This window comes from Durio zibethinus, chromosome 15 (assembly GCF_047325235.1).
Source record: "Durio zibethinus cultivar Kanyao isolate XHJ-2024 chromosome 15, ASM4732523v1, whole genome shotgun sequence".
In the NCBI taxonomy this organism is placed as follows: Eukaryota; Viridiplantae; Streptophyta; class Magnoliopsida; order Malvales; family Malvaceae; genus Durio; species Durio zibethinus.
In genome coordinates, this window is record NC_143176.1 from 6,801,419 (window position 1) to 6,873,507 (window position 72,089).

A 72,089-nucleotide genomic window follows, 5' to 3' on the forward strand; every position below is an offset into this window, starting at 1 on the left:
TGTTTAGAGGAGCAATTTATTTTTCAAAGTTGTTGAGCCTCTGCTTAGAGGAGCTTTGGTAAAAAATAAAAAATAAAATAAAAAACAAAAAAAACAAAAAAAAACAAAAAGTAAAAATGGTCGAGTTGAGATTTGATTGGGTGTCTACGTCTTTCCGTAATTTTTGTTTCACAAAAAATGTGCAAAGAAGGGCAACTGTAGACACCCAATTTGGTCTAGGCCCGGATCAATTGGGCCTGGCCCAAATGGGTAAGGCCCAATTCAATTTTTATCCTGTATTATTTTTTTTTTGTTTTATATTTTATGTACTTTATTATTTTTTATTATTATGTATTAATATATGTATATCTTTATTTATTTATTTATTTATTTATTTTTGTTATAGATATATTTATTATTATATTATTATTTTTTTGTAATATATTTTTGGGTTTATCTTATTTTATTTTTTATTATTATTATTTTTTTAAAATTATCTGTTAATTTTATCTGATTTTTTCCCGATTATCTGATTAATATTATTTTTTTTTCTTTTTTGATAGCTGTGATTGAAAGTTGAAGAATCCCATTGTGAATGGGAATTCAATCAGAAGAGTCCAGATTGGATTCAAAGATTGAATTCCCGTCCAAGGAGGAATTGGGATTGATCAGAAACTCTTGATCAATCCCTATAAAAGGGACCCTCTGGGAACAGATGCAACACAAAAAAAACAGTGAGCAAAGCTACTGATTTGAGAGAAAAAGAGGCATATAGGAAGCTAAGAAAAGGTTTAGGAGTGTTCTGGGAGCTAGAAAAAAAATTTTACAGATTTTTGGCGATTTTTTTTCTGGCAATTTTTGGAAAATTCCAGATTCCGGTGAATTTTCCGACGAAGTTTGAATTTTTCGACGAAAATTTCGACCAACCTTGAAGTTTTCGACGACTTGCCCAGTTTCCGACGAATAATCCCAGAAACCGACGAACTTCCGGCAAAAAAACCCAGATTCCGACGATAAAACCCAGAATCCGATGAATCTTCAACCGGAGTTCTTCGGCCTTTTAGAGAGAAGGGAGAGGAAAAAGGAAGAAGAGAGAGAGAGAGAGGAGAGGAGCATTCTGCCGAAAAATAGAGGGAAGTGCCTTTTATACCCTCTCAAAACGACGTCGTTTTGGCCTTAAGTGACCCAAAGGATCCGCACGTTTTGCCGTGACCCGACCCGACCTGAGTGTCGACCCGCTTCCTGACCCGCGCGTGCCTGCCCCCCTCCAAGCTGAGCCGAGCTGATAGCCGAGCCGCTCCAGGTTTTTTTTTTTTTGAATTTTTTTATTTGTTTTATTTATTTATTTATTTATTTTATTAGATTAGATTTATTTAATTTTTTTATCTTTATCTTATTTTATTTTTGTTTTACTTTTCTTTATTTATTTTTATTTATTTTCACTTTTATTTTGTTCTATTTTCTTTAAATAAAAATCAAAAAATACTTTTGGGGAAAAGTTGAAAGTATCAATTTTCCTTAAAAATAAATTTTCAAAAAAATGTTTTTGGGGAAAAGTTGAAAGTATCAATTTTCCTTAAAAATAAAATTTCAAAAAAAAAAGTTTTTTGAGGAAAAGTTGAAAGTATCAATTTTCCTTGAAAATAAAAGTTTCAAAAAATATTTTTGGGGAAAAGTTGAAAGTATCAATTTTCCTTAAAAATAAATTTTCAAAAAATATTTTTGGGGAAAAGTTGAAAGTATCAATTTTCCTTGAAAATCAAAATTTCCGAAAAATAAATTTTCAAAAAAAGGATTTTTGGAGAAAAGTTGAAAGTATCAATTTTCCTTTAAAATCAAAATTTCCAAAAAAAATATTTTTGGGGAAAAGTTGAAAGTATCAATTTCCCTTAAAAATAAATTTCTAAAAAATATTTTTGGAAAAAAGTTGAAAGTATCAATTTTCCCTGTATAAGAACAATCATCCTTTCCTCCTTTTTTATTTTGATTTTGATTTTTCTTTAAATAATCCGACGACAGAGCCTCTGCAAGTGAAACAGCAATTTTTCTTGCATACTCTTGAGGTGAGGGAATTTTCTCAATTTTCTACTAAAAGTATTAGAGTCAATTGAGAATAATTTTCAATAATTAATTACTTGGTAAAATCTTAAGGCTATTTGGATAACACAAAGTTATGCTGGTACCATCTTTTGATGGACGTTGTGAGGGTGCTATAACCTTCCTAACACGTAGCTGAACTTCCGAACCTTGTTATGGTTAGTAGACCTGAACCTATTCTTTTAGGGACCCTTAAACTTAGGTGTTCTCTGAAAGGATAGATTCCTTAGGTGGCCAATCGCACCTAGATAAAAAAGATTGGTGGTGACTCCCTAAAGTCAATATCTAACGATAGATCCCCTGATCTAGACGTTATGACATGTATAATGAAAAAAGCATGAAAATGGAGTAATCAATTTTAAAGCTGACTATTAGAATCGGATTATTCGATGACCTTTTGATTACTCTTAATCCAAAGGTCATCGCCTCACTATAAATCTACTAGGTTTAGGAAATCTATAACTTGTCAATGGTTTATTCTAAAGTAATTAAGTAAAGCGGTTTACTCCTATAGCTCCTTGTAAGAATTGAATACTTGTTAAATTCATTACTTACCTTTTATTATTTGCTTTTTTTTTTTTTCCTTTTGCAATGATGGATATTAATAATAAAAAACACATAGTATATTAAAAGAAAATAATTATAAGATTAATAATACATAAATGTTTACAATGAAATTTTAATTCAAATACTATAATTAATTATAAATATTTGATTTTCATAAGTAACTACATTACCATGATATAGTCAATTGCAACAAGTAAACCTGTAATTAATGTAAAAAATAATTAACAGATTAGAAATCTGTCATGGATATTTTTAGGTTAGTATTGTTTCAAGTAATTTGTTGACCATTAGATACGGAAGCTCCATCTTTAATTATTGTTTGTCATGACTGTTGTTAGATATCATACTTTATTTCTTTTTTAACAATTTATTATTAAAGTTAATTGAGGCAAAGATGATGGATAAAGTATAGTTTTTACACATAAAAACATTAATTAAGTATCACGAAATGTAATCATACAATGATAACCATCGTGGACAAAGTATTGAAATTTTCCCACATAGCCTTCATAAAAAGGCCTAATGAATAGCCAAGCTCGCCTTAGATTAAAGCTTCCCTAATTTATTGGTATTATTATTGTGTGCTTGTTTCATAATGGCTTAATTATAAAATTTTCAAGTCTATGAAAATTATGATTATGCCTTCATTATATTTTTGGGCTGTTTGTAACTTATGTCTTTTTAATATGTCTCAATTATATGCCTGAAGTGTATTAATAATTTAATTTTCTTTTTTGATATTAATTTAATTTTTTTTATATGATGAATCATGATAATTAATCTAATTACTAATTAGTGTACACGGGCAGAAGCAATGAAAAATTCCTTTGGATTGGTTATGAATTCTATTAATCGGAAATAAAGAAGATAAAGCAATAACTTCATAAACAGGGAGGAACTATAAATCATGTTTTAATAAAAAAATTATTATTTGATATTATAATAAAAATAAATAATTGGAAAGAAACATTTATATTTAAATTAATAAAAATTTAAATTTATTTTTATAATTTTAATATAAAAAATGCACTTATTTTATTTTTTAGATGTACATGTTTTAGAAAATAATTATACAGATATATTAACTAAATGTTCATATAGTATAGTTTTGAATTAAGATCATTACGATTATAAAAATAAAATTGGGCAGGCTTTCATCCATTACTTAGATAAAAGAAGAAGAATAAAAATAGAAGACCCCGAGAAGAAAAGAAGTCATGGGTCATGGCTTTTGCTGGCCACTATGGAATTTAATAAGGAAACAACAATATTAAAAGAAAAAGGAAGAAGACTTGCATAAAAATAAGTCTTCCTTCTCTACATTTTACGTACTAATCTGGAAACAAATCCTTTGCCCATAAAACCTCCAAAAAAAAAAAGAAAGAAAGGCAGAAACCCATTTCTGCTATCCGAAGCTGAGTGTTCTGTTAATCTCTTGTATTAGAATTTTGCAGGCAGATAAGTGAACGTTCTCTTTTCAATTCCCACGCTTTTGGATCATTTCAATGCGAGCTTGATTTCTTTTTTCTTTTGGCCAAGAGTTCTAAGGTTGATTTCTGCTCTGTTGGCTTTTCCTTCAACTCAAAAAGAGAAAAAAAAAGAAAAAACTTCAGTTGAATTTTCTTTGATTCTACATTTCTTTCCTTGTAACTTAAAAAAAAAAAAAAGAGCTACTCTTCAATATCTTCTTTCTCTTTAATTTCTAATTTGTTTGTCATTTTCATCTCAAAAATACAAAAAAAAAAAAAAAGGAGAGAAAAAAATCCAATCTTCAAATTTGTTTTCTTTATTTTCAATGATCCGTCATGAATGAATCCTCGCAGATTTAGAAGGCACCAAGTGAGTTAAATGCAACAACTTCTCCATTGCTTTCTCTTTGTACTAATAAAGTTTGTTTCTTACATATTTTTTTTATCTACTTTGCAATTTTTCCAGTGAAGCAGATCAGATCTGAAAAAGATTGGATTTATTTTTCAAGCAAATTTTCTCTTGAAAGCTTCGGATCTATTACTTCTGTCTGGAAGCGGTAAGGTTGGAAATTCATTTAACTTTTTTTTTCAATATTAAAAAAACAAAAAACAAATTGGTTGTAGTGGAGTAGAAAGGCGGATGCAGGTAGCCGTTTTGGGTTCTAGGGTCTTTTGATCTTGGGTTATTGGAGCTTCTCTAGCTGTGAAGGGGTAGAGCCAGAGGAGAGGAGAGAAGAGAGGAAACGATTCCACTGGTGGTGATAAGTGGTTGAGGGTGGCGTATCTAGTTTTAAGGTCTTGGGTTTGGTTTTAAATTTAGGACTTTTTAGGAAAATTTGATCTGATATAAGGAAAGGGAGGATCAAGGAGAAGACTTGGGTGAGTTTGAGGAACAAAAACGGTGCCGGCGAGAGGCATACGGTGGCAGAGGATGGTCCGACTTCGGAGTTTGAAAAACGATGGCGGTGCTATTAAATGAGGTAGGGTAGTCTAGAGAAGTTGGAAAATGAAACAAATTGATTTTTTTGGAAAAGGACCTTTTTTTTAAAAAATAATTTCATGTAGGAATAACCATGTGGCAATTGATCTTAAGCCCTGTGGGAATCTCAGTCTAATCGTGACAGTGACCCTATTATTCTTTTTACTTTAATGTTATAATTATTCAATCGCAATAAAAAAGAATCATATCATCTAAAATTTCTTTTATTACAATTTTACATTTAGCCAATTACAAAAAAAAATTATATAAAGTTTCATCGTAAGTGTGGGTTTTACATATCTTTTGTGAATCTTACAAAAATATTGAATTTTAATTGATTAATTATTTTATAATAATTGTAATTGATATGCTCTCAATAAAAAAATTATATAGGTAAAGTTCACCAATTATGTAAGTGCTTAATTTATATAAAATTTTGATGTGCCTCACACAATATAAAATTATGTATTGTGATAATTGTATATTACAATTATTGTAGGTAATATAATTGTAGATGATATATTCTTGCAATAGCGGCATCCAACATTAAACCCTAAATGGTTGGATGATCAAAGAAACAAATATTTGTATTGTTGGTGACTAAATCATTATTTTTCATAGTTCAGTGTCCAAAATAAAAAATCAAGTAAAATTGGTTGACCAAACCTGTAATTAATCATTTTTAAAATTGTCGCTTAATTTGTTGTAATATGATCTATTTTTTGGGTTTTTTATCATATCAACACTAATTTTTTTTATTTCATATTTCTCAGTAATATTTTCTTATAAATTATTAAAAATATTGTTTTTTATCTCATTTTTTCAGCTTAGTGGAGTGCTGAAGAAAGGCATTTGGTTCTCATACTTTGAATTGTCTTCACCTTACCTTGTTACGCACTTAAAAAGTGTTACTTGGTGGAAAAGTGAAGAAAAAGTAGTTGGTTGTTGCACTTTGGACTATCTTCACCTTGCTTGGTATGTTTAGAGAGTTTGCCTTCGTTGTCCTTTAATTTTCTTTATAGTATCATCACCATGATTTATCTCATAGGCAATATTTTTATCCTTTGCAGAAGTTTCTTCAAGTTGAGCTTGTCAAGAATGGCTTGTGGGTTTTGTGAGTCTGCTCTTTCTAACTGCATGGGAACATTGCTCGTGGATTGGGTGGCGAAGCCAGTAGGAGATCAACTTAATTACACTCGCCGTTTTCATGACAATGTTGAAAAGCTCAAAGAAAGAAAAGAAGAACTAATAACGGCACGGGGTCGGCTGCAACATGAGATTGAGGATGCTGAAAGGCGACTTCAAGGAATTGAAGATGATGTCAAAGACTCGCTATCAAAGGCGGACAAAATCCTATCAGATATGGAAACTCTAGAAAATGAATTGCAGCAAAACAAGAGATGTTTCAATTGGTGTCCTAATTGGAGTTGGCGGTATAGATTAAGCAAGAAAGCAACAAAGAACACTCTTGTTATTTGTGAGCTTCTAGAGAAGATAACCAAATTTGGTCAACCTGAACGGGTGGGCTACTGTTCTCCTAGAACAATTCCAACCATAGAATTCCTTTCATCTAAGGGTTTTATGGTTTCTAAATCTTCAAATATTGCTTTCAATCAGATCATTGAGGCCCTACAGGATGACAATGTTAGCATGATTGGATTGTGGGGGATGGGAGGGGTGGGCAAGACAACCCTAGTGCGTGAAGTTGGAACTCATGCCCAAAAACTAAATCTGTTTGACAAAGTTGTGATTACTACTGTATCTCAAAAGCCAAACTTTGAAACAATTCAAGATGAAATTGCAAAATACTTAGATTTCGATATGAAGAATGAACGAGGAAGAAGATCAGTACAAGAATTATGGTTGAAACTGCAGAAGGAGAAAAAGATTCTAATAATCCTTGATGATGTTTGGGCAGAAATTGACTTAAAGGAGGTGGTGGGAATTCCAATTGGTGAGGATCACAAAGGCTGCAAAATTCTTTTAACAACACGCCGCCTACAAGTATGTGTTGCCATGCAATGTCAAAGGAGAATACAACTAGGTTTTTTAGATGATCATGAAGCTGGGATTTTATTTGCCACCAAAGCAGGTCTAAACGACTCTTCTGATGATGCTATTAAAAACGTGGCAACTAAAATTATCAAAAAATGTAAAGGTTTGCCCATAGCTATAGTTACATTGGCAAGTGCTCTGAAAGAAAAAAATCATCATAGGTGGAAAGCAGCATATCGGAGACTCAAAAACCGTAGATTGGGTGACATCGAAGACATTTATCAACAAAATGCTTACCTTTGTCTTGAGGTAAGTTTTGATTATCTGAAGGATACGGAGACCAAGATGTGTTTCTTGTTGTGTTCCTTATTTCCTGAAGATTATGAGATTCATGTAGAAGACTTGGTGAGATATGCATGGGGACTAGAGTTGTATAAAGGTGTGGAACCAATTGAAGAAGTGAGGAGCGAAGTGCTTGCAGCGATTGACATCCTTAAGGAATCTTGTTTGTTGTTAAATTGTGGAGAACGGCATGTTAAAATGCATGACCTGGTTCGTGATGTTGCTTTGTGGATAGCATCATACAGAAAGGAGATTTCTTTTGTGATAAAATCTGAGGTTGTTGAAATGAGGCCAGAGGAAGAAAGTTTTGAGCCTTATGTAGCAATCTCCATTAGCACTAGTCGGATGGTTGAACTTCCTAAAGGATTGGTATGCCCAAATCTCCAATTTCTTTTACTTGGTGGAAGGGGTAGTATGATAACTTCAAGTGAATTCTTTGAAGGAATGAAAGCAATGAAAGTTTGCGTTTTGCAATATTGTAGTTTAGTATCTCCAGATGCATTTCAGTTTCAACCGAACCTTCGAACTCTACATTTGGAAGGTTGCAAACTTTTGGACATCTTAGTTCTAGGGAAGTTGAAAAAACTTGAGGTTCTTTCATTTAGTTGCTCTAATATCAAAGAATTGCCAGAGGAAATAGGTGATTTGGATAATCTTAAATTGTTGGATTTAGCATATTGTGTAAAACTACAGAGAATCCCTTCTCGGTTAATACGGAGATTGTCCAAATTAGAAGAACTCTACTTGCATGGTTGTCAATTATTAAAATGGGCCACTGAGAACACAGTCAAAGAAGAAAGCTTTGCCAGTCTATCAGAGTTGAATTCCTTGTCAAACTTGATCATATTATCTTTAGAGGTTTGCTCTGAACATGTGCCAAGAGACTTTGTGTTCTATAAATTACAAAGGTTTTATGTACGTGTTTGGCTTTGGCTTTTCTAATTTTTATGGAAGGAAGATGGACTTCGAGATCAGCCCATTGTCGAGCTCCTTACAAATTGAGGGGTCTGTAATAGAGGCATGCAAGCAGTTATTTGGGGATACAGAATCTCTTAATCTGAAAAATGTGGTGGGCTGCCAAAATATCGTTCCAAGCTTGGAGTCGGGCCAAGTGGTATTCAGTAAGCTGACTTCTCTGAGTCTTGAGAGTTGCGAGCATATGAAATGTCTCATTGATACCACAAAGCAGCAGGTGCTAACCAATGCATTCTCTAATTTGTTAGAATTATCTTTAACAAAGATGCGTGGTTTGGAAGAGCTGTGCAGTGGTCATCAACGGCAAGGGTTTTTGCTAAAATTAAAAACTTTGATGATAGATAAATGCAGGGACATGACATGTGCAATTCCAATTCTACAAAGTCTTGAAAGGTTGGAAGTTAAATCTTGTGATGAGATGCAAGTGCTATTTCAGATTGCTGAATTGAGGAGCATACAACAAGGAACCAGTCATCATGTAAGCTTACAAAGTTTGAAGGTTGTAACAATAGTCAACTGCAATAAATTGAGATATCTCTTCCCAACGTCTGTTGCTAAAAGTCTTGGACAACTGGAAACACTAAACATAACCGACTGCTTGGAATTGGAAGAAATAATTCCCAAAACGGAAGTGTCAAACATCAATCTCCAAAGTCTATGGGCAGTATTTGTAAGTGGCTGCAGTAACTTGACATCTCTTTCCTCATTGTCGCATGGTCAAAGTTTGGAGAATTTGACAATACTTACTATTCGGGATTGCTCTCGATTGGAATATACTTTTGCAATCTCAATGGCTGAAGGTCTTCCGCAGCTGAATGAGGTTACATTGGAAAGATTGCCTGAATTGAAAGGAAGGGATGGAAATGACATTGTACTCACGCTGCCATCTTTACAAGAGTTGTGTATGGAAGATTGTCCACAATTGACTCCTTGTATCACTTCGGCTAAAATACAGGTAAGCCTATTTATTTGTATTTTTTTCTTTTACTTTTGCAACTATGCTTGGTTGGACGGAGTGGAAAAGAGTGGAAGAATAAAGAGTGGAAAGAAAAAAAAAATCGATCAAAATTTAATCCTTTTAAATTGAGAGAAAACCATTCTTCTATGCTTAATAAAATCATTTTTTTAATAATTTTTCTTCTAATCCTTTTTTTTTCTTTTTTTTTTGTTTATCTTTGGTACCAAACAATAAAAAAGAAAATTAATTTTCTTTTCTATCATTTATTTTTGCTTTCCTCACCCTTTTTCCCTCCCTTTATTTTTCTTCTAAACATTAAACATATTGTTAATGTTGTTGACAGAATTTTTTTTTCTTGATAAATTGGTGTTCGAAAGGTTCAAGTTTAAGAACTACAGTATTTAAAAGATAGACTTTGTATTGCTTTGACCTACTTCTTCATTACTTAAACAGTGATTATTTAAAGATTAGTTGTGGAATTTTAAGATAGCTTTTTTTATTTTACTTTGCCCTATAAGCTTTGTGCAATATTATTTTATTTTCATCTACAATACTATAAAAGTCAATTTTTTTGTGAACGACTTTTTAAAATGTTTTAAGTTCATCTATTATTTCAATCATTGTTAAAAATTTAATAGAACACAACCTTTTAAAATATTTTAAATTCATCTATTATTCTAATCATTGTTAAAAATTTAATGGATGTGCATATAACATGAATTTTAACCTAAAAAGTCAAAGAACACCTTCTTATCACATGAACGTTCACATGGACATACATACACATGATTAGGAGATGATATACTTTGTCAAATTTTAATAACTGTTTATGGAATTTATGATGAGATGCAAGTGCTATTTCAGATTGCTGAATTGAGGAGCATACAACAAGGACCCCGTCATCATGTAAGCTTACAAAGTTTGAAGGTTGTAACAATACAGAACTGCAATAAATTGAGATATCTCTTCCCAACGTCTGTTGCTGAAAGTCTTGGACAACTGGAAACACTGAACATATACGACTGCTCGGAGTTGGAAGAAATAATTCCCAAAACAGAAGTGTCAAACATCAATCTCCAAAGTCTAAGGGAAGTATTTGTAAGTGGCTGCAATAACTTGACATCTCTTTCCTCATTGTCGCATGGTCAAAGTTTGGAGAGTTTGACTACACTTGAGATTAGGGATTGCTCTCGATTGGAATATACTTTTCCAATCTCAATGGCTGAAGGTCTTCCGCAGCTTAATAAGGTTACATTGAAAAGATTGCCTGAATTTAAAGGAAGGGATGGAAATGATATTGTACTGACGCTGCCATCTTTACAAGAGTTGAAAATGAAAGAGTGTCCACAATTTATCATTTCGGCTAAAATACAGGTAACCCTATCTATTTGTGGTTTTACTCTTTAAACTATGTTGGTAGGAGGAATAGAAAGAGTGGAAGAACAGAAAGAGAGCGAAAAAAAAAAAGAAGGAAACTTAATCCATTTGAATTGAGAGAAAAAAATTCTTTTTTTTCTTAGATAAAACTTTTTTATAAATTTTCTTCTAATCATTTTTTTCTATAATTTATCTTTGGAAACAAACACTAAGCAAGTAAAATAATTTAACTACATAGTGTTAAGGTCGTTGACTGAATATTTTTTCTTAATAAATTGGTGACTGAAAAGTTTCCAAGTGCTACAATATTTAAAAGATAGATTTTGTGTCACTTTGCATAAAACTAATGTGAATCTACTTCTCCTTACTTAAGTAATAATCATTAAAATATCAACTATGGACTTTTATGATAGCTGTTACTATTAAAATACATCCGGCATCCAAAAACTTTGTTTAATATTATTTTACTTTCATCCATGATCTTATAAAACCCAATTTTTTGATTTAAAACTTCTCAAAATCTTTTAAATTCATCTATTACACCAATCATGGTTAAAAAAATTAATAGAATATATCATTTTCAATGTCACATGGATGTGTATATGACATGAATTTCAAATTTAAAAGTTTAAAAAACTCCCACCTTTTTATCACTGGCAAGTTCACATAGTTATACACACACACACAAAAAATATTTTGAGATGATAAATTTAGTCAAAATTTAATGATTGATTGTTCAAATTGATGAATTTGAATTTAAAAACTCGTGAATGAAAATTATGAATTTTAATTAAAACCATGAATGAAATGAAATATTGTACAAAAATCATAAATGCATGATGTAATTTACTCTAATTTCCATCTACATTTTCTTTGCTAGTTGTCTTTTTCTTTATATTTGAAGTAGTTATTGTCCATTCTAAATATGTTATTACTATTTGTTTTCAATTTTTAGGAGATTACTATAATTAGTTTCTTGAGTTGTCTAAATTGATCTCATTTAGTTATTTTAATGTTATAGGAGATTGAGTTTTTAGGAAATATCTAGGAGATTTCATTTAAGTTCAATTAATTATTACATACAATGCTAAATAGTCATTTCTTCTCATAAAAAAAGCCTTAAATAATTAATACCAAGAACTAAAAAACCCTTAATATCACCATTTAGCACTATTGAATTTATGATGAGATGCAAGTGCTATTTCAGATTGCTGAATTGAGGAGCATACAACTAGGACCTAGTCGTCATGTAAGCTTACAAAGTTTGAAGGTTGTAACAATACACGACTGCAATAAATTGAGATATCTCTTCCCAACATCTGTTGCTAAAAGTCTTGGGCAACTGGAAAAGTTGATCATATCTGACTGCTTGGAATTGGAAGAAATAATTCCCAAAACGGAAGTGGCAAACATCCATCTCCAAAGTCTAAGGGAAGTATATGTACGTGGCTGCAATAACTTGACATCTCTTTCCTCATTGTCGCATGGTCAAATTTTGGAGAAATTGACAACACTTAAGGTTCGGGATTGCTCTCGATTGGAATATACTTTTCCAATCTCAATGGCTGAAGGTCTTCCACAGCTGCATAAGGTTACATTGCGTGGTTTGCCTGAATTAAAAGGAAGGGATGGAAATGACATTGTACTCACGCTACCATCTTTACAAGAGTTGAAAATGAGAGACTGTCCACGATTGACTCCTTTTATCATTTCGGCTAAAATACAGGTAAGCCTATTTATTTGTGTTTACTCTTTCAACTATACTTTGTAGGAGGAATATAAAAAATGGAAGAATAGAGAAAGAGCGGAAAGAAAAAAAATGGAAACTTAATCCATTTAAATTGGGAGAGAGAATTCTTTTTTTCTTAAAAAAAAACCTTTTTTATAATTCTTTTATCTTTGGAAACAAACACTAAGTAAAATAATTTGACTATATAGTATTGATGTCGTTGACTAAATTTTTTTTCTTGATAAATTGCTGACCAAAAAGTTTTCAAGTGCTATAATATTTAAAAGATAGATTTTGTATCACTTTGGGTAAAACAAACGTGAATGTAATCTTTAAAGTCCTGATCATTAAAATTTCAATTGTGGACTTTTAAAATAGCTGTCACTATTAAAATGCATAAGGCATCCATAAGCTTTGTGTAATATTATTTTACTTTCATCCACGATCTTATGAAACTCAATTTTTTTATTTACACCTTTTAAAATATTTTAAATTTATCTATTACACCAATCATTATTAAAAAAATTAACAGAATAAATCCATTTTAATGTCACATAAATGGGCATATGACAAGAATTTCAATTTAAAAAGTTAGAAAAACTCCCACCTCTTTATCACATGCATGTTTACATGGTTATACACACACACGAACAATATTTTGAGATGACAAATTTAGTTAAATTTTAACTGTTGATTGTTGAAATTGATGAATTTGAAATATTTTAAAAACTTCGTGAATGAAAATTTTGAGTTTTAATTAAATCATGAATGAAAATGAAATATTGCATAAAAATCATGGATGTATGGCGTAATTTGCTTTAATTTTCTTTGACATTTTCTTTTCTAGTTGTTTTTTTCTTTATATTTGAAGTAGGAATTGTCCATTCTAAAAATGTTATTACGTTTTGTTTTCAATTTTTAGGAATTTACTATAATTAGTTTCTTGAGTTGTTTATATCGATCTCATTTAGTTATTTTAATGTTTTAGAAGACTGAGTTTTTAGGAAATATGTAGCTAGGAGATATCATTTTAAGTTCAATTAGTTATTGCATAAAATGCTAAATAGTCATTTCATTTCATACAAAAAGGCCTTAAATAATTAATATCATAAATTTGTTATTTCTTCTCATAAAAACATATTGTTAATACTTTTTAGCATTATTTATCAACTATTTTTTAATATTAAAATTAGTTTTGATTTTACTAATTACGATTGCAAGTATATAATTTTTTATGAAAATATTAATAAAAAAGAAATTATAATTATATTTAAAATTTCACTTAAAAAATCAATAAATTATATATAAGATAAATTTAACATAAAATTAAACCAAATTCATAAATAATAAGATTTAAATTTAAAACATCAAATTTCTGAAATTTTTTTTACCAATAAATCAATGTTTTATTATTTAAATCAATAAAAAATAATTTAATAAATAATTATTTAATTACGTTCGTATTGATGAAATGCATTGAAAAAATGCGTTTCATATCTTAATGATGAGTTTCTGTTTGATTAACCCACTTATCTCAATGCATTATTTTTCAAGTCACTCAAATGAAATATCCAAAAAGATCTAAGGGATTTCTAAGTATTCCCTATTGGATTCCGGTTTTCTAAGGATTCCCTATTGCTGGCATAACAGAGGCTACAGAACAATATTATTTCGGTTTTCTAAAGATTCCCTATCCCTGACATGCATATCAGGGAGTCCAGTAATAATAGCATGGTAGCATAGAAATTTGTTATTTCTTCTCATAAAAACATAAATAATTAACACCATCAACTTAAAAACCATTAATATCACCATTTAGCACTATTGAGAGTAGAGTGAGCTTTAATTGGTCAAAACAGAAAAACCAAGCTGAACTAGGTAATTTGGCTTAGTTTAGTTTAACGCCAAAAACTTTTCAAACCAAACTGAATTAATAATTTAGTTTTGAGTTGAAAATTAAACCAAATAAAAAAATTAATTAAAAGTAGTAATATTTTTGTAAATATTTAACGCATATATAAGAAAATATATTTCTTTAACCATAATTCTTAGAACAATCTTTATTTCTTAGATATATTGAAAAGCCCTATGTAGTATGTACTAGTACTTTGTGTTTTTACACATGTCATATGGATTCATTTTTGTTCATGATATAGTACTACTCCTTTCAAACTGTTGTTTTATATTTTAATTAAATTATTTGTCTTTGACTTAAATTAATGAATTGAGTGTATTTCATTTACAGTTCTTTTTGTTACAATATTATAGTTAGTCAATCGCAATTAAGAATTATGTAGCCACCACTTATAAGTGTGGCTTCTAAATAATTTTGTGATGGGCCCTGCACAATACTAAATTATAATTAGTTAATTGTACTACAATAATTATAAGAGATATGGTCCTAAATTAAGGATTTTTCTAAATTTTAATTGATTAGAATAAAAAATTTAAGAAATTTAAAATTTAAACTTAATTCACATTAGATTTACTTGTATTGATCGTTTCATTTAATCATGGTTTAAATGGACCTTTTAAAGCAATATGTTTAATTTAATGATAAGATTGTTAAAATCAAAATTTTATATAAAATTTAAAAATAAAGAATAAATAAGTTTTTAGTTATTTTTTATATTTTTTGAATTAATAATTAAATGATATGATTACAGGTGCTACAATTTAAGGATATGAGAGAAAGGAAGCAATCATGCAATATAATAGTTCCTAAATTGGGACAGAAATTACCAAACATGGAATATTTGACCATCATTAATTTTGAAGAGTTATTTGATAGTGGATATAATCTTTCAAGTTTGAAGGAACTAATATTGGATGATCTACATGAATTGCGGGTGGCATGGAAAGATCCCATCCAAGTTGTCAACTTTCAAAACCTCACTAAATTGCATGTCTTTGGATGCGGAAGGTTAAGATATATCTTATCACCTACCATCGCTCAGAATTTGCCACAATTGAGCTCTTTATGGATAAGTGAGTGTGAGGCATTGGAGCAAATTATTGAAAAGGATGATCAAACTTCATCACAATGTCATCATCTCCAACCTATACGCTTCCCTAATCTGACTCAAATACACATTTATTCGTGTGAAAACTTGAAATGTCTCTTTCCGGTGAGTGTTGCTCATGGCCTTCCAAAACTACAAATTCTAGTTGTTGACAAAGTCTCCAAATTAGAACAAGTATTTGAAGAATCACGAGATGAGGCAATTAGTAGCGAGGAAAAAGAGAAAGTGATACAGCTACCTCAATTGGGCTCCTTAAATCTTGAAAGGCTACCGAACCTTGTGAGCTTCAGCCCTGTGGGTTATCATTTCGTATTCCCATCTTTGCAATTTTTATATGTAAGAGGTTGTCCCAATATAACCACAAGCTTTAGTGTTGATTCAGAGCAATCTGGGCATGCCAAAACAGAGGTACACTACGCTCCCTAACTCTCAATATAAAAGTATCAAAAGCTGCCCTGCCTTTTTGTATAGCTAAACTTGGATTAAGCTTATGAACAGAGAGGTTCATCTGTTGTATACTTTTCATGCTTTTATTTCGTCTTTTAGCTTTACCGATGATGCAATATTAATCTCGTCTGTTCAAGGGAACTTGTTATGGATTTCAATAGAAATATGTCATCCGTGTGTTTGTTTTAATTCCGAATGAAATTGAAAATGTAATTGGCTGGTAATATTAATTCCCAGTTCTATTGGTTTCCTTCAATGGTCCTTGTTGCGTTATTATTTCAATTTACTGAATTATACATGCTTCTTGGTCTTCACATGCCATGCTTTAATTTGTTTTGCAGGCAATCCGATCAATTGATGAATATATAGTGGAAGAGTCTACTAGAGCTCAACAAACAACATGGCCAATTGGTAGTGATATAGAGTGGAGGTCTTGGCAAGGAAGTTGAAAACACACCTTTTTAGAGGAGGGAGATGAAGAAATGAATTTGACTTTCAGAAGATGCCAGTGAATGAATCAGTTGCTAATTTGCTGCAGCATTTCACAAACCTTTGTCCCAACTTCATAGACTTGCAGCCAAATATTGCGATCATATTAGAATGCAAATTTCTATGAGGGTACATAAGACTGCATTCCTGTTTATTTATGTCTTTTTTTTATCAGCTAAAAGTATATAGTTTGTTGTCCTTTCCACTAGCAGACTTGAAAACAAGGATCTTTTAAAACGTCAATGCGCACATTTTAATTATCTTTGCGTTTCTGTAAGAAGTGACTTGAAAATTCATCAATTCTGAATATCAGTTGAATAGCATTTCTTCCTCCCTCTAGACATTTAGACAAATCACATATTATTTTGTGGTATAAGAATTGCCATAAGAATTCCATGCATCTTAATTTCATTCAATTATATTGATTTTTTTTTTTCAAAACAGCTGGTCAAAACTAAGTTGCTTTATTTAAAGATGACGGATCTTACTAAGTTAAATACTTACTGGAATACCAACAAATAAAAACAACTAGGTTGATGGAAAATGTTGGACTGAAATGGTATGTGTATTTATGTTAAGCTTATAAGCAGTCTAAGTAATAATTAATCTTGATATTAGAAGTCAAAACTTAGAATCCCATATATATGTTTTACTTTTTTTGGTGTAATTTTATCACTTTATTATATTTTTATGTAATTTAATCATCTATGCATTAAAATAGAGTATTTCATCCAAATTTTTTTTGTTCTATGTTGTTGATATGGAAAATATTTAAATTTTATTGTAAAAAAATTCCACATAGGATAATAAAAATCTTCAAAAAAGATAAATAGGACAATTTGATTTTTTTTGTTAAAAAAATTGAATTTATAAAAACTTGGCAAAATTTTAAATTTAGAAAACCAAAGTATATTTTTTGAATTTTTTTTTATTTTAAAAGAGAATAGAACTTGAAATTTTTGTATGAATTTTTTTTCTTGACTATCAGCCTAAGCTAATCTCTCATGTCACCTTCTTCTGCTTAATTAATTTTATTGAAGATAATTTTTAGTGTTGTATGCTTAGTGGTGTTGTTAGAATCAGAATTTGCTCTCTTTTAATTTGTTTGAGAAACTGGGGAGGAATGCAAGCAATTGGAAAACTAATTAGATGAAAAGATCAGAATAAGATGGCTAATAAAGATCCATTTCTTGATATGATCAAGTATATGTAGTCTTATATTTTCATTCATTATTGATATTTTAATTTTTAAATCAAATTTGATTTTTTAAATTTGATTTATCGAACTTTGAGTTTACCTTCTACAGCATATATATATTTGAACAATCATATTTTTAAATTTATAAAAATTTAAATATAAGTTTAAATCTTTTTTTCATTTTAGGTTTCATTTGTTTCGCAAAAAATAACTTTTGAAAAATAATTTTTGCACTTTCAGGTGTTTGTTTTGGCAAAAAACTGGCTAATCAACGGAAAATGACTTCTTCATTAATGGAAAATAAGGTTATTTTTCTGAAAATTATTTTATGGATTTGAAAGGGAAGACATTTTCAAAAAAAAAAAATTATTTATGAGTAGAACTATTTATCAATACTTTTGAACATAATTTTACTTATAAATAATATTATATTAATAAATAATATTATATAAATTTATGATATACTATTAATATAATATTATAATAAATATGATTAATTTAATTAAGAAATATTATAATAATATATTAATAAATAATATATTAATATATTAATAAATAATATAAAGAATAGTAAATAGTTTTATGTTACTTATTTTTATATTAACATAATATTTTAATATTAAATATTAATATTAAAATATAATTATTTTTTAATATTAATAATTTTAATAATAAATAATTTCAATATATTTTAATAATAAATAATTTTTAATATTTCAATAGTTATATTAATATTATTTATAAAAAGAAACATATTTTTTAGAATACAATCAAACAACGAAAAATATTTTTCATTAACTAATCCAAACAATAAAAAATCTCTTTCAATTCAGAAAATGCAGACATTTTCAAAAAATTATTTTTTGGAAGTCATTTTCTGCAAAACAAATAGAGCATTGATTTGATTGATCAATCTTTAGTTTTCTAAATAAGTTTAAACATTTTTCAAAATTTCTATGAGTTTAAAATTTTTTTAACTAAAAACTAAATTACCCTATTCTTTTGGATTCATATTATTGTACATGAAATTTTTTAAAGAATAAAAATATAAATATATTAATGTCAACATCACATAGAAGAAAAAAAATTGGATAAAATATTCTATTTCCATTCATAAGTGACTAGAATTGTATAAAAAATTGAACAAGTGATAAAACTACATGAAGAAAAGTAAATTGATAATATAAATGAATCCGATAACTTATCTCTACCTGCTTATTCCATCCTACATTTCTCCATGTTCTTTAAACTATATTTCTACAATATACAAGTAATATTTATAAGAGCGTAAGCATAAATTCAGATTTAAGCTTTTTCAATTTGACTAGGTTTCATCTTCTATGCGTTGACTCCAACGTTCAAACATGAGTCCAGGATTCCTTGAGAGCAGCTTAGTCTTGGTATTAGCCCACTTCCTAATTACACCCAACATCATCAGGGACCAATTGGCTCTGTTTACAAACATAGACTGACTGCTTTCCCACTTGCAATAACAATTGACTAGAAGGGCTTGTTGGATGCTGGTCTTGTTGGAGTTGAAGCAATTGTTAGACTGGCAACCACACTCTGCTCACTTCAAGGACTACCTTCTAAATGTGGCTCTTCCATCATATTTGATCATTAACTTCCTTATCATAAAACAAAACAATTAACATTTTTTAGTCGCATCACCAAGAGAACATATAAACTCTAAATCTGTCATAACGATTTTTCGTCCGAGAGGAATCGATCGCTAGACTTGGTTGAAAATTTTTGGAGTTGCCACCAAGCTTTTTATAAGGTGTGATTGGCCACGCAAAATATCATCTTTTAATAAAAATCTTAAAATTAATTAAGATTTACTAAAAACAGTTTAGGTTTATGAAATCAAGGTTGGGTCCGGGAGTATGGTTACAAATGAAAAAAGTATTAGCACCCTTACATCACCTGTTCGAATAACGATACCAGTTAAACATGTGTAATCTTATAATTTTGATAATATGATCTTTTTTATTTAAGTTTAATTTCCTAAATTTATTTAAAAAAAAATTTCTTTGTTGTGAAATTAACATTATTATTATTTCGTATTTTATAAATTCTCCAACATTTTGGCAAAATTTATAGAAAATTACTATTTAGAAAATATTTCAAGAAAATTGACCGTTCACAAAATTCTCGAAATCTCATCATAAGATATTTTATTTATTTGTTTTAAAAAAGATTTTAGGAATATCCTGACTCTTTGGTGAGTTCTCAAAATTTATTAAATAAATTTTAAGATTATCTCGACTCTTTGGTGAAATCCTAAAAATTTTGAACAAATTTTATGATCATCTCAACTTTTTAACAAGGTCCTAAATAAAAATCATTTTTTTATAGTTAAGGGAATTAATTAATTAATTAATCTTTATTATGGTTATTTTAAAATTTTTATTATTTATTATTTATTATTTAATTATTTTTATTTTAAAAAATTTAGATTATCTCGATTCACTGGTAAAATCTAATTATTAATATCTTGCTTGTATTAAAGAAAATCGAACTCTTTCAATTTTTTATTTTTTTTAAAAATATTCAAAATATCAATTATTATTATTTTTCATTTTTCATTTTTATTATTGTTTTACATTGTTTAAATCAATCTTTGTTTTAGTAAAAATAATTTTGGATTATCCCAACTCTAAGATGAAATCCAAAATATTATTTTTACTTGCAACAATTAAAGAAAATTTAACTCTATCAGCTTTCTTTAAGAATTACATTTAAAAGATTCATTTAAACAATTTATCATTTTTATTTTATTTTATTATTATTTCTTAGCAAAAATTATTTTTTAAATTATCCCAATACTTTGGTGAAATTTAAATAATATTTTTGTTTGTAATAAAATTTTATTTTCCTTAAATAGTTATTATTATTAATTTTTTTTGCATATTATATTTTTAGGTCTTTATTTTATTTTAGTTTTTATTTTTATTCTATTTATGTATTTCTAAAAGAATTATTAATATAATAATAATAATACTAATATCATAAAAAATTAAACATAAAAATCAACACAAAATAAATCAAAATCAAAATCAAAATAGAAAATCAAAAAGAAAAAGAAAAGGGAAAACCTGTGAAACGGATCAGGTTGGCATGCAGATCCTGATTGGGTCAGGCGCAAGTCGGATGTTTAAAATGACGTCATTTTGGAGTGCCTATAAAAGGTCTGTTTCAGCTTTTTTTTGTTATTTTTCTTTCCCTTCTCTCTTTACTGTAAAGTTTCTCTCTCTAAAAATTTAGTCCCTCTCGTCAACCGTTGTGATTACCCAATTTGCAGTCGGTTGTCGCTATGCACTAGAGGCAGAAAACTTCAACTGGCATCAAAAATTCAAAAATCCTAGATTTCAACCAATTTTTCAGTTTCCAGTGGTCAAAAAATTCAACGGTCATAAAAAAATTCAAACTTTTTTAATTTTCGATGACCCAAAAATTTTTTTTCAAAAATTCCCAAAAGATCCCAAATTTATACTTTTTGTTTTCTAAACACTCTTTACAAACTAGATTTCTCAAAAAAAAAAAAAATCGAACCTCCCAAATCGAGGATTTCATTCTCGGGATTTTTTTTGAAAATTTTTTATGTTTTTTTTTTTTTTTTTGTGTTTGCTGCTGGTTCCTTTATCAAAGAGGACTATAAGTGTTTTTGTTTTCCCTTAGGCTTACCCTTATTTTTTCTCTCATAAAAATTAGCTTTATTTATAGAGTTTCTGGGATTTATGTCCTAGATCTTTTAGGATCTTTTTGTGAAAAATTTGGGAGCCTATCCGATAACTTTGGTTCACCAAATTTCATGCTGCCAAGTTAGGTAGTGTCAGGGAGAAAATATCACTCTAGCAGCTTGATTTCAGCTGTCAGAGTTGAAACCAACACATTTTTTTGACTTTTTGTTTTTTTTAAGACTAATAATAATAATAATAATAATAATAATAATAATATATTATTATTATTATTATTATTATTATTATCATAAACAAAATTACATCAATCAAAATTGGTGTCTACAAAATCAAGCTAATAAAAAATTTATCAAAACAAAATTCCAACCAAAGCAGTTGAACTTGACATTGGCCGTTGGTCATACCTCCAAAATTTGTTTGTACATAGTACTTGCTTCCTTATCCTTGGGCTCAGTGACTAGAGCAATCTATTTCCATAACAAATTTGGAAGCTTTATTAAAATAATATTAAAATCAAGTTAAACGACCTAAAAAATCATAATTTCTGGATGAATACAAGATATATTGCAAAACCATATTAAGCAAATAAAAGGCCAAGATAAATGATAGCCTTGGAAACAAAATAAAATGATGCCAAGCGGAATTTGCACTAATTTTCTAAAATTCATCTTGGACAAGCCCCATGTTAGCACTAATGCCAAGCAAATTGTTACACATTATCGAGTGTCTAGGATATGGAAGTCTTCTTTTCACATTCATTTATGTGTAGGTAATTCTTGAAGAACATTTATAAAACTGATCTTTATTCACTATTAGGAGATGGATTCAAACATTAATTGTTAATGGAACTTAAAACACAAAAGTTGAAAAAAAAAAAAAAACCTCACTTGTATTCGAAAATAACAACTAATTGCTCCCAGCCAAAAGCAATTTAGAAACTAAGTTACAGCAAAAAGTTCATGACAGTTAAGCAAATACTTAATATAAATTCACTTTTAAAAACATTAAGTCTCTACAAAGATTTCACCTTTAAACTTCTTTAAAGTTAAGCATGTGCATGTATGTTCATGCATGATGACACAAACAACAACAATAACAATATAAGAGACCACAAAAGAGAGCTATAAAAACCTCAGGCTCAGACACGATTGCCTTTGGACACCTAGCTCTTGTCTTATGCTCAAGCTTGACCTTGGTACCTTAGAAGCCATTAGTTAATAGATGAATTGCAAGAAAAGTGAAGACAAAGAACCAATAGATGAATTAGTTAAGTACTAGAAATAATGTTAAATTCAATAAAAAGCATAGACAATGAAAAACACCAACTCACATTTGACAATGGTTCATAAATTTGCAAAATGGCTTATTGCTAACACTAAATGAAGTTAACCATATTAATTCAAATAGCCATGATCTTAATTAGAAACAGAACAAAAGATTCTCAACTCATTTATTACAAACAAACCTCAATAAGAACATAGTCAATTTAAATATGTTATTTATTGGCTTATAATAAGCAAGCAGTTTCACTTCCTTTGTTCCATACTATATCTCAAAACAAAGGATTTGGTGTTTCAACAAATTGAATCGACTTTCTAACTAGCTCTAGTTCATCACAAATCAAAGTTTAAAATTGCATAGAAAAGATATTTGATGGAAAATTTAAAAAGTTAAAATGAATTTCATCTTCACCTTTAAATCAAAACCAAGAAAAAACATCAAAGTTCGGACTGATTTGTTGAAATACAAATTTGAGATAAGGTGGACATTCTAAAGAGAGCATGATTCATCACACATAGTATCAAAGAAATTAGAGATTTCATTTTCCTCAAAATTTTACTTTTCTGTGAATTGTTCAGCCATTCAGTAAACGCCGTCGTTGTCCGCTTCGACAAATTCAAACATGTCTCTTTAATTCTTCCTTTTTTCAATTTCAATGCCATACAAAAACTCATATTATTAACAAAAATTAAAAACAAAAAAAAAATTCACTTGAAGCTTCTACAGACGGGTATTGCTTGAGCACGGCAACGGACAGGCTGCCATGAGCCAAGAAAGATGCGGTTGTCAACCCATCATGCCCACCGCCAATCACCAATGGATCTCATTTCTTCTCCTTCAGTGCTTTTGTGACTCTAAAAAAGATTAAAAGAAGCATTAGTTTAAAAATATATATAGTTTCACTGGAAACTTCCTCAATTGCTAGTTTTTTAGATGTTCTCAGTCGCAAATGATGTTGTAGAGGTGAACAGTAAAGAAGAAAGGCCGTTGGAGGAGAAATTGAGGATAAAGAAGAGAGATGACGGTCTAATTGAGTTAGGGAACTGTGAACGGTGGGAAAAGAGAAACGTGAGTGAAGGAAATAAATGTGAAGAAAAAGAGTTGGGGATTTTATTCCAAAAATCTATATAAAAATTAAAAATATAAAATTTTATTTATTAATTTAAAATTTTTTATATATAATTTTTTGACCAAAATTATTTACTAATGGTATTTTTTCATTGAAATGCCATCGATAAAATACATGTCTACATTATCATCGACAGAATTTTTCATTTGTAAGAACAGTGCCAAAATTTTATAGACGCTCCAAAAATTTATCCATGAAAATTATTATATCGGTATTTTGTCAATAATAAATTGATAGTTTTATTTTTCAATTTCATTGGTAACCTGTCAATATTCTATCGGTAAATATTGACAAAAAAATCTGTCGAAAAAATTTCATTGGTAATAAATATATTTCTAGTAGTATAATTATTGAACCATGAAATATGTTTCATAATCGTTTATTAAGTTTAATACTTGAACAAAAATCAAGCATATTCATGAAATGTTCGTAGAACATTATATTACTTTTCATAAACAAACCGAATATGAAAAAATTTTGTTATATTTGTAATATGTTCGTTTAATTAAAAAAAACCTTAAAATATTATTTATGATTGTTTGTTAAGCTTAATAAACAAACATAATTCAAACATATTCACGAATGGTCAGTCAAACGTTTTGTCTGATTGTCCTGTCATATTATATATATTTATTATTAAATTAAATAATCTAATATGAAATTACGATTATTGATAATTTATTGTGAATAATATTCCTTATAACAACTGAAGGTATTACAACCCAAATCTTTTAAGGTGTTAGATAGATTTGTCAATTTAAAACATGATATAGTGATATGATATGAAAATAATAATAAAAACAGACACGAAAGTAACATGGATTAAAATTTTAATAAAATTCATATATGGGTTTAATAAAAAGTAAAAAAAATATTTTTCATGTTGATATGAAATGTAATACCCAAATTTTGTGTAAAACACGATAGTAATATATGACATGTTTTAGACAATATAAATATATTGTCAGATCAAGTTGGGTAATTGATTTTAGTTCACGAAACTAGATTTCAAATTCAAAAGTATAGTTATGCGTGAGAAAGGTTATAGCATCCTCACAGCACCCATCCAAAGGATGGTAACAGTTTGATTGTAAATTATCCAAGCCTTAACCATATTTATGACTTACCCAAAATATTTAATATTAAAAATTAATTTTAAAATTACTTCAATAGTTTGTAGTAATTTAAGATAATTCTCTCACCTCAAAAGTATTCATGGAGATTAGTGTTCGACTTTGAAGAGGCTCTATCATCGGATTCATTCAAATTTTAGTTAAAGAAATAATCAGTAAAATCTTTTAATAGTTTGGTAAGATTTCCTTTGATATAGATCTCCCAATAGTTTGGTGAGATTTCTTTATAAATTTGTTTTTTTAAAAAAATATATTAAATCTTCCAATAATTTGGTAAGATTTAAGATGTAAATCCTCCAATAGTTTGGTAGGAGAAAAATACAAAATATTTTAATAATAATTTTTTGTACAATCAATTTATGAAATTCTTTAATAGTTTGGTAGAATTCATCAAAAATTTAAATTCATGAAGAAACCTCCACTAGTTTCGTAGGATTCATAAATTCATTTTTAGAAACATTTTTTGTTATGCATTTTTTTATATTTTAAAAAAAAATGAAATTTATGAAAGTATTAAATCATTTAATTTAAAAATAAGTAGAATACTTAATAAATTAAAAAATCTAAAAAGAAAGATAAAACAAGTAAAATGAAATAAATAAGAAAATCTACAAATAAATAAAAATGTAAATGGAAAATAAAATGAAAAAAAAACCTACTATTAGGTCGAATCCAAAAATAGGTCACACACAAATCCACGCAGGTTGGGATGCAGGTTATGTTGAATGAAATGGCAACATCTGGTGTTAGTATAAAAGCCAAGCTTTTCAGTTTTTCTTCAGAGACCTTTAGCCCTTTCTCTCTAACTTCTCTTTCTCTCTCATCTCTTTCTAAAAACCCTAAATAAGGCCATCAAAAACTGGGTTTGATCACCGATTTTTGGCAAATTTGTCGGAATTCAGCCAGAAACTTCAAACCTCACTAAAAAATTTAATCGAAAAATTCAAACCTTCAAACAAAAACCTATATTTTTTTAGAATTTTTTAGATTTTTCTAGAAACTCCCCACTTTCAAATTCTTTAGGGATTCCAAACAATTTTTCTTTTCATCAAATTCATAAACTCAACTGTCAACTAATCCTAAAATGAATTCGCCTAAACAACAACAAAACCCAAAATCTAACTCCAAGACAACGGCAAAAAAGCCCAAAACCTTTTTTTACTCTCCTTGCTTCTATATGATTTTCGCACTGAATTTATAGCATATTCCAGTAGCAATTTTAAGGTTTAAACTGATTTAATCTAGGCTTGAATATTGGGATTCATTTTGCTTGATTTGGGCGATTGATTTGAGCCTTAATTCCGTCAAGTGGGTTCCTGACTTTACGCAAATGGATCCTGATTCCAAAAAACTTATTTGATTTTCCTTTATGTTTCATTCCCTGATTTTTTTTGTTATGGCAAAAAGAAAGAAAAGAAAATTAAAAGTAAAAATAATAATAGTAGTAGTAGTATTAGTAGTAGTAGCAGTAATAATAATAATTGTTGGACCAAAGCCGTATTTACTCAACAATTACCAAGCTCAAAGCCCAAATGAAATATAAGAAGCCCAAACACAACCCCTCCGAGGCTCAACACTCCTTAAAGCGATCCCAATTGAAAATTTTATTGTACCCTGAACAGAAATGGGTGTCTACAATAATTGAGTCAAAGTGTTTGTGATATGAAATTTGAGTTCAACTTGAAGTTAAAAAAAAGAAATTTACTTTAAGATAGATTGAGTTTTAGTTCAACTTGACTTCTTATAAGTAATTAGCACAAAATTATAGGTATATCATACAAATATAGGATATAAAAGAAATCAATTAAATTTGCAATCAAACTACGTCTAAGTATTATAATACTCGAATTAAATATAATTTGCTAATTGAAGTGATATTAAAAAAATTAAATTTACTAGTAGTTTAATTGTAAAGTCTACTTTCATATTTAAACATGTTAGTTTACAAAAAAATAATAATATTTAATTTGATATTTAATTCAATTGACTCATACAATGTTTAAAAAATAAATTTTTTAAGAAAATAAATTTACATTTAAAATCTACAGTTCACTTTTATTATTTTCAAATTACTGATTGCTTTATATTAAAAAATATAACAATGTAAAAAATAATTAACTAACTTTTAATTTGTATTTATATCGACACATTAGAATTAAAATAGTTTTGCTAATCGCTGATTAACTTTTCGTCCTAAAATTACTTGAGTATATGGCCAACCCAATTTTTTTTTCATTCACACCCAAGGATCATTGATATGGGATATATGCTAAGAGCCAATTTAGATTTCATTGTACTTCCAGTGCGAAAAAATTTAACCCTCAAATGGAAACCAATTGAACAGGTCATCCATTTGGATGTTTTTATTTCGGGGCGGTAACTACATTCTCACTGTATCAAGGCCCAGTGAACCACCAAAGAGGAAACCTACCAGTAACTAACTGATGTTGGTTTTTTTCTCTTTTACCCTTGACCCACGAGAAGCTTAAAAGGGTCACTGATCCTAATTCATTAAATATTTTTTTTTTATTTAAGCATGTAAGCTTGTAAAGATCGGAAGACTTTTGTGAATAGAAGGTTCCTTCTTTTTTATTTTTATTTTTTATTTAAAATTATGAAATAATTTTATTATTATTTAATTTAATATAATAAATAAAATTTACTATAATAAACTAATAAATAATAAATTATTATATAAGAAATTAATAAATAAATAAATTTTAATATTATATAAAAATTTTTGGAGATTATTTTATTAATTAACAAGTATCTACTTAAAATAATAAAAAAATAAAGAACAATATTATTTGATATATTAATATTATTTTTCTTAATTTTTAATCAGTTATTAAAAAAATTATTATTTAATATAAAAATAATTTAATAATTTTTAATAATTTATTAATTTTATAAATATTAAATAATTTATACATTTTAAATTAATGTCTTTAATGATTTTTTTCTTTTATTATAATTCAACTTACCATTATTATTGTGTTTATATCCAAACATATATTTCTACCATTAATTTTAATTTTACCGCAACTAATGTTATTTCTATTACTATTTTCAACGTGACCAAAATTAATTTCATGACCCGCTTAAATAGACCCTAAAATTGGGTCCAATTCAAAGTCTGCCTTAAGCCTTTGAAATTGATTTTTACGTTTTCAGCAATATTACTCTTCTTTTTCTCTATAATCCACTGTGGACCCTTCTGGACGTAACCATCTGCAACTTACATAGTGAAAGGTCTGATTTGGGGGACTCATCTTATACAGACAGGACAAAGCATATTCAGATCCCCACAAATCCCACGTGCAAAAGTTTGTTACCAATGCCTGCCTCTACCTGACCCATTCACCACGTCTGCCCAAACCCAGAAAATGAAAAAAAAAAAAAATTCGTTCAAAAGCCCATAAGCAAAATATCTAGCAACTAGCACACCAACACCAAAACTGACATTTGCAACTTGGCCAAGATTTAGTTTGAGATGTTTTTTAGATTTTATTCTCTTATTAGTGATAAAACCTTGGTTGACATTTTTGTGTTGTAAAGTTGATATTAAAATATCTTCGATCATGTATAATTTTAGTGGACTATTTTTTTATAAATCAAAAATAAATTTTTATATTTATGCAATTGAGTTTACATAATTATATAAAATAATGATTATATTCTTAATAATCAATGATGTTTTATATCTCAAAAGAAACGAATTTAGATGTTTGCAAATATTCATGTTAACTATACATGTCAATGTAATACTTTTTTTTATTTACAATTACATGGACATATGACGTGTATATGTAAAACTGTTTATGATGAAAAATTCTATAATTTATATATAAAATGATCATTACAAGCATGCTGATAAGGAATACTACAAGAAATGGGAAATTCAATTTTTGTTGAGAGTACATGACTTTTGAACTAATGATTCAATAACTCAGACTAAGATTTGAATTTTTTTTTTTTTTTGTTTGTTTTCATGCTTTATCATATAGGGGGATTTTAAAGATATAAAAAAATGGGCACAAGAGATTTGATATCTCTTTTTAAGTATTTTATAGCTTCAAATTGAGATCAACATGTCCTCCTACTTCATTACCTTTACAATTGGCCATGATTATTGCAGTTGCTCTATCAATTTGCACCATTGCTAGTGGCAGAAGCTACAGTAAGCTACGATAGTACTAATTTAATCCGATAGCTCCTTGCCGGATAATTGAATCTTCAAAGCTTGCCTTTGACACATAACAAAATTATATATGAGCAACTGAAGAACAAATGATCATACAAAAGCATAAAATTAATGAAAATGGAGATGGTGTAATTTGTTGTTTAAGCTCACTTGACAAGCTAATGACTCGAGGTTGGGCATTTCATAATTGTAATAGATTAAATTGGATGGAGGGTGCTTGAATTTTGAGCTTGAACACATTGAAGTAGTTGTTGGAGGGGCTACCATGAGAAAATCTCCATCAAAGTACCCACTTTGTTTGATGCTCTTCTTGGACTTTGAATCCAAATTTGATGTTGAACATGAAGGTCCTTCACTTAAAATGATACAAAGAAAACATAAATAGGGAAAAACTTAGTATCAATTATGATTTTTTTTTAAATACATATGAGAAGGTACAAAGAGAAGTCGGGATTTGAATTTTAAACCTTAATATTCATTACATTTGAAAGATGAAAATTAAAATCAAACCTAAAATTCAGGGTGCCAGGTTTGAAATCGAATGCTCTACCATTGCCACTTGAAGCTGCTTCAACTTGTCCATTGATGGAATGAACAATGGGAGGATATTTGTTGTGAATAGGCAGCTCTGGAGCATTGTCTAGAGAGAAGGGATATGATATCTTTAAGCCAACCACCTACAATTTATTGTAATCAAATTCACACACTAAAAAAGCAAACATGTTACTACTACATAATATCAAGGTCTAAAAGAGAAAGAAGCTGCATTCCTAAGACTTCTAGAAAAGATGAAAAAGAAAGGAAACCTAATTCTTTATAAAATAAAACTCTTGTATAAATCTAGGCTTATTTTAGGTTAATTCAGCAGACAATTTTCCCACTATGAAAGGTGATGTTTAGAAGCCTGTATAATTAAAAAAGAGGAAAAAAAAGGCAAAATGGTGTAAAATTCAGACCATAAATCTCATTAATTTCACAAGTTATGCATGATTGAAGATTGAAGGCAAATTGAGCACATGCCTTCTCCTCTTCAGGCAATAAAGCTGTGCAATTTCCATAATAGCTTTGGTTTGGAGAGGGCTCCATCTGAAAATTCAGTACAGATGTTGATGAAGTTCTTGATGACAAATTCACCTTCATAAAAATAGAATTCCATTAATTCACCTAATTCTTCATCGATCAACAATACCAGAAATGAAAATATTTTCCAAAAAATAAATTAAAGATTCCAACTATTACAACACAAAATCAATTTTCTTACCATTGAAGAAGAAGGTTGTTGAAATGGTTGTGCCCTTTGCATCAAACTAGGCAAAGGCCAAATGGGTTCAGATTCATAAGGCAAACTCAAATTTGTCCTGAAAGCCAAACCAGGATCCAACCCAGAACACTTTTTTTCAATGTTATACTCACAAGAACTCCAAAATTTATGACCATTATTAACACTGCCATTCCCTGAAAGTACTGCTGCACCAGGATGCCACCCTGGAGAACCACTGCAGGTCAATGGAACAGTGTTTACTGTATTGACAATATCAATGTTTTGAACAGATAAAGGTGTTCTAAAGAATGAATTTGGCAGTGAAAGATCAGCGGGGAACTGAATTGAAGAAGCAGAAGAAGAACAAGATTGATTTGAAGGATGGAAATTTGGGATTGGCAAAGAAAGATATGATGATTTATGATGATTGGTTGGTGGTGAAATAATAGACGATGGGAAAGGCAAAATTGCAGGAGTAGCAGCAGCTACAGCTCCATCTTTCTTCTGTCGTTCTTCTATTTGTCTTCTCAAGCTGTGCCACACCAAGTCCTCTTTGTGGGACTTTTTTAGGCCTTTGCTTCTTGGAAGATCTACCAATATTACTTCCAATTCCACCACCACTGCTAGTATTACTATTGCTACACCTTTGGGTTTGATCCTCTTGAGCCATCGTTTTCACTAGCTAGCTTTCATATAAATGGTAAACACAAAAGTTTTCACAAGAAAAAAGTTGGAAGAAAAGCCCAAGAATATAAGGCTCTAGAGAAACACCCAAATCTTATAAACTTGCCAGAAACATGATGTTAGCAATCCCTACCCTGATATTCAAGCATGTCACTATTTATATGTGCACTTTTTTTGGTGTGTTTCAATTTTTTTCAAGAAGAAAAAACTGATGAAAAGAGATTTACAGAGAGAGGAAATCTTTGAAATCAAGAAACAAGGATTTTGAAATAAAAAAAATTAAGGATAACAAGAGGAAAATTAGAGAAAAAATACAAGAAGAAGCAACAAAGTTTAGATAAAGATGCCCAAAATCTCGCAGGTATTGGACGTCAAGAGAACAAACCCATGAGCCTAGCCAAGTTTTCAGCTAAAATATTGAAAAGAGAGCGGAAAGAGAAGATCACTGTATCTAAGAGGTTTCAGATTTTCTCTCAAAAGCCTTGTTTGTCTGAGGGATCAAAAAAATTATATATTAAAAAGTTGTATATTCAAGTTTTTTTTTTCAAAATTCAAAACCATGCAAATCTTTATCATTGCTATGAATATATTTTTGTCTCTTATTTCTCGCCGAAATCCTCCCTCCACTCTTCCTCTTTTCATTCCTATAGTCTCCAAGACCCTCTCTTTCAGCTTTACTTTTTATTTTTTATTTTTTATTTTCTTCTCTCTCAATTTATGTTTTCAAAGTTCTAAAAGAAGCTAAGTTCCTATGTTACTTGGCACATGCAAACCTGAAACACAATCTGCACAAGCTCCAACAATCACCAATGGAGATCCCATCATTGATCCAAAGACGGTTAGAAGGTAAAAACAGTTAAACAACAACAAGAAAAACAATAATCCAATATTGTAATAAAAAATCTAAAACATTTTCAGTAATTTAAAGCCCGCATCAATCAATTTGCATGCGTAAACAATTATTTAATCATGTTATCCAAACAATTAATTACTAATTTATTTTGAGTGATGATAATAATTCTGGCAAACCGGCAATCAGCGCAAAGATCTAGAGTGAGAAAGCTACAATATATTTCAGAACTTGAAGGAACGTAACAACATTACAGGTACAAACATATATAACAAAGTTATATATTGATTATTTAATTTTCATTTTATTACTACATGAAATAATTTTTTATGATTTTTTTCTTTAAATTTGTTTTCTTAATTTGATGCAAAATGAAGACTGAAGTATCAGCATTATCACCCAGGGTTGCATTCTTGGATCATCAAAGACTGATTCTCAATGTTGACAATAGTGCTTTAGAGCAAAGGATTGCTGCTTTGGCTCACGACAACATTTTCAAAGATGGTAGGACTTCCTTCTTTAATTATTAATTAATTGTTTTAATTTCTATTGCTTGTGTCTAATTATAAATAATGAAACATGGAAGCAGTAATTTTTAAAAAAAGTTAAGTAACAATTCACCAACTTTTATTAAAATGTTTTAAAACCTTTAATCAGCTCATCAAGAAGCATTGAAGAAGGAAATTGAGAGACTAAGACAAGTGTATCAACAACAACAAAACCTCAAGAAAATGAACACCACCACCTCCAACAACAACAACAACAGCCACTATGCAACACCGCAACAACAACAGAAGTCGCAGCCATCGCTGCCACAGACTGAAGAACAACTTATAAATTTAGCAGAGAAAGAGAGAGCTAAAGATCAAAGAAAGAGAAGACAGTGAGAAGCTGTGGTGCAAAAAATGAAAAAAAAAAAAAAAACTTCAAAGAGTCTATTAAACAATGGGGGGTTGGGGGCTTAGTTTTTCACGTGATGTGTTTTCCAATTGCTGTCTTTCTCTGTAGTGTAGGGTCCTTGACAAAAATTTTAAGGGGCAATTTAATTCTTTTTTTTTTAAGAAAAATTTGATTAATTACTGTAACATTGTTGTGTGGAAGTTCATTTTTTTTTTTTATGGGGGTGGGGGAATTGTTCTCTCTTTCAATGATGATGGAAAGGGCTTTTTTTTTAAAAAAAAATTGTAATTAATTGGGAGGCAAAATATGGTGGGGATTTGAGCGTGTGGGGTTGTGTTTTGGGTGGATAAAAAGAGTTAGTATTGTCAGAGACAACTGGTGGTTAATGTCTAATTGTTTGCCAAAGTAAGAAAAAAAAAAACTGATTGTTGATTACTTTTCTCTCTTCTTTTTATTTTTTAATATTTTTTCTGATTTTTATATTATTTTATATTAATTAATTTGTTTAGAAATATTAAAAGGTGAGCTACTCTACACCAACCCAAGGTGTCATTGTATTTTGTTTTGTTTTTTTAATCCAACTAGGCCACTTATGATTGGCTTGATTAGTCCTTTTCTTTAAGCACTACTTTTGTGCATATTATTATACCTGCTACTTTGAATTTAATTATCTTAAAATTTTTTATAAAAATTGACAAATGATTGAATGACATTTATTATAACATATAAATCTGTAAATCTATCATTAGACATAGATTAGAGGAGTCACCATTAATTTTTTTTGAAGGATAATTAATCACCTAATCAAATCTGTCATATTTAAAAAAAAGTTTTAAGATTGACTTAGGTATCTTTAAAAAGTTAATTTTGATTCACAAAATCAAATTTTAGGTTCGAGAGTATGATTACGTGTGAGAAAAATTATAGCACTCCTAAAGTGCCCATCTAAAGGATGGTATAAATTTGATTTCAAATATCCAAACCTTGAATATGTTTATAATTTACCAAAACATTTAATATTGAAAATCAATCCTAAAATTACTCAAATAGTTTGATAGCAATTTAAGATAATTCTCTCACTTCAAGAGCATTCATGAAGACTAGTGTGCCACGCTAAAAAGGCTCCTTTGTTGGATTTATTAGAATTTTGGTTAAAGAAATAATCAATAAAATCTTTTAATAGTTTAACAAGATTTATTTTGATGTAGATTTTCTAATAGTTTAGTGAGATTTTATTGTAAAATTTTTATAAAATTTTATTTTTGAGAAAACTCATTAAATCTTTCAAAAGTTTATTAAGATTTAACTTAAGATGTAATCCTCCCAATAGTTTAGTAGGATAAGATTCAAAACTTTATTAAAAAAATATTTTTTTCTGAAAATTGCTTTATGAAATTCTTCACTAGTTTGGTAGCTTTTATAAAATTTAAATTCATGAAAAATTCTCCAATAGTTTAATAAGATTCATGAATTTATTTGAAAAGGTTTTTTATTTTTTTATAAATTTTTTTGCTGTTTTCTAAAGATAGAATAATAAAATGAAATTTTACAAAATATTTAATTAATAATAAATTGCTCAAAATTAAAAAAAATCAATAAAGTAAAATTAAAAAGACTAAAAATCAAAATTAAAAAATCAAAACATAAAAATAAAAAAAATAAAAAAAAGGAAAAAAGAAAAGTCTGTGATTAGGTTGAGTCAAACACGTGGATGGTGCACAGGTTAGCAGTTTGACACGTGGATCCTAGGCTGGTTGAAACAATGTCATTTGGCATTGGTATAAAAGTCAACTCTTCAGCCTTTTCTTTAGAAGCTCATAGTCCTCTCTCTTTCTCTCTAGCTAAAATTTTCTCTACCTTCTCTCTAAAAATAACCAAGAACAACCCATCGAAAATTGGACAACTTGTCGATTTTTGAAAAAAGTTGTCGAAATCTGATCGAAAAATTCAATCAAAAAATTCAAAAATTTATCCCAAACCTAGATTTTTCTAGATTCTTCAAAAATTTTCTAGAAATTCAACCATGAACCTAGAAATCCAAAATCTCAATCCTAACACTCCCATAAAAAAAAAAAAAAAAAACCAAAAATCCAAACCCTTCTTAATCACTAGAACTTCAAATCCAAAAACTCCAAAACTAAAATCTAAAAAACGTACAACCTAGAAACTTTTTCCAAAATTTTAAACACTAAGTCTTTTCTCCCAAAAATCAACCAGTGAATCATTCCTTGGAATGTTGTGTCCAATTTATATGCTGCTTTGGGTAGCAATTTTAAGGATCGGACAGAATCAATCCAAGCTTGAATCTTGGGATTGGATTTTGTTCAATAGTAATTTAGGCTTAAGTCTTTGCTAATCTATCTTGATTGAATTAAAGGTTCTTTGATTCAGTTCTGAATTAAAACCTTTGATCATGCAGATTGAATCCCTTTGATTCGATTGATTCAAGATTCAAATTCTTTATTTCCATCACAAATTGAAAAAGGAAAAGAAAGAAAATAATAATAGAAATAATAAAAAAATTAATAATAATAATAATAATAATAATAATAATAATAATAATAATAATAATAGACATTAGTAGACCTCGGATATAGATAGGTGTCTACAGTTGCTCCTCTTTGTATTTTTTTTTTAGATAGGAAAGATGTAAAGACTTAGACATCTACTTTGTTTAGGGCCAAAATACAAAAGTCAATAAGTGAAAATGATCAAGACTGAGCCATAAGTCAGAAATAGTCAATCTGGACTGAGCCAAGATTGAAAACGAGTGATCAGGATTGAACCTTGAGCCAAAAAAATGATTTGGGCCAAGCCGGGATCGAACGATCGAGATTAAACTGCAAGTTAAAAAAATGATCTGGACCAAGCCGAGATCGAACTCCTTAGATTGAATTGCAAGTTTGAAAAATGATTTAGATCAAGTTGAAAACGACTGAGATTGAATTGTAAGTTTGAAAAATGATTTGACCTAGACTGAGTCAAGCTCAAAGATGAATGATCGGGGTCGAATCATGATAAAAAATATGATCTCGATAGAGTCAAGATCAGAACAAGTGACTAGGATTAAACCATTAGTTGAAAAGATGATGTAGACTAAGCTGAGATTAAACCAAGTGACCAAGATCGAATCGTAGGTCAAAAAGATGATTTGGACCAAGCTAAGATCAAAACATAATGTAATGATGCAAGTGCATGCCTTATCTAGGATGTAAACGAAACTTCAATTATGGTACTAAAGTTTTGATAGCTTTCTTTCGCATTCTCATTTCTGCATATTTCTTGTAACCAAATTACAAACCATTCTTCATTACACAAGATAAGCACTTATTTTCATTCGAAGGGAAGCTTTCAAAATCAATGACCTTATCACATTTTAAGGATTTCATTTTTGGTCCTCATCCTTTTCAATTCTCTCAAAGTAATACATAATCTCTTATGACATTAATCAATTATTAATCATTATCCTAAATTCAAAATATAAGATACAAATTATGCACCTTTTCTATTCATGGCAAAGCTTAAAAAGGGAAAGACAAATATTGAAAGTGAAACATAAATAGGATGAAATGAATATCATTTATTTGGAAATAAAGCAAATTACAGATGGTGGCAAAGGAACACAATAAAAGCATATAAGGATGGCTATTTAGGATAACGATACCCTAAAATAAACAATCAGATAATCATGAAAACATATCTTGGATTTCTTCAAAAACTCAACCACATGATGGCTTCAACACTTTAGAGCTTTTTGAAATTCACTGATTTTGGTGCGCCTCTCAAGTGATATTATATCCTTCTTATCCAAGTCACCTTTATAAGTTTTCAACTCAAATAACCCCATTTAGTTCAAGCCACCCTTTTGAGTTTTCAACTTGAACTCTCTCTCTCTTTTTCTCTCTCTTTTTTGTGGCTTAAGCTACATTTTCAAGTTTTCAACTTAAACCTTTTATTTTTTTTGTGTGGCTTAAGCTGCCCTTTCGAGTTTTCAACATGAACTTTTTTTTTTTTAAGTAAAGTATTTCTTCATGCGGTCAAAATTTATGGGATTATGAAGATCATCTCCATCCATCTCCGATAAATTTAAAGCTTATTCTAAAAAGGCTCTTTTCACAACATACAATCCTTCTTAATTTGGAGTCTATTTTTCCCTATCATCATGCTGACTCAGGAGAATTCTTTTCAATTTCAACTTTTTTTCTTGAAATTGATAAAGTCGGACCTTTTTGTCATAAGCTCTCCTCATTCTTTTTTGGTATAATTGGCTATGATAAAGTGCTGCTAATATCTTTTCTTTAATAAAATTCAATTGCTCGTAGCACTTTTGGATCTATTTAGCTTTTTTTAGCCTTACTTCCCTTAGGACCCTCAGAGATGGGATCTTAACTTCTATTAGCAATACGACTTCCATCCTGTAAATCAAAGAAAGTGGAATTGCCCTGATAGAGGTGCATACTCGTGTTCGATAAGCATGTAAAGCAAAAAGTAATTTTTTATGCCAATCTTTAAATGTTTTAGTCATCTTTTCTAAAATTTTCTTGACATTCTTATTTATAGCCTCTACTGTCCCATTCATCTTTGGGTGATATGAAGTTGAATTAGGGTACTTGATCTTAAACTGAGCTCATATTTCTTACATCATCTTATTGTTCAAGTTCTTTGCATTATCTGAGATGATCCTTTTTACAAGTTCATATCTATAAACTATCTCTCTCTTGATAAACTTGTAACCTACTAACCAAGTAACATTTGTAAAAAAAACTGCTTTGACCCATTTAGTAAAGTACCCTAACATGTAAAATAGTGCGTGGAGCATGAATCTTATCGGCATAAATTTGGCATTTGTAACACTTTCGAGCATAGTCAATGCAATCTCTCTCCATTGTTAACCAATAATATCCACCTCTCATAATCTATCTTGCCGTTATATGTCCATTTTTATGTGCTTTACATATGCCATCATGGACTTCTCTAATGATCTTATTGGCTTCAAAGGCACCTACACAACGCAATAATACTTGATCTCTACTTCTTTTATACAAAACCTCCCCATTTAGAAAGAATCCCATAGCCAATTTCTTTAGGACTCTTATTATTCTCTATTGCTTGATTCGGGTATTGTTAATCTTTTAGATATCATAGAATGTCATAATACCAGGATTTCCATTTCTTTCATCTTTCAGGCTAGTACAATGTATTGGCATATCCCTAATATCTAACTTGATGGGCTAAATTTTAGCAATATTACCAATTTGTACCATTATAGCCAAGGTGGTTAAGGCATTTGCAATCTAATTTTTTTCACAAGGCCAATGTTTGAATTGGATTGTCTCGAATCGCTTGCACAATTCTAAGATGTATTTATGGTATGGGATAAGTTTAAAGTCCTTTGTCTCTCATTCACCCTTTAGTTGATAGATAACAAAGGCTGAATCTCTTAATACTTTTAATATTTCAATTTTTCTATCCAAAGCAGTGTGTAATCCCATAATACAGGCCTTATATTCAACCACATTGTTAGCGTAATTGAAGTTCAATCTTTTCTATAACAAGGTACTAGTGTTCTTTTAGAGATATTAAAATTACTCTAATCCCATACCACATGGCATCAGCAATGTCATTGAAATATATTCTTCATGCCTTTTCATCATCATTATCTTCTTCAATCCTGAGATGGCCATTAAATCTTTATCCAAAAAATTAAATTTCATGGGTTCATAATCTTTAGTGGCTCGGTCTATGAGAAATTCAATGATGACACTTCTTTTTATCACCTTTTGGCTCACATACACTATGTCATACTCTGAAAGCATCACTTGTCATATTGTGATTCTTCTTGATAATGATGGCTTCTTAAAGATATACTTGACTGGGTCTAGTTTAGCTATAAGCCAAGTAAAATGGTAAAGCATATACTGCCTGAGTCTTTTAGCTGTTCAAGATAAGGCATAACACATCTTCTTTAATGATGAATACTTGGACTTATACTTTGTAAACTTTTTACTCAAATAGTAAATAACTCTTTCTTTTTTGCCAGATTCATCCTACTATCCCAACACATATCCCATCAAATTCTCGTATGCCACTATGTAAAAAAATCAATGGTCTTTATGAGATAGGTGGTGCTAATATTGAAAGATTTAACAAGTATTACTTAACCTTATCAAAAGCCTCTTGACATTTCTCATTTCTTTCACTGAGATTGTTTTTTTAAAGGAGCTTAATGATGGGATCGTATTTGAAAGCAAGTTGGAAAATAAATCGAGAGATATAGTTTAATCTACCTAAGAAACCTCAGAACTCCTTTGGTGTACTTAATGGGGATAAATTTTAAATGGCCCGAATTTTGTCTAGGTCAACTTCTATTATTCTTTCACTAACTACAAAACCTAATAGTTTCCCTGACTTAGCTCTGAAAGTATATTTAGATGGATTCAACTTGAGTTAGAATTTCCTTAACTTTTTAAATAGTTTCTTAAGGTTATTTACATCGTCCTCTCTTTTTTTAGATTTTGTGATCATGTCATTCACATATACCTTAATCTTCTTATGTATCATATCATGAAAGAGTGTTACTATAGCCTTTTGATAAGTTACCCTAATATTTTTCAATCTGAAAGGTATAACCTTATAGCAAAAAGTTCTTTATATAGTTATAAAGGTAGTATTTTCCATATCATCTTAAGTTATCTTTGTTTAATTATAGCTAGAGAATCCATCCATAAAAAAGAACACTATATGTCGAGCCATATTATCCACCAATGTATTAATATGAAGTAGAGAAAAATTATCTTTTAGGCTAGGCCTATTCAAATTGTGATAATTCATACAATATTCATACTTTTTCATCTTTTTTGGGGATAGGTACTATATTAGCTACCCATTCGAGATATTTTACCACTTGTAGAAAGCCTATATCAAATTATTTTTTTTACTTTCTTTTTAATCTTCAATTGCATTTTAGGTTCCATTTTTCTCAACTTTTGTCGAACTGGCTTACATTCTAGCATTAAAGGTAGCCTGTGTTCCACTATCTCAATGCTAAGCCTAGGTATATCTTGGTAAGACCAAGCGAACACATCCACAAATTCTCAAAGCATATCCTCTAATCGTTATCTATCAATCGTTGGGAGCAAGGTACTAACCTTAACTTCTTTCTGTTTTCGACATCACCTAAATTGGTCATCTCATTAACTTTTTGATGAGACTCAATAGATTTATTCTTTTACTCAATTAATCTCATTAAGTTTGGAGGCAGAGTGTATTCTTTAGAGTCTTTTTCAATGTCAAGTTCATCAGTATTAGTTGAATTTTCAAAATTAAATTCCTGATCATTGTCATGATTATCTTCATATTCATTTGGAGATCTAAAATTGAGTGAAATAAGAAATATTGGCAAAATGCTTTGATGAAAAAATGGATTGAATGGAAGAAATGGATAAAATGCATGCTCTTATTTTTTATTGAAATAGTGAATAATAAAAAGCCTATACATAAGAGATCATCCCAATGCTTATGGGCATAAGCAATTAGGAATTATAATTACATTGAAAAAAAATCAGAGATAACAAGCAACTAGATGACACTCAAATTTTTCAACTCATAGTCTGGTGGGCATGGGTAAACCAACATATCTTCTTTTTAGCTATCATCGCCTACCATTTGAATAGATAGTTTAGAAAAAGCCTCTTCACAACTTGGTTCTCCTCTAGTGCTCTCCTCAGCTCCTAAGTATGTATACCCTCCAAGAATAAAGGTTTCGTACAAATGAGGAATAACCATCGGCCTATTTCCTATCTTCCTCTTGTTATCTCACATTTTTTCCATTTCACAACCAATGCCTAGTTTTTAACTGTTATCTTCAATCATTGGGGTTTCTTTTATCCCTTAGAGGCTTTTGCCTAAACCAACTATAACATTTCAATCTTTGTTAATCATTTGACTGATCATAATTTTGTTGAATTTTGGTTGGCACCTCTTAAATCCTCTACATACTGCATTGACAAGTTCAAAGATCGATAAAAGCACTTTAACGACTCTTCTGCAGCTTCTACATACGGACCATTTGTTGGCTGAGTCATCAGTAAGTCTTCTTCTCTAGCCATGATCATAAATTTTTCTTTCATATTAAATTTGATCTTTTAATGTAAAGAAGAAGGAATAACACTTACCATATGAATCTATGGTCTTTCTAATAAGTAACTGTAAGACAGAGAGATATCCATAACCTAAAACTTTATATTGAAAGTGCATGGTCTAATTTGCATGGGTATCTTGATGTTTTCCAACACTTTTCACCTAGTCCCACCAAATGCTCAAGACTACCACATGACTGCTTTAGATGTGGGACATATCAATGGGCAATCTGGTTAGAGTAGCCATGAGCATGACATTAATAGCCAAACCATTACCAATAAGAACTTTAGCTATTATGTGGCTTTTACAGTTAACAATGATATGCAAAGCCTTGGTACTTCTTCTACCCTTAAGTGGAACTCATAATCACTGAAAGATATATAATGTGGTACCATTAAGTTTCTGCCAAGTGGTTTACATATTTCATAGGCACATTATGTGCCACATAAGCATGATTAAACATCTTCAATAAGGCATTACAATGTGGTTTAGAATTCAACAACAGTAACAATAAAGAGATTCTAGTTGGTATCTTATTCAACTGTTCATAACAAAGTATTCACTATGCTTCACCAATTTCAAAAACTCATAAATTTTTTTTTTCAATATAGACTTTGGGATGTCTTTCCCTTAAATAAATTCTAGCTCAACCTATTTTTCCATTACCTTCATCTTCTTTTTTTTCGTTTTCTTTAAAATCTTTAGAGTATAATATCTTTCACTTCTAGTCATGCTAGCTATATCGGTTATATTAATAGCCTCAGATTTTGGCATAACTTCTTATTGCCCTTAGAATATTACCTCACAACCATACTTCTATGGTACAGCTTTCTCATCTTTGTAAGAAAATGGCCTTAAGACTTTAAAGATTACTGGCTTAGGGAAAAATTTATCTGTGATTGACTTTGGCTTTTCCTCATAACAAATAGTGATTAGCTTTGGCACCTATTTGTCTATCATGGTCATTTCAGCTTTCATGTCTTCATACAACTCTATTTGGTATGAATCTATTAACCTTTTCACTTTATCATGAAATTGTTTACATGTGTCAATAAAGTGTCTTAAAGCTTTTTTGTGATACTAACACCTTTGATTTTGGACATACCTCCTATAATAAGTGCATAAGACTAATGGTTATATCATTTCAGTCTCGTATAGAGCATTATATAACTAATTGAATGACATTTTGATCTCTTCCACTCTTCTCTTCATATACTTTTTGTCTTAATTCAAGGCATTGATAGCATGAATGGGTAATGTGTTACCGTTGACATCAGGTGTCATGTTTTCACTAGTGTCAAAGCTTATCAACTTTTATTTAATTAAACTTTGCACCTTATGCTTCAAAAAAGTACAATTCTCAATAAAATGACCAGCCACCTCATAACAGTTGTCATAATATGCAATAGAATCATACCACTTAAGATAAGGAGGTTCAAGCTATTTTGTAAAGATGGGAGTAATCAAGTGATTTTTGTAAAGCTTTTGGTACAATTTGGTGTAACTTATGGGAATAAGATTGAATGTAAGGTTTATCGGATTCCATGATTCTCGCACACCACTTATTAGGGTAGTTAGAAGAAAAAATAACCTAATTGTGGATGGATAAAAAGCTCATATAGTTGATTGGTAGCATAAAGCAGAAGCATGAGTTACAGTAGGATGATATATGTGATAGATCAGTCGAGGGTAGTTTCTAAATTGCTGTCTTTCAAAACTCATAACTTGAGTCTCATTTTTTATCTTCTTAGGCATCCTTTTAGTAGCAGAGGATTGTCCCCTTTTCAGTTTATCATTTTTTATTGCATTTTTAATGATCGCACTCAAAATCACCATATTAGCAAAATTTTTAGTTGCATTGCTAACATCTTCTTATAGTATGGTGGTTTTAGAGTGCTTACAAACAACACCATTATTATTAATTTTTTTTAGTGGTGGTTGTACTTAGGTGGCAATGTCTTGCCATCTTTGGGGATACTTCTTGAAGGACTCAGATGCATTCTTCTCCATACCTTGCAATGAAAGGTGATCAAAAGCCATATCTATGATATGGCGATATTGGTTGATGAAATATCGAGTCCGATCCTTTATGATCTTATGCAAATCCTATCCAACTGAACATACTTCCTTGTAATAGACCCAATCAAATTATCCTAGAACATATGCATAAGCAGTTTCTAATTATTGGCATATGTTGCCATCTTACAACAGTACATTATGACGTGTGTAATGGGACACTTAGTGCCATCGTATTTCTCAAACTCTGGTACTTTAAACTTTAGTAGTATCATCACGTCTAGCACCAAACTAAGCCCCATAGCATCCATGGATACATAGAAGTTAATGCTTTCTATAGCCCACAATATTTCCTTAATCATGCTAATTGTTTGATCAATCTTAGTGTCTTCTAAAGATGTAACCATCTGTATCTTCACTTTTTCTTTGTTTCATCTAGATTGGGGATTTGGATTGGCTCGATTGCCTTTTTGGCAAAGGTAGAATTAATGTAACTTTAAACATTTACTTGACTGGGTGCATAAGGCATTTTTAGGTAGCTATAACTTGGGAATGTGGTTTGTTATGGCTAAAAGCTTGAAGTGGCTTGGCTCTGATGTGGACGAAACCTAAAGGTATAGTGACTCAGTGACTTCATGTGAGATATCTTCCTCCATTACTTTTTTTTTTGTTTATCTTATCCAGAGTTTCAAGGATCTTACTTAATTTTCCCTCAATTACCTCTTGAGCCTTTTCCAACCTTTCAAAATGGTTTGCATTGTCTTGTTCCATCTTTCTAGCTTTAGCTTGGGTGTTATACGGATGTTGCGCTATTCTTGCATTTGAGTACCACAATTTAAAATTAGTGATCATGATATATGATGAATGAATGTAATGCAATACATGAAAAAAATAGAGAAAAGAAAAAATATTTGCCCTTTTAAAGATTTTGACAAAAGTGAACTTTCATTTATTCCATAGAAATCTATTTTATATCAAATCTAATATTTTTTTTTATAAAAGTACTCAATTTGCTCATACTGATCCTTAGCTTCCTCGATGAAGTTTAATAGTCGCTGTCCATGTTCTATTACTGACATGACCAAAGCTCTCAATGTCTCAACCTCTTCCACCATTTCTCCCACCTTAATCACTGCTTTTCCTATCTGGATTGCAAGATGTTTTATGTACGTTTGTCTTACCAATGCTTCTCTTTTGTTGAACCATACCTGATAGGATAATTTCTTATGCTTTTCTATGAGTGCCATGATATGATTTCTCTGCTCATTCAACTCTCTGAACATTTCATTTTCATGTTGGGCTTTAACATAATTATCTTCCATTTGAGAGCATTCTTTTTTTAGCTTTTCATTTTCATAAGTCAAATCATTTTATTTATTTTTTTAGCTTGCACCTGTATGCATAACCTCTTGTGTTTTGTCGCAACTTCGTTAGCTCCTTAAGGGCATCATCTTGTTCTTTGATAACCTTTTGAGTCTTGTTTATGTTGCATTCCTTGGAAATCTTATGGTCTTGAATTTTTAACTTTTTCACTTTGTCTTTGCACTATTTTTTTCCTTCTTAAAGCCTTAGAATTTCTTGTTGCAGTTTCTCTTTCTCAACTTTATATTCTTTCATTGTAAGTTTTGACTCTAAGGGCATATTATCCAACTCCTAATTCACTGACTGGCAATGGTCCCTAAACATAGGCACAACCTCTTTGCTTTTCTTGGTTCTCCAAATCAGATATCCCTGAGTAACTTTATCAATAAATGGTCTAGGGCTTGCCCTCTTAGGCTTCTTCCAAGCTTTGATCATGCCATCAATTTTTTGAAAAGTTTTAGGCTTTTCATATAAATAGTCAAACTAGTTAAGTTTATGTGTCATGGGAACAAACTGTTTAGCACCATATCGTCTCCTTACCATCAATGGTGTATAACCTGTTGACCACTTAAGCCTAAGAGTGGAATCCTTATCTCATATCCATATTGTTATAACATAAGTTTCTAGTTCATCTATGGCGCTAACTACTTCACTTAACAAATCGTGAGCTTCTACAGCAAACATTCCCATTCCTTTTGGGTCTTTGCTTTTAACCATTCATTCTCATAAAATTCTTTAACTGGATTTTGACTACAAAAATAGAGTTTGGAGAAAGCATTCTTCTTACATTCAAAGTGACTCTTTACCCATTGATACAATAGTGGTATGCAACCTAGAAAACAAGCTTTATCATTTTATCTACAAAAATTTAGGGATCTAATAGTTTTTGCTAATATTGCCAGTGAATGATGACATCCCCTTTCAATTTGTTCAAGTAAATCTACTATCTCTATCTTAATATAGCCTAAGACCTTAGGGAAAATGACCATTCCATATATTGCCAGAGCAAACACATTCATTCCTTGGTTGTCATTAAGGTGTTTGACAATGAAATCTCAAAGAAACTCCCATGAAATACCCTTCTGCTCTCTTTTTTTTCGAATATGTGAATATATGAGCTCTTTTTCCATTCTTAAAACATGAGCCAACTTTTCACAATACCTTAATTTTGGTTTCTATATATACATTCTATCTAGATACTGAAGATACATACCCAATAAAGTTGAATAATCTTATACTGTTGGTACCAAATCAACCTCATTAAAGATAAAGTAACGATAAGAAGGATCTCAAAACTATATCATCACTTTAATGAGTGAGTTTTCAACCTTTATTGACAAGAGATGTGTAATATACCCAAACTTCTGACAAAAAATGTATTGCCTTGAAGGAATCATGCTATTATATATATTTGATAGGCTTTTCAAATCATTTTGTTTGAAGAGCAAACGAATTTTCTTTGGCAAAGTAAAGACATAACTAGGCGATAAACAATCCTCTTCTTCTCGCTAACTCTTTTCTGACTCTGTCTTAACATCTATAGGTGAATCACATTTGAAGAGTATAGACAAGGTGCAAACTTGACATTCTATGGGTTCCTTGAAAACTTTTGTTGAAAATACTTTCAAGGTAGGAACAATATTCAATCTACATGTATGTTTATGAATATGCAGAAAAAGAAAAGAAATAAACAAGAAAAGAAATTAGATAGTCATCTCAATATAAAATAAAGAACAAACACTATAGAATAAGTAAACTAACAGCATGACTCTAAATTTTGGATTAACTATAAAGGGTGGAAGAACATGGCTCTACCTATGGTTTGGCTCATAAGGTTAAAAATATATGGTTTTTGGATTATTTCTAAAAAAGGCTCTCAAATTGTTCGTTACATCATTATCTATCACAGACTAGTAAGGCACCATAATCCTTACCTATTATAGGTTACAAGTAGAAAGGATTCAATTTGAGTGGGAGTATTTTACTAGTCCATGTGAAGACATGTAATCTTACGAAGGCGTAGGTACTTTACTTTCTCCTAAGGAACAGAGCTCGAGTGTAGAGCTTATATTATGCATATGCAAATGAATGATAGATATATGAAATAAATAAATGAATAACTAAACAAAATATAAGCAAGGAAGAGAAAGAAAGAGGAAAGAAAAACAAATTTCAAGTTCATTAGGCAAGGCTTGATAGTAAAAAATCATTTACTAGCCTGACTCTTGATGTCCTTAGTGGAATCGTCAAACTATCATAATGTATAAATCCGTAGACCTACCGCTATACATAGATTAGAGGAGTTGCCATCAATCTTTTTTATGAAGGTATGATTGGTCACCTAATCAAATCTATCTTATTTAAAGAGAAGTACTAAGATTGACTTATGTATCTTTCAATAGTAGATTCTGATCTACGAAATCAGATTTTAGGTTCAAGAGTACAATTACATGTAAGGAAGGTTATAGCACCCATATAATGCCCATCCAAAGGATAGTACTAGTTTGATTTCAAATATCTAAACCTTAAATCTGTTTATAATTTACCAAAACATTTAATATTAAAAATTAATCCTAAAATTACTCTAATAGTTTAGTAGCAATTTAAGATAATTCTCTCACCTCAGAAGTATTCATGGAGACTAGTGTCCCACCTTGAATTTATTAAAATTTTGGTTAAAAAAATATTTAGTAAAATCTTCCAATAGTTTGGTAAGATTTACTTTGATGCATATCTCACAATAGTTTAGTAAGATTTTATTATAAAATTTTTATAAAATTTTATTTTTGAGAAAACTCATTAAATCTTCCAATAGTTTGGTAAGATTTAACTTAAGATGCAATCCTCCAATAGCTTGATAGGATAAGATTCAAACCTTTATTAAAAAATATTTTTCTTTTAAAAATTGCATTATGAAATTCTCCAACAGTTTGGTAGAATCCATAAAATTTAAATTCATGAAAAATCCTCCAATAGTTTGGTATGATTTATGAATTTATTTAGAAAAGATTTTTATTTTTTTATTTTTTTGTTGTTTTCCAAAGATAGAATAATAAAATGGAATTTTCCAAAATATTTAATGAATAATAAATTTCTCAAAATTAGAAAAATTAGTAAAGTAAAATAAAAAAAATAAAAATCTTGAATCCTAAGATTGGATTTTGTTCAATTATAATTTAGGCCTAGGTCTTTGCTGATCTGTCTTAATTGAATTAAAGGTCCTTTGATACGGTTTTGAATTAAAACCCTTGATCATGCTGATTAAATCCCTTTGATTAGATTGATTCCATATTCAATTTCCTTATTTCCATCATAGATTAGAAAAGGAAAGGAAAGAAAAGAAAATAATAATAATAATAATAATAATAATAATAATAATAATAATGGTGATGATGATGATAAACCATAATAGATACTAGTAGGCTCTGGACACATATGGGTGCCTATAAAACTCATGATAATCTTTTTATCAATCAAAATTGTATATTTCGTTGAAAACTAATCTTTTAGATTCTGTCAAAAAGATATTAAAATGATCATTAATTATATATATATATGTAGAATTTAATATTTTTAACTTTCAAGTAAATGATTTTACTATATATAAATAAAATGAAAATCAATAGATTGATCATAAAAATCAATATTATGTAAAATAATTAAAAATAAAAGTCCTAAATGAAATTCATTTAGTAGTTGATGAATGGTGAAAATTTTAAAGTTTTTTTGTTAAAGCGCCTATTGTAAACAATCTTGCAATAGGCCTACAAATGGATTATCAAACAAACCTAACCAAGGAAACCCACTCCCTCATTTACAAATGATCGAATATGGGAGATAGGTAGTAAAACCTCAGTAACAAAATTAGACTGCTCAATTCTTAGATATACAAAATAAGCTGTGGCACCATGTACAAACAGATTGGGATCATCACTCTCATGAGTTTCCTGTTGATGAAGCTCCAATGGTGCCTTGAGTCTGGGATGCAAACAAATCCTACATTGGACACTGATTTTCACTTTTTCTGGAATGTAACTATACCAATTCCCTATGTTACTAACTTCGGTTGATTAAAATGTATGCAAATTCCAATTTCACTTTTTCAGTTTCGCTTCCTCTAGACCAAGTTGTTAATATTCAAACTTTTGAGCTTAGGAAAATGTATTATGAAGACTTAATTTTTGGGTTTCTTGCTCTTTCTGAGAAGAGCTTAATTCTGGTTTCAACCCATCTTTTAATTACAGATGCCAACAGTAATGTCCAATATTCATTCTTATGGACAAGCATTGAATTGTTTCCTGATTTGCAATGGCTTGCATATGTTACGAGAGAAATTGCCGACAGGGTTCATGTTGCAAATATTTCACCACCGTCCAAATCCATTTCAACACAGTTCTCAGCTGTAAGCCATTGTTTCTAAGGCCATAGCCTCCCACTTTTAGAAAGTTGGCCCAGCAATGGCAAAGCCCTTGCAATATTTTTCTAGAAATAACATGGGTGTAGGCACTTGAAGAAAGCTGCTATCTCACTGTTTCTAAGGCCATTAGCAAGATCTTCAGGAAGGTCTTGGAATGGTTATTATTTTCATAAGTAATGTTTTCAGTGTTAGCAGTTTCATTGGAATGGTTATGATTCAAATTAAAAGAATCAGGTTATAGTAGACTGTATAAAACAGGAAGAAGATGACATACCGCCTTCAAATGAACTACACCAGTTCATCATAGTTTCCATTGGAAAGAAAGAATCTATAAGGCAAATAAAATGGCAGATGCGTAACAGGTCCCTTAAAGAGTTCAATTGCCAATCCAGGGAAAGAGGTATCATTTTTCAAATCATATTCTGTTTCCTCTTTCAGTTTAAAAACAAAAGAAATTATGTCTTTTTAAGATATAATAAAGCAATTTACTACATAATATGAAAAATAATCTATGCAAATTCCATAAGTTCCACCAAAATTATTATCAAGCAATTGAAAATTAAAGTTCAAACTCAAATTTGCAGATAAAACCAATAATGATTCTGAAATATTTCCTCTTCACTAAAGTTGAGTGAGAATTTCTACAAATAATTTCTGAATTTTACAGGAATGCAAACAAAAAAAGAAAAAGAAATGTTTAAGAGGATGCACATCAGCAGCTATAAAACAGCTGGTTGTTAAAGCATTTTGCAGAAAACTTCTTTGCGGTGCCGATCATGTCTGGTCAGGAAAGACGAAACGATAACAAAGTAGCTTGTAAGCAGTTTCACAGGATCCCCATCAAGAAATCTTTCCCTGCCCTTGACAAGAAATCCCTTGTCAATGCAATGGCACCGCCAGATCTTTCAGGTTTTTTATAGAATCCCATGGTGGTTTTCCAGTCATCGTCTCGACACCTACGCATCCTAACTACCATAGGTTCTAAGAAGCAGTGATTCTTGCCATTTGTCTCATTTAAGTAAGCAATGATAGAATAAAAAAAAAAACACAAATCTTTATCTTGTAATCTTTCCGGTTTTCTTCTCGACCTGTTTGGGTTTGTTGTTTACTTGTTTTTGAGCTGGGCTTGTTTTTCTTTCTCAAGTTTGTTTGGGCTTGTTTTTAAAGTTTGTTATTTTTTTATACCTTATTTGGATTTGTTTTTGGATTTGATTCAAGGTATAATCGAATTAAACTGAACTGATATAGAGAGAAATTTGACTTCGAGTGTAATTCAAAATTTTGTTTGAGTTTGATCAAATTTTAATTTTCAAATTCAAGTTTAACTCAAAATAAAAATCAAGTTACTCGAACTCGTTTTATTTGGCTCGCTTAATAAAAAATGAACTCAATTTTTATACTTAATTTGAAACTCGGTTATACATTCGAATTGAGTTTGAATTGACGTGTATAATAACAAAATAATAATTTTTTAATAAAAAATAAAAATATACTAAAATATAAAAATTTAATTAGACTCATGACTTACTCGAATTTAAGATATTCGAACTTAATTTACTCAATAAGTCCAATTTGAATTGATAATGAACAAATTGAATTCGAATTTCATCTGAATTAAATTCGAGTAATTTGAAAAATTGATGTATTATTTATACCCGATATCAATAACGAGAAACACATAAAAATGGAATAGTAAATTTTAAAGCTGACCATAAGATTATTCTCTAGCCTTTAGATTACTCTCAATCCAATGGTCATCGCCTCACTATAAATCCTACTAGGTCTAGCAAATTGATAACTTGTCATCGCTTTGTTGTCCAAGTAATCAAGTAAAGCCGTTATGTTCATTACTTATATTTTAGGGATGATTGGTTCGTAAAATTTTAAATTTTGAGAAAAAAAGTGATTTTTAAAAAAGTATGAATTCTTGATAAAGGATGATTTTTTTTTTTTTGTTATGAGAATGTTAAATTTTAATGTTTAGTTCCTGAAATTTTAGATTATGTAATAAAAATTTTTACTATAATATTCTTCATTATATTTGAATAATACGTGACAAATATTTCTATTACCTATTGATGTTATTAAAATTAAACTTGCAACAACCACTAAACAACAAAAATAAGAAAGATTTTCATTTTTATTATGTTTAAAATAAGAATATATATTATAAAAATATATATAATAAAATTCAAAACATATTTTTTTAATTATAAACGTAATTTTTAAAAAAATATAAAAAATTATTGACCCTTCGTTTTTATTATATAAATATAGTATTGATAACAAAAACTATATTTTTATGAAAAAAACACAATGTTTAATAAATAAAATACAAAAATTTATTTTGCATGATGACATAATAAAGAGATAAATCCAACGTCATAAAGTAAAAATTAAGTAATTAATTAATTATTATTATTGTTTTTACAAATTAATAAAGTTTATAGCAACAAGTTGAACAAACTCGTCTGAATTTTAAATGCCAGGGAGAGAGAAGGCAGCAAAATTAAAACGAAAAAATAGTATAACATTTTTTATATATAGAATTGGAGCGAAATAAAATATAAATTTTATTTCATGAAACAAGTTTACTTGAATTTTTATATAAAGTTAAAATATTAAAGAAGTTTTAATGTGTAATAATAAAGTTTTAATTAAAATTTTTATATATTCTAAATTTATCATCTAATAATTCATAAAGTTATAAGAAGAATTATATTGTTTTATATTTATTTTTATTTTTTAATTGGATAATCAAATTCAATAATTTTATTTGATTTTTTATTTACAAATAATGATAAATGCTCTTTGTACTATTTATTTTTTTTGCTTTAAAATTTTTTATTTGATTTAATAAAGTTGAGTCTCATACATTTTTAAATAAAAATAAAAAAAATTTATCTAAGTTTTCTAACTAATTATTTAGTAACATGTCTTTTTTAACATTAGAATTACAAATTTGTCAATGTAATTCACAAGATCAATTTTTATGTAAGGGGTAGCAAATTTTTCTTTTGAATAAATTTTAAGATAGAATTATATTAAAACTTAAGAACCTATTTCTTTTATGTCTGTATATTTTTGTTTTTATGTATACAACATATTTTGATTAAAAGATTCACAAATAATATTTAGCTTAAATCTTGATAGAGCAAAACCACTTAAATATAATTAATATAAATCAATTTTAAAGAATTTTAATCCAATAATATTTTATAATGAATTCAACTACAATATGATTGGCATGGTTGAAGTTTCTTGGATTCAACTTTTCAAAAATAAATTTTTTAAGAAATATAGATTTTAGTACAATTATAAATTATAAGAATTCATAATATATCTTATTACTCATATTAATAGTATACCATGTGAGCACATGAGATTTTCACTAATATTATCTACACTTAATTTTGCATTTGTATTTATCAATATATAGTTTGTACTATTTATAATAGTAACAAGATATTCTCTTATTTTTATATAAATAAAACATATTATTTATCAAAAAACAAAATTTAAATAGAATAAATTTTGTATACAAACAATATTTTTTTAATCATCAAATAACTAAAAGAACAATAAACTAGTATTTATATTCAAATTGTTAGGGCATAGGGAATAATTTAATCCATCTTTATTGTTGGGATTTTTCATATTTATATTTAAAATTTAAGTATAAAATTAAAAAAGATAAATAAATAAGATATTGATGATACAATATAAAATCATATAATTATTAAAATTTTAATATTACTTAATTATGAAATTAATCGCGCAAAGCAAGGGTGTGAAATATTTAGTAAAATATAAAAAATTATTTTGCATAATGACATAATAAAGAGAAATCCAACGTCATAAAGTAAAAATTAATTAATTACTAGTATACTATGTACAAATTAATAAAGTCTACAGCAACGGACCAACTAATCAGAATTATAAATGCCAAGGAGAGAGAGAAGGCAGCAAAATTAAAGGAAAAAATAGTATAACATTTTGATATATAGAATTGGAGTGAATTAAAAATATAAATTTCCGTTATCTGTTGCTTGTTTAACAAAAGTAAAGAAGAAAAGCACGAATGAAGGTGTCCCTTCCAATTAATTTTGGCCACAGAACTTAACCTTCAAGATAGAGTGAGAGGTAATAAATGAAGAAACAGGAGAGGTGATTTTTTTAGGACAGTGAGTAGCTACGTTCGTTAGGATATTGAAAGTGTTGTGTTACTTGAAGCAGATAGATTTATTACGTTTTTTTACATAGAAAAACGTAATTATTAATATTAAAAATTATATTTTTTTACATAAAAATGTAGTTAAAACATTTTTTAATATTCTATTATAAATATTTTATTTATTATTATGTTTATATATTAAAAAACATTTTTGATATTAAAAAATTATTGTATTTATTTTATTATTTTTTTAAATAATCAATTACATTTCATATGTAAAAACATAATACTTATAAAAATAAAAAATTATCCTTTGTCAATGATTACATTTTTATAATAAGAAACTAGTTATTAATATATCTAAAATTTTTTATTTTGTCAAATACTATATTTTTTGACATAAAAACATAATTAAAAGTATTATAAATATTATATTATAATATTATATTAATTATTACGTTTTCAAATTAAAAAACATCATTGATAAGAAAATATCTAATTTATTTTGTTATTATTTAATTGATCTATTACTTGTCATATATAAAAACGTAGTGCTTTTGAAAATAAAAAATTCAAAATCCTAAATTTACAAAGATATGAATGCCCATTTCAGTTTTAGGATGAATTTCCATTAATCATGTCATTATGTTGATTTTTAAAGGTAAAATAAATTGAAAAATTTTATTATTAAGGTTAAAAGTAGGATAAAATTAATTTTCCTCTTAGAATCTTAACAAACCATAGAGAGAGATAGATTTATGATTTCGGATCATTTGGATACTATTAAGAATCTTAAAATACCTTTAAAAATCAAATACCATGAATCAAATGTGAGAATTAGATTACGAAAATCAAGATTTCTGAGTAATTTAATTTTTTCCTGAACCAAATGCATTTTTATTATTTACTTTTTTTTCCACAATGATGGGTATAGATAAGAAAAGATATAGTATATTAAAAAGAAAAATAATACAAGATTAATAATACATAAATGTTTAAAATGAAATTTTAATTTATAATACTAAAAATTTGATATCCATGAGTACCTACATTACTATGGTATAGTCACCCGTGACAAGTAAGTCTATAATTAATGTAGAAAATAATCAGTAGATTAAAAATTTATCATAGATATCTTTTGGTTAGCATTATTTTAATTAATTTATTGACCGGTAGCCACGATAACTCTATCTTTGACTATTGTTTATTGAATATGATATTCAGTTTCTTTCTTTCACATTTTATTAGTGAAGTTAATTGAGTCAAAAGATGATGAGCATAAAAACCATTAATCATACAATGTAACCAATATGGAAAAAACAATGAAATTTGCCCACATACCCTTCATAAAAGGCCGAATGAAGAGCCAAGCTTGCCTTAGATTAAAGCTTCACCATTTTATTGGTATTATTATTGTGTGTTTGTTTCATAATAACTTAATTATATAATTTTCAAGTGTATGAAAAATCTAATTATACTTTTATTGTATTTTTTAGCTGTTTGTATCATATGTCTCAATTCTTCACCAGAAATACATTAGTGATTTAATTTCTTTTTTTGGTATTAATTTATTTTTTATGTGATGAATCATGATAATTATTCTAATTACTAATTGTGAACATGGGCAGATATTTTCAGGCCGGCTCTTTTGCTGTTTTAATTGTTTCCTAGAGTTAATTAGGAATGATCTGGTTTGCCAATGAAAAATTCTTTTAGAATGGTTGTGAATTCCATTTATTGGAGGTAAAGAAGACGAAGCAATAGCTCCATAAACAAGGTGGAACCGCAAAGAGTGTTTTAAGAAAAAAAATATTATTATTTGATATTATAATAAAAAATAATTAATTGGAAAAAATATTTATATTTAAACTAATAACTAATAAACTAATAAATATATAGACTAATAAATAATAAATTATTATATAAGAAATAAATAAATAAATAAATAAAATTTAATATTATATAAAAATTTTTGGAGATTATTTTATTAATTAACAAGTATTTACATAAAATAATAAAAAATAAAGAAAATATTATTGGATATATTAATATTATTTTTATTAATTTTTAATCATTTTTAATAAAATTATTGGTATTAAAATAATTTAATAATTTTAATAATTTATTAATTTTATAAATATTGAATAATTTACACATTTTAAATTAACATATTTAATTGTCTTTTCTTCTTTCATTACAATTCACCTCATCATTATCATTATATTTACATTCAAATACATATCTCCACTGCTAATTTTAATTTTATCACTACTGTAATTAATTTTACCTTTATTACTATTTTCAATTCGAAATCTGCCTTAAGCATCTGAAATTGATTTTTACGTTTTCAGCAATATTACTCTTCTTTTTCTCTATAATCCAGTATGGACCCTTCTAGACATAACCATCTGCAACTCACATAATGAAGGGTCAGATTTGGGGGACCCATCTTACAAAGACAGGACAAAGCATAGTCAGATCCCCACAAATCCCATATGCAAAAGTTTGTTACCAGTGCCTGCCTCTACCTAGCCCATTCACCACACAAACCAACGAAGAAAATATGAAAAAAAAAAAAAAAAGGGAATACCTTCAAAGCTCCGTAAGCAACCTATCAATCAACTAGCACATCAACATCAAAATTAACATATACTACTTGGCCAAGATTTAGGTTGAGATGTGTTTTAGATTTTTATTCTCTTATTAGTGATATAAAACTTTGGTTGACATTTTTGTATTTTAAAGATATAAAAATATCTTCGATCATGTATAATTTTATTGGATTTTTTTTTATAAATTGATGATAAATTTTTATATTTATGTAATTGAGTTTACATAATTATATAAAACTTTACATCTGTTAAATAATGATTATATTTTTAATAATTAATGATGTTTTATAGTGCTAAAAAACTAGTTTAGATATATGCAGAAGTTCACATTAACTATACATGTCAATGTAATACCTTTTTTTTATTTATTTACAATTACATAGACACATAACGTGTATATATAAAATTGTTTGTGATGAAAAATTCTACAATTTATATACAAAATGATTATTACAAGAATACCGATAAGGAAAACTGTAAGAAATGAGAAATTCAATTCTTTTTTATAGTACATGACTTTTGAACCAATGATTCAGAAACTCAAAGTCTAAGATTTGAATTTTTTGTTTGTTTTCATGCTCAATCATACAAGGAAATTTTAATGATACAAAAGAAACGAGTACAAGAGATTTGATATTTATTTTTAAGTATTTTATAGTTTCAAATTGAGGCCAACATATCCTCCTACTTTCCCACCTCTTCAATTGGCCATGGTTATTGCAGTTGGTCGGTCAATTTGCACCATTGCTGGTGGAAAGAAACTATAGTATGGTCGATAGTACATATTTAATCCACTAGCTCCTTGCCGGGTAATTGAAACTTCAATGCTTGCCTTTGACAAATAACAAAAGTATATTTGAGCAACTGAAGAACAAATGATCATACAAAAGCATAAAATTAATGAAAATGGAGATGGTGTAATTTGTTTTTTAAGCTCACTTGATAAGCTAATGACTCGAGCTTGGGCAATTCATAATTGTAATAGATTAAAATGGATGGAGGATGCTTGAATTTTGAGCTTGAACACATTGAAGTAGTTAATGGAACGGTTAATATGAGAAAATCTCCATCAAAGACCCCATTTTGTTTGATGTTCTTCTTGGACTTGGAATCCAAATTTGATGTTGAACATGAAGGTCCTTCCCTGAAAATGATACAAAGAAAACATAAATGGGGAAAAACTTATATAGAATCAGTTATGATTATTTTTCTTTTTAGTACATATGAGAAAGTACAAAGAGAAGTTGTGTTTTGAATATTAAACCTCAATACTCATTATGTTTGAGAGATAAAAATTAAAATCAAACCTAAAAATCGGGGTGCCAGTTTTAAAATTGAATGCTCTACCATTGCTCCTTGAAGCTGCTTCAACTTGTTCATTGATGGAATGAGCAATGGGAGGATATTTGTTGTGAATAGAGCATTGTCTAGAGAGAAGGGATATGATCTCTTCAAGCCAACCACCTACAATTTATGGTAACCAAATTCACACACAAAAAAAGCAACCCTGTTAGGCTGTTACTATTACACAATATCAAGGTCTAAAAGAGAAAGAAGCAACATTCTTAAGACTTCTATAAAAGATGAAAAAGAAGGAAACCTAATTCTTTATAAAACTATTGTATAAATCTAGTTTTTTTTTTTAGGTTAATTCAGCAGGCAATTTTCCCACTGTGAAAGGTACTGTTTAGAGGCCTCTATAATTAAAAAACAGAAAAAAAAAAAAAAAAAGGCAAAATGATGTAAAATTCAGACCATAAACCTCATGAATTTCACAAGTAACATCATATTAATTAGTAAATGGAAAGAGATATTAAAAACTAGAATTTATCATTGGATCAAAAATAAGTTATACATGATTGAAGACAAATACCTTCTCTTCCTCAGGCAATAAAGGTGTACAATTTCCATAATAGCCTTGGTTTGAAGGAGGCATCATCTGAAAATTCAGTAGAGATGTTGATGAAGTTCTTGATGACTAATTCACGTACATAAAAAATAGAATTCCATTAATTCACCTAATTCTTTATCGATCAACGTTACCAGAAATGAAAATATTTTTTAAAAAATAAATTAAAGATTCCAACTACTGCAAGTTACAACACAAAATCAATTTTCTTACCACTGAAGAAGAAAGTTATTGAAATGGTTGTAACCTTCGAATCAAACTAGGCAAAGCCAAATGGATTCAGATTCATAAGGCAAACTCAAATTTGTCCCGAAGGCCAATCCAGGGTCCAACCGAGAACACTCTTTTTCAATGTTATACTCACAAGAACAAAATTTTATGACCATTATTAACACTATCATTCCCTGAAAGTACTGCTGCACCAGGATGCCACCCTGGAGAACCACTGCAGGTCAATGGAACAGTGTTTTCTGTACTGACAATATCAATATTTTGAACAAATAAAGGTGTTCTAAAGATTGAATTTGGTGGGGCAATAAGTTCAGCAGGAAATGGAATTGAAGAAGCAGAAACAGCAGAAGAAGAAGATTGATTTGAAGGAAGGAACTTTGGGATTGGCAAAGAAAGATATGATGATTTATGATGAATAATTGGTGGTGAAATAACAGATTACGGGGAAGGCAAAATTGCAGCAGCAGCAGCAGCTACAGCTGCATCTTTCTTTTTTTGTTCTTCTATTCTTATCTTGTCAAGCTGTGCCACACCAAGTCCTATTTTTGGGACTTTTTTAGGCCTTCGCTTCTAGGAAGATCTACCAATATTGCTTCCAATTCCACCACCACTGTTAGTATTACTATTGCTACAACATTGGGTTTGATGTTCTTAAGCCATTGTTTTCACTAGCTTCCATATATATGTAAACACAAGCTTTCACAAGAAAAAATTGAGGAAAAATCCAAGAATATAAAGCTTCAGACCTAAATCTTATAAACTTGTCAGAAACAAGATGCTAGCAATCCCAACCATGGTATTCAAGCATTTCACTATTTGTATGTGCACTTTTTTTGTGTGTTTCCATTCTTTTCAAGAAGAAAAACTGATGAAAAGAGGTTTATAGAGAAGGAAATCTTTGAAATCAAGAAACAAGGATTTTCAAATAAAAAAATTAAGGATAACAAGAGGAAAATCTAGAGAAAATATACAAGAAGAGGCAACAAAGTTTAGAAAAAGATGCCCCAAATCTCGCAGATATTGGAGGTCAAGAGAACAAACCCATGAGCCTAGCCAAGTTTTCAGCTAACATAATGAAAAGAGAGTGGAAAGAGAGGATCACTGTATCTGAGAGGTTTCAGATTTTCTCTCAAAGGCCTTGTTTGTCTGAGGGATCAAAAAAATTATATACCAAAGTTGTACATTCTTTTTTTTTTTTTTCAAAATTCAAAACCATGCAAATCTTTAGCTTTGCTATGAACATATTTGTCTCTCATTTCTCTCCCAAGTCCTCGCTCCGCACTTCCTCTGTTCATTCCTAGAGTCTCCAAGACCCTCTCTTTCAGCTTTTTTTTTTCTTTTATTTTTTTCTCTCTCAATTTATGTTTTCAAAGTTCTAAAAGAAGCTGAGTTCCTAAGGTCACCTTAGCTTTGTTTTGTTTTCATTTCCGGGTATCTTTTGCTGGGTTTGCGACTTTTGGACTTAAATGCGGGACATTCACTTTGTTCCCCAACACATGCATGGAATTCAACAACCTATTTTATGCCTTTCAAGTACACTAGCAGAGACAGGTGGTTATACAAGCCTGAAAGCTCCTTGAACCCTTAAAATTTTAAAAACCCCAGTAACATGAGGCAGAGACGGATGGTTATACAAGTCAAAAGGGGTCTTTGGCTCCTCCCAAATTTTAAGAATAATCAAGTGTGTTAAGGGAATCAAATAATCTGTAAGTTCCATTCTTCATGTGAATACATTATCTCTAGTTCACTAAGTTAAACTAGCTAATAATATTTTGAAATCCGAATGGCTTATTTGCGGAAGACCTATAAAAAGGTATTGTAAAGACATTTTTTGGGTAGTTAAAATCTGTGCATGTTTATGCTTATGGGTGCGTACCTATCTTATGCATTATAGTTTAAGAATGATTAAAATCATATTATTTTTTTGTTTATTTGTTATACCAGTCAATTATTACTTACAAATCCTTAAAATCAAGAGATTTGTTATAAGAATTAGGAAGCCCATACTTGTTACAATCATAATCATATCCATTTAACAAAAGTCAAATTGACCCATATAATTTTTTTCTAGTTTCTTCGTAAGACTCCAAATCTATAATTTTTTTTAATCAACCGCAACTTCTCTCCATATAATTTTCATTTTTAATTTTATTTTAGATTTTTTCTCCTGTTATAATGCAATGTTTTATTCAAGACAAAAGTTAGATTTGAATAACTTTTTTAAAAGTTAAAAAATTATTAACTTCTAATCTTAAAGTTTTAATTTTATTCTTTTAATGGTATATTTTATTTCTCTTGTTTTGATAAAAAAAATGTTTTTTAGCAATTGTTTTTTTTTTTATTAAATCATTCACAATTTTACGTAAAATGATTTATTTGATGTATTATATTTCTTTATATGAATTGATAAAATTTATAATTTTGTAAGTTATGTTTATTAATATTGATGATATATATAGTAGGTTACTTATGAAGAAAAAAATTAAAATTCAATATAATATTTATGGAAAAAAGGTCAACAAAGCTTCTAAAATAAATTCAATAATCATCTAAGCCCTTTTTCTTTTTTTTACAATCAATTAAACCCTCAAATATCTACTCTCATTAATCGAACTCTTATTAGAGAAAAAAGGTTAACTTTTTCTATCCAATAAATGGCTTAATTGAGTGAAAATATATGTAAAAAATTCAACTAGGTGAAAATAAATGTTTAAAATTCAATAGTTTGAAATAGAAGATTTAGAGCTTGATTAATTGCATTAAAATATGAGAAGCATAATTGATAAATGATTTTTTGTTTGAGGGATGTTTTTTACTCTTAAGCCAATATTAATTGACTCTCTCAAAATTAAATATCAAGATCCACCACTGCACATTAATCAATTGGGTTTTACTGCTTCTTTGAGAGTTTGGTTGTCAACATTTTAGTTATATTCCCAATCAATAATGTATTTCATATTTGAATAATGAATCAAATTTTATTTAATTATATAATTAATTTAAAACTCAACAATTTGATCTAAATTAACCTTAATTCGATAATCCAAACTTAGAAAACTTAAATATGAAATTTAAAAAATTTTGAATTCAAAACAATATGATTTTTTTAATTTGAAATAACTCAATCCGTCCAATTGTCATCTTCTTAAAGTATTAAATTTAAGTTGGGAATACAATAAATATATAAGGTTGGATTGTTTTCATCTTCAATTTCCTTTTCCTAATAAGGATGTTGTTGGCACTTGGATTACTAAAATTGGAGATGGAATTGATTGATTGGTTTTTCTTAAGTTAGGCATAGATTTTCTTAATTTGAATGATGGTTTGTTTTTTGTTAGGGCTCTGAAATTACTTTCAATCTTTTCTTTTACTTTCCAATTTAGAGCAAAATGGAAGAATCAACCAGAAATTAATTACAACAAATAAACTTAAGTTTTCGGTAATTCTTTTTAATTTTCATATGTTTTCTTTTAGTTACTTCTATAAAGTTAAAAATTCTTTTTATTTTAATTGCATAATAAAGAAAAGTAAATTATTTTCTTGGATCAATAGTGTGTTGCCATAGGGCATTCACATGAAAATTTTAATAAAATTATTCAATTTTTTAATTTAATATTTGGCATACAAATGGACCGATTGTATTGATAAGATGCCAGAAGACAAGCTGAGTTAATGATGTTTACTATTAGATGGATTAAATCGATATCTAATTTGAAAATTTAAGATGTAGATTGTATATTATTTTATTTAAATATTAATTTTTTATTGTTCTAATTAACAGTTGTGTAATTAACTCAATGCAAATATATAAGTTCTTAATCAAATCAAGCCATATGAAATTTCCTGCCTTAACATTAAGTATTAACCTACCTTAATTTTCAAACTTTTAACTCCATCTTGAGTTATAACACATGTAATTTAACAAATATAAAATAAATTATCATCTTATTTTAATGTTTACATACATCTAATATAAAATAAGATGATATTAATTAACCAATATATAAATTATTTAACTAATATATAAATTATCTCATTTTAATCTTTACACACATCAAATATAAAATAAGATGATATTATTTAATCTAATTTTATTTATAATATTATTTATCTTATCTCATTATAATCTTATATACCAAACACATTAAATCTTATAATTTAAATATTATACTAGGAAAAAATCAGTAAAATAAATGTATAAAACTTAGAAATGCTTCTTTATCCTTCTCTCTCTCTCTAAAAGTATGGAATTAATTTTTGGATGAAATAACAATACATAGTCAATATTTCTAAACCCTAAATAGCATTCCCAAAGCTCAGTTTGTGGGTTTTAGAAGGAAGAATAACGGGGACCAATTATACTCTCAGTCTTAGCCTCAGCCGTCGGTAAATAGATAGAGACAAACAAAAGAGCTTTGGGTTTAGGGAAAAGAGAAAGAAGGCTTTGCCCAACCAAAGACGACGATTCAAACAGCACCAGAGGGCTCTCTATTTTTCCTCTTTCTCTTGATTCTCACCCCTCACGCACCTACTCACCCTTCCAATTGGCTATTGTTCCACGTGACACTACTCTATTCGTTGCATTGCATCACTCTGTCGCTATGTCTCTCACTTTTATTCTCCTTAATGATGGGCGACATCCTTACTATGACGGTCATGGACATATGGGAGTGTTTCTGATAATTTTAAATACCGCGACATTTAAATAAGAATAAATTTTATCTTTGGTTACTGAATTATGCTTTTTCTTTTTTATATATTTGGAACACTTAAATTTTAATTTGTATGAACAAAATCATTAGAACTTATTAAATGTGACAAATATGGCCACTTTAACTATTTTTATCCAAATTACTAATAAAAAAATTATATGACTTCCACATTTTATGCCACATAAGTTTAAATTATTTTTTTTCATTTCTTTTCTTTCCTTCCCTTAAATGTCACTCTTTCTCCGTTTAATTGTTCAGCTTCATCTGCAGCCACCCAAAACTAACATTCCACCACCTCGTAAACAGGCCTAAAGTCGATTTTTGGGTCCAGCAGAGTTTGTTATGAGGCTAGAGGCATAAGCACCCCAGCAAAGCCAAAAAAAAAAAATAATCTCCTCATTTGTTTGTCTCCAGTTGCTGCCCCTGAATAGAAGAAAGAATGTTTTAGATTGTTTCTATAAAAGAATGTTTTTAAAATTGTTTCTTTGCTAGCTTTATTTCTTGGTTTTTATTTTATCAATAATGAAAAAGAAGAAAAGGAAGGTGCCCTTGTTTTAGCTACTAATAAAATATTACAACACTAAATCTGCTAGATTTTATTTCAAGACTAATGTCTAATTGTATACATTTGTTTATTGAATGTGGGTGGAATTATGAGTGTTCGTGGTGGATTTCTCCTTTTTAACTTGATAATAATTTTCCCTTTTTTGATTTGGAAATGGGAAAATGGAATTATAGTTGTCTAAATGGTGGTAGAAGGCTGAACAGATGGTAGTAGATCTTGTTTTCAGGTTAGATCCAGGATAATTTAGAAAGTTTTACGAGGAAATGAGCCAAGAAAAAGAATGAGGAGGTGGAAATTAGCAAACAATTAAATTCTGATGAAGATCACATGCCGACAAGAAACGATTGATGGCAGAGAGAGCAACCATACAGCGTCAAAAATTGAGCTTTGAATGGTGGCTGGCCAGCGTTGAAATTCTTTAGAAAGAAAGATAGAGAGGAAGGGAGAGAAAAGAAATGAAAAAAAATAATAATTTAGGCTTAGCTTACATGACCGTTTATGCGGCATATGACGTGGCAGCCACATCATTTTTCTGTTAGTAATTTGGATAAAAAAAACTAGGTGATTATATTTGTCACATTTAACAAATTTTAATGATTTTGTTAGTACAAATTAAAGTTAAGTGATCCAGATGAAAATAAGGATATAGTTTGATAATCCATCGGTATTCTATCTGTAATCCACCAATATTTTATTGATAATTCATCGGTAATTGATTGAAAATTAGTCAATAAAGGTTGATTTTCGTTAATAAATTCGTCAATCTTTCGTTAGTTTTCCTTCAAATTCCGTCAGTATTTTGAAGGCAATTTTTTATTTTCATCACTAAAAGTAATAATTTTTGTCAGTAAAATCAGTCGGTAAAATCTAAATTTTTTCTATAATTTGATTAATTCCATCTATAATCATTCAAGAAATCATTAAATTAAAAAAACATGTGCAATTATTTTAAAAGTTTATTATTTGTGCATTATTTATTTAATGATCAAATCCACATCATAAAGTTTATAGCCACATAAACTCTAAAACAAGCCAAATTATAAAGTTAAAATCTATAAAATATAGTACTGAAATTCATAAATTCCATAATACAAGTCCTCAATAATATAGTATTGAATTTCATCAATTACATCATCTTATCCATGAAAGACTTAAGCTCAATCCTAAGCAAAAATCATCATCATCTTCCTGCATGTTGATTTTACGATTGTTATTGAAGACTTTGATTGCTTGAATACAAATGAAACATAATATTACATCCCTCTACCCATCTCCCTTTTAGTATCAATAGCAGTTGAGAACAGACAACCTAATAACATCTCACCTTTGTGGCATTTTTTGGCTGGTATTTTTCAGTCCATAAGCTATTATCAAGCTGGATGCTGCAGCCACGGTAACATGGCACAAATCTGCAACCAGTAACATAATGAAAAGGATCTTGCTTAGCATAATGGCAAACTTACGTACGCAAAGGCAAAATCCATTGTAGCAAGCAGCATTTTTTTTAGTATAAATAAACTAAATTATTATTAGTATCGCTGATGATTGCAGGAGTTTGCAACATTGACCTTGACCATAAAACCAAGGCTTTAACAAGTTAGTGGGTACTAACTGGACTAGTTCCATTTGGTTGGCAAGTTTCGTCATTATTAAGGTGCAAATCCTATTTCTAACGTAAATCTATTCTGCAATCTTTGAATTGAATAGTTTCAGAAACTACAGTAGCAAACGAGATTCTTTTAGTGCACATATAGAGTATTTGTAATGACAGATATATTAAGATAATCCTAAATCAACTTATCAGAAAAGGAGGTTTAAAAGAAGGGCACAAAAGTTTTAATTCACAAAACTCCAAGCTTTCTTTAAGTGGTCCACTTCGTTGTTCAAACTCTGAATTTTACACATTATCAGCCTGCATAGAAAGGACAGCAACTTCAACTAATTGACCGTCCTGGCAATAACAAAATTCTAGTGACAAATAAATCAAAGAACATTCAAAGTTACAATTAATCTTAAAAATCCTAATAAAAAATAAAATATTAATTAAAAAAAAAAACCAAATACACGGAAGCCACAGATTTTGCAAAGCAAAGCAAAAAAACAAAGAAACCGACGGGCTATACCTGTTGTAAGAGCCAACGCCATACGACGGACGACATCATCGGCCGAGGAAAGGAACCAACCCGACGACTGATGACGATCGACAGCACCAGAAAAGACGATCAACGGCACGGCGGTGAGGGGAGAATGGTAGAGATAAGTCGGGGAGAGAAAGGTGAAAAGGGGGGAGGGGGGGTTTAGGGATTTCAATGCAGGGGAGAAAATAAGAAAGGATTTAAGGATTTCATTTTTACCCAACTTACCGATAGAATACCTTACCGATAGAAATTCTATCGGTAAGTTAATTCTTTTTTTTCGAAATTTGATTTAATTTAATTTTTTCGTAATAATTTATCAATGAAATAATCCGTCTGTATTACCTTTACTGATAGATTATTCTATCAGTATTTCTCGCACTAATTTTTTTTCTCACCAATAATTTATTAATGAAATATCAATGAAATAATTTTTGTAAATAAATTTTTTCGATATTCTCTTGGTAAATATTGAATTAATTTATAATTATGTTTTATTAATAATTCATCAGTGATTCGTTAATAATTATTGACAAATATTTTTCATGAGCAAATTTTTGGTAGTTGATGCAATATAACCTCAAATAAAACCGGAAATAGATGACATACCACCTTCAAATAAACTAGACCATATTTTCCGTTGGAAAGAAAGAATCTGTAAGGCAAATAAAATGGCAGATGCTTAACAGCTTCTTTAAAGAGTTCAATTGCCAATCCAGTGAAATAAGTTTCATTTTTCAAATCATATTCTGTTTCCTCTTTCGGTTTAAAACCAAAAGAAATTATGTCTTTTTTATGATAAAATAAAACCATTGACTACATAATACGAAAAATAATCTAAGCAAATTCCATGAGTTCCATCAGAATTATTATTAAACAATTGACAATTAAAGTTCAAACTCAAATTTACAGATAAAACCAATAATGATTCTCAAATATTTCCTCTTCACTAAAGTGAGTGACATTTTCTACAAATAATTTCTGAAATTTACAAGAACGCAAAAAAAAAAAAAAAAAGGAAATTTTTAAGAGGATGCACATCTGCAGCTAGAAAACAGCTGATTGTCTGACCAAGACAGGTAAGTTTCTGCCAAAGCATCTTGAAGAAATCTTCTTTGTGGTGCCAATAATGTCTGGTCAGGAAAGAGAAAATGATGACAGAGTAGCCCATAAGCAGTCCAGTGTTCACAGGGATTCCCATCAAGAAATCTTTCCGCCTTCGACAAGAAGTCCCTTGTCAATGCAATGGCACCGCCAGGTCTTTCAGGTTTTTGATAGAATCCCGTGGTGGTTTTCCAGTCATCATCTCGACACCAACGCATCCTAACTGCCATAGGTTCTAAGAAGCAGTGATGCTTGCCATTTGTTTCATATTAAGTAAGTAATAAGAGAGAATAAAAAGCAAATCTTTATCTTGTAATCTTCTAGTTTTTTTTTGTTTTTAGACCTTGTTTGGGTTTGCTGTTTTTGAGTTTGTTTGGGCTTGTTTGGGTTTGCTGTTTTTGAGTTTGTTTGGGCTTGTTTTCCTTCCTCAAATTTGTTTGGGCTTCTTTTTAAAATTTGTTGTTATTTTTACCTTATTTAGATTTGATTTTAAATTTGATTAAAGGTGTAATTGAATCAAATCGAATCATCATATTGAGAAGTTTGAGTTTTAGCTCGACTCGAAATTTGATTTAAGTTCGATCAAATTTAATTTTTAAATTTAAGTTCAACTCGAAATTAAAATTAAGTTATTTCAACTCGTTTTATTAGATTTGCTTAATAAAAATAGCTTGATTCTCATGCTTAATTTCAAATTTGATTATACGTTCGAATTAGTTCAAATGAATATATATAAAGATAAAATAATAATTTTTTAATTAAAAAATATAAAAAATTAAAATACAAAGTTCGATTAGATTCGTGAATTATTTAAATCATGTATTAAATTGTTTGAACTCGACTTACTCTATAAGTTTAAGCTCAAATTGATAATGAATAAATTGAATTCAAACTTTATCCGAATAAAACTCGAGTAACATGCAAAAACTAGGGTATCATTTACACCTTATCTATAATGAGAAACACATGAAAATATAGTAAATTTTAATGCTGACCGTCAAATTATTTTATAGCCTTTGGACTACTTTCTATCCAAAGGTCATCGCGTCACTATAAATCCTACTAGGTCGAGTAAATCTATAACTTGCCAATGCTTTGTTCCCCAAGTAATTAAGTAAAGTTGTTTATCCTTATAGCTCCTTGTAAGAATTGAATACTTGTTAAGTTCATTACTTACCTATTACTTACCTTTTAGGTACGTTTAGTTAGCAGAATCTTAAATTTTAAGAGGAAGCCTGATTTTTAGGGAAGTGTGGATTCTTGATAAGGGATAATTCTTTCTATCATGAGAATGTTATATTCTTGTATTTAATTCATGAAATCTCAAATTACGTAATGAAGATTTTTTACTATAATATTTTTTATTATATGTGAATAACATATAACAAATATTTTTATTGCCAATTGATGTTATTAAAATTAAACATGTGATAACCATTAAATAACAAAAACAAAGAATGTTTTCATTTTTATTATGTTTAAAATAAGGTTGTTTATTATAAACAAATATATATATATAATAAAGTTCAAGAAAACATTTTTTTAATATAAACATAGTCTTTAAAAAATATTAAAAAAAGCATTGATCCAATCACTTCGTTTTTATTGTATAAACACGATATTTGTAACAAACACTATATTTCTATGGCAATAAATGCAATGTTTAAGAAATCATCATATATAATATATATATATATATGTATAATTCAAATATTTTGTAATAAATGTCAAGTCTTTTTTACATAAATTATAAATTTATACATCTTAATTTGATTATATTAAACACAATAAAAGTTTGATTGTCTAATATATTATTTGGATTATTGACTTTTGATTTTCTTGTATTCTTTTTTTTTAAAACCATTATTTTTAAAGTGTATTCATCAACCTTTTAGTTTTGTAACATTTATATTTTTTACTTTTGATTTTTTTATGACTTATGATCTTCTATCTCTTTGAAGGGTGAGAGTTATATGAGTGTCTTTCACATCTCTATTATACTTTTTTCTTTTAATTATTGTTTGTCATATTACTTTGATTATTTACTTTTAATTTTCCTGTATTCATTTTATTTAAAACCATTATTTGTTAAAATTTATTTATCAAAACTTAGATTTTGTAACATTTATATTTTTGACTTTATTTTGATTTTCTTGTGATTTATGATTTTGTATTTCTTTTAAGGGTGAGAATTATATGAGTTGTTTTCATGTCTCTTTTACATATTTTTCTTCCAATTCTTATTTGTCATATTATTTGAATTATTGACTTTTGATTTTCTTATATTCATTTTCTTTAAAATTATTACCTATTAAAATTTATTGATCAAATCTTTGGTTTTATAACATTTATATTTTTACCTTTTGATTTTCTTGTGACTTATAGTTTTTCATCTTTTTTTAAGTATGAGAGAATTTATGAGTGTCTTTTATACATCTATTACACTTTCCTCTCTAAATTCTTATTTACCATATTGCTAATTATGCGGTTTTATTTTTTATTGTTTTTTTTTATAATTTTATAATGTTTTAATCATGATCTATGTTTTTTTTTTTACATTTTATGTTTGTTTATTAGTCAATTGATGTATTTTTTTAGTGTTTTTATTTTTCTTATAATTTTTACTTTTTTACCATGATCTTTTTTTTTTTTTTGCAATTTAAGCTTGACTATTAATCATTACTAATAATAAGGTTTGTTTATTATTATATTTTCATTTTTATAATTTCTTAGTCAATTAGTGTATTTTTTATTGTTAGTATTTTTATAATTTTTTACCGTGTTTTATTTTTCAATTTAAACTTGGCTATTAACAAATTAAAATATACAATGATTGATGATTATATCTTAAAAAGATGAATGGATTCATAATTTTTATTTATTGATAGTGAGATGCATATAATTTTAAGACTAAACAACATATTAGTACAAAAATAATGTTGATTGATGAAAATGTATATATGCTTTTTTCTCTATTTTTGTGATGTTATTTTCTTATCTCTAATTTATTTTATTATTTTTTAATTAAATCATAAGCATGAATATTGTTTTTTATATTATTTATTTATGACTTTTGATTTTCTTTTTTTGGATTATATAAATTCTTTCAATCTTTTATATATTTTATTTTTTAGATTTTTGTTATGTACCAAGTTACTAATCATAAGATTTCTATGCATCATCTTTATGTTTGCATTTTTATAATTTTTTTAGTTTTATATGATTTGTGATTGATGTTTTTGCTGATCGAATATACATTTGGTATTTGAGACCCATTTAGAATCTATTTTTGCTTATGACTTTTGAATTTTTTTTAAGTGATAAATAAATTGTTGCAATAAGGATCAAAAGGTTTAATTTATCAATTGTACATAATTTTTCCTTTAATTTTAAAAGTATGAACTGATATTTATTTTTAGGAAATCAAGTTAACATAAAATTTACTTCTTTTTCTATTTTTTTCATTGTGTTTAATTTTTTATAGGAATTTTAAATTTTTGCTAATGTATGAGTTCATTGACAATAAAAAAGTGATACTCAAATTTTAATGTTTAGATAAGATTTTGATTTCTTTTGTTATCTCATGTTTTTCTCTTTTTTTTTCTCTCTTAATCTATTTATTGATTTTTTTCTTCTTTTTTTGCTTTCCATAATTTTATATAATAATTAAACTATAAAATATAGATATTTTATGTTGTTATATTCATTTATATTGTTAACAAATTTATGATTTCTTTAAAAGATTTCTTTTAATTTTTAATGGTTTCTCTATGTGATTATAGTTTGATTTTTTTGTTAAAATAACAGCTTAGATTCTTCAACAACTTGAGATCAATGTAGTTTTTTTTTTAAAAAAAAATTATTCGTCTTTCAAGTTAGTCATTTTCTCTTTTATTTGTAAACTTTTTAAATTAATTAAAATGATAGACATAAAGGTTTATAAGGATAAAACTAATTAAACTAATTATAATATGACTAAAAAAATCATATAATTATTATAATTTTATAATATATCATGTACAACATAATTATAAAATTGATAAGTTTTGTGAAATAATGCATTTTAAGATGAAGATATATTTTTTAAAATTTTTAGTATTTAAAAATGAAATGTTATATACTTGTAATAACATTTATGATGTAAAATTATGTAGTTTATGGGTAATTATTTTCAATATATTTAATATTTTAACTATTTTATCTTAAATTTAAAGTTATAATTTCTGTTTTATTGATTTTTTTATCTTCCAAAAAACTCTATCAACAATCAAATCATTTTTATGAATGAAATGGGAAAAGGGATTATTAAAAAGATTTTATTTATTTTATTTGTGGTGAGTAAATAAAATCTTTTTGTACTTATTTGATTATTTATCTTGCTATAATTTCAAGAGATGTAAAAAAATTAGCCTTTTTTTTTTATTTTAAGGGTATGAATATTTAAAAATCCATGTTACTTCCAATTTTTTATCTATTTCTTGAGATTTTTTTACATTAGATTATTATTAATAAAAAAGTTAAATATATTTTTGCCATCAACATTAGAGTTAATAATAATAATCAATCAATCAATCAATAAAATCAATAATTTTTAAGTAAAATAAAATACTCAATTGAAGCCTCCAAAAATATTATAAAGACTAAAATTTTATTTTATTTTGCTAATTAACAATTAAATCTTAACATTTTTTTTTGTAGGTCTTAAATAGAGCAAAATCAAAGTGATAAGTTTCAATAGATAAAAGAAAATTATACCAAAATATTTAGTTAAAATTTTTATAAAATTTTCCTTTTAAAAGGCACAAACATTCACAAAAGGGAAAGTTAAAATGTTAATATTAAATACATAGAGGGTTTATAAATCTTATAACTAAATTTATTTACTTTACTATTTTTAAATTTAATATTTTTATCTAATAACTTAAATAATAAAATGGATATATTTGTTTTCTTGTACAATAACTACTTAAAATATAAGCTTCAATTGAAGATTTAATAATATAATTTTTGTATAGTTTTTTCTTCTAAAAAGATCAAATACACATAAAAATTATTTGAAAAAATGTTGTACGAATTTGAATGAAGCTAGGAGTTTAATATAATATTGATAAATAATATAAAAATCATAATAATTTTTTTTACATTTTTTTGTAAGTTACTATTCATAAAGCAACATTTTAACTTGGTTAATAGATATTTTTATTTCTCTTCTTATGCACCTATTGTTTAATTAAAATATAGGTTAAAATAATGATTTATATAATAAAAACTTTATAGTAAAATAGAAGGGGGATAGTGTTTATATTATGTTATATTATATTATATATATATAACTCAACTAGATTCTAAGGGTTTAATTTTAATTTCAAAAATCTTATGTTTACTTAAATTTATTTATTTATTTTCTTATTTTATTTGTAAATAAATTCTTCCCAAAACAACACCTTAAATACTTTTTTTATTTTTTTCATTCACACTCATACTTGAAAATTCAAATTAAAGCAATAACTTATAATAATAAAACTTTCATTTGAATTTCTACTTTAACAATATGAAGAAAAAATAAATAAATAAATTAATATTGTAATTAAATATATGTGAATTTGTATAATTTTTTTGGATTTAATGCTAATTCATAAGACCTACAATTTGAACTAAATTTTTTAAATATTTTTTTAAAATTAATTTTTATCAAAAGAATTTATTGAATTTGTCTAAGATAATAGTTCTTTTTAATCGCGGTATTGATTAGTGGCTTTTAGATCAAGTTTAAGGTCTTACATTCTTAAGCAATTTATGTTTTTATTAATTAGCAAAGAGATAATTAATTTTTTTTTTTACATATTTTCCTCCACATCCATTACTTAAAACTCAAGTTTGAACTATAAATTTCATTTATAAAAGGCATAAGTATAGCTAACAAGAAAAGTTGAAAATTTTCCTATT

The 72,089-nt window shown here is 28.4% G+C and overlaps 3 pseudogenes across 1 annotated transcript; 1 reads left to right on the forward strand and 2 right to left on the reverse strand.

Annotated features, from left to right (window-relative positions):
* The first annotated feature begins 3,933 nt into the window (after positions 1–3,933).
* On the forward strand, positions 3,934–16,749 carry LOC149514618 (disease resistance protein At4g27190-like; annotated as a pseudogene). Its single transcript, XR_016328133.1, has 8 exons — positions 3,934–4,482; positions 4,579–4,674; positions 5,918–6,066; positions 6,162–9,358; positions 10,226–10,735; positions 11,946–12,464; positions 15,134–15,898; positions 16,279–16,749. The product of XR_016328133.1 is annotated as a disease resistance protein At4g27190-like (transcript).
* A 12,186-nt stretch (positions 16,750–28,935) lies between these two features.
* LOC149514619 (uncharacterized) lies at positions 28,936–31,003 on the reverse strand (annotated as a pseudogene).
* A 25,136-nt stretch (positions 31,004–56,139) lies between these two features.
* On the reverse strand, positions 56,140–58,922 carry LOC149514620 (uncharacterized; annotated as a pseudogene).
* Between the last annotated feature and the right edge of the window lie 13,167 nt (positions 58,923–72,089).